Here is a 72,089-nt window from a genome sequence, read left to right on the forward strand (position 1 = left end):
AATTGTGAGACGGTGGGCAGGTCTGCTGACTCCCCCATCTTCGTAAGAGTTGGATAACTCTGATATCAACAAAATTTTGGCCATCTTGAAAGAAAGCTAACTCTACTGTGCATAGGACCATGGCGCGCTGAATCCTTTCTTTTGCTGCTCTCGATAGGGTGTCAACTTCTTCGTATGTCCCATACTGATGATAAAGCTCAAACAAGCCAATAAACTGACTTCCATCTGCCTCGATGAGTGGCCAAGATCTACGTTCGGTCGCTCTGGCTAAAGCATCGCGAACATCCAATCCTTTGACATTAATAAAAAGTTATTGCTCTACGAGATCATCAGGCTAACCAACTGGTTTCGGTAATCCCATAACATCGTTGAACTCATCCATGAGCAAAGTCATCTCACCCCATGGGAACCAAAACATGCAGGTATGAGGATTTTGTCATTCTGCCAACACCTGAATAAAATTCTCATTGATGGTTTGCTTGCCAACTCCAAGCCACAATCATCCAAGTGGTCCGAAAACATACACGAGAAGTTGGCAAACCAAGAATAATACCAACATGGGAAGAATGGACAGGTGTGAATGACCCGATGATCTAGAAATCCCTACCTTATCTCATGTGAGATACGGTCTTTGGGGAAGATGGTGTCAAGTGAACCGGATGCCATTGAATAATACTAAAGAAGAAAATAATAAGGATTAAAATGATGATAAATGCAGGATCTTGAAGAAAATAGAAGGTAGAATTTGAAGAAAATCGAGATCCAGAGAAGAAGAAAAAGGCATACACCTGAAGTTTTGGAAAACAAAGGAGATTTTACAAAAAAATTTAGGGTTTTTGAGAAAACTGGTCTGAAGAAGTGAAGACTGATGAAATATACACCTCGATTTTGAAAGTAGAGTTGAAATTTTGAAAGAAATACCCAGGGTTTGAGAAAAATTATTCTGGAAAATGTAAGGAAATATAAGAAATAAGCAAGCATCATAGAATCATGATAAAGTTGTACAAACAAGGATGCACAAACAACATTCCCTAAAAGCTTACTCTAAATGCTCAAGTTTTGAAATGGTTGTAGGACCCTGATCCTCATATGAGTCCAATCCAGATATGCCGATATACTCAAGCCGAAGCTCAAAGTACGTAACATAAAAATATCTCCAGATCTAAGGTAATGGTTTTCCAACATCCTGGAGCGCCTACCGATATACTTTGGACTAGGGCCCTTAGTACATGGCAGGGCAGTTATTAGCCCAAATAAGTGGCCTAGTTGTGAGGATTTTTCATGAACTATGGTTCATGGAGAAAGCCCATCAACGTGAAGACAGGGAAAATATAGGTAGGGGATGCTTTTTAGAAATATGATCAACGTGCAAGAAATCAGATGTCTCTAATGCAAAGTCCTAAAGAGATAGAATTTTGAAAATCATAAAGAAGCACAGACATGCATACATTGTTTGCATTCAATCCCTAGATTGAGGAGAGTTGTATTAGATCTAAGGCTAAGTGAACATGAATAAATCTCCTCAATTTAGTCCTACGAAACTATACTTAAGCCTATATGCATTATGTCAGTTGGGTCAGAGTCTAGGCTCCTAAGTTTTGCATGAAAATGAAGTTGACATTTTAGAATAATGACTTAGAAAAATTTGAATAAGGTGAAGGCACAAATTCGACCAGACGAAGATGAGTCCCATCACGGTCGCCACTTTTGTGATTGTTGCAAAAACATTTCTTTCTTTTTAGGAAAGAGAAACTCTCGCAAGGGCCACTTGTCCTTTGAAAAAAAAATTTAATAACCCACCTCCATTTTTGAAATTTGTAGGAAAATGAGGAATGGGGCTCGCTCATCGGTACGAGGTTCAACCGTTCCTGACGCCTTTACCAGAGATAATTGAACAAAGGATCGAATTTATGCCTTTGCTTTGCTAAAATTTATCTAATAAATTACTCTAAGTCCTAAAATACATAAAGAATCATGCTTATGCTATGATTTTGAACTTGAAAATATGTATGCTTTTGAAAACATCTCAGAAATATGGACTTTCCAAGTGATTTTGAAATAGATTCGAAAACATCCTTTAGAAAAATTGAATTTGAAATCACATATGAAATTGAATATGAATTTTGGACTTTGAAATGAATTTGGAATTTTAAAATTGAATTTGGAATTTTAAAATTGAAATTGAAAATCAAAATTAGAATCGAAATTGGAAATTAAAATTGAACTTTGAATTTTAAAAATTTAAAATTGAAGATTTGAAATTGAAAATGTAATTGAATTTGAAAGTTAAATTGAAAACGAAAATTTGGAATTTGAAAATGAAATTGGAATTTAGAATTGGAAATTCAAATGAAATTCGAGATTTAATTTGGAATTAAAATTGAAATTGAGAATTGAATTTTGAATTTAAAATTGAAATTCGAATTTGAGATGGAATTTTAAAATAAAAAATGGGAAATTTAAAATTGAAAAGTTGAAATTTAAAATTTAAATTGGCGTTTGAAAATGGAAAGTTAAAATTTATCTTTGAAATTAAAGTAAAAATCGAAATTTGAAAATAGAAATTAATATTTGGAATTGAAATAAGGTTTAAAATTTTAAGAATTTGAAATTTATCTTATTTTTTTGAAAAATATTTTGAAAAATGAATTAAAAGTAACTTATAAAATATTTTGAAAATGCTTGAAAATTTGAAAATAATGAATATGCTATTTTGTTGAAAATTATTTGAATTTTAAAGAGAAATTTATACTTTTATAGAATTAAAACAAGATTAATTTTCATATATTTATGACTATGGCTATAAATATACTTTAAATTAATTTTTTTTTAAAATTCTAATAAAGAAGAAAAATAGATTTTGTGCCTTTATAGAATTAAAACGAGATTAATTTTTATATATTCATGATTATAGCCACAAATATACTTTGAATTAATTTTTATTTTAAATTCTAATAAAAGAAGAAAATAGACATTGATTTTTGAAAAGTGATGATTTTTTAAAATGACTTAAGAGTATAGGTTGAATTCTTATTTAATAAAGAATAATAATTCTAAGTATTATTCGTATTCTGACTATGGCCACAAATACGAACTTTACTTAGTTTTATTTGTCCTCTATTATATGGTGCACGTGCCATTCGTGTTTCACCATATTATATTTGAAAAAAAAATACAACAAATTAATATGAAATTAAAATCAAACTATATGCTCATTCATTCTAAACTAAGCATAAAGTAAAAATTCTCATTAATAGAATTATTACAACCCTTAAATTAATTAGAATAATTAAAAAAGAAATAAAAGTAAAAATTCTTTTACCAGGTCTTCTTCCTCAAATGGCACTAACCCCAAGAACTTCAAATGAGAGAGAGAGAAAGCTCCAAGTGATGGTCGACACTCTCCCTCTTGGCTTCTATTTATAGCCAAGAGTGGGGGTAGTTTAGGGATTTTGCATTTGAGATATTTTTTAGAGCATAGAGCTTATATGGCAAGGGACTCACATGGGGGGGGGGGGGGGGGGGGGCAACCCCTTGTGGGTAATTTGAGGTTTTTCAAATGGGAAAAATTGCCATTTTGCAAAGATTTTTGACACATGGCACCCCCTTGCAAGTGGGTGCCCATGTGTGTCTTTTTCAAACTTTATAATTAGGTAAAAGGGGTATTTGATTGAAACTTTGACACGTGGCATCACCTTGCAAGTGATGCCCATGTGTGCTTTTAAAAGCAAAAGGGGGGTTTTAAAAGTAGATTTAAAAATGAATTTGGTTTGCTTTTTAAAATGCCAAGTGGCACCATGTGTCAATTGTAAACAATAGTTTTTTCTTTTTTCTTTTAAAAGGTTTAAAAATATAAGTGAAATAAAAGATGAAAGATAAAAGAGAAATTTGAAAATAATGGATTTCAATTGGATCTAGGATCCAATTTGATTTTCAAAAATCCAAATTTTGAGTTAAAACCGAATTCAGATTGAATTTTGAGAAATTTTGCAAAAATATTGATCTTGGATTTGAAATTCAAAGATTATTTTTGAAATTGGGATAAAAATTGGATTTTGATTTTGAATTCAAAATCCAAGAATTGATTTTGAATAAAAATTGGATTTTGAATTTGGATCTGGATCTGGATCTATTTTGATATTTCGAAATCCAAATTGAATTATGAACTGGATCCAGGGTATTTTTTAAAAGATTTTTACAAAATGATGGATTTGAATTTGAAATTCAAGGATTGATTTTGAAATTAGGATAAAAATTGAATTTTGAAAAGGATCTGGATTTAAAGTTTTGAATAAAATTGGATCTGGATCTCGATTGGAGGGAATTGGTCTGAAATGGCAATCAAACACTGAATATGGATTTCTAAAAATTTGCAATGAAAATCCCCAAATTCATGATAAAAATTGGGATTTTGGGTTTGGGTTTGGATCTTGGATCCAGCTCAGAGAATGGAATTGGATTTTGGATCTGGATCAGAATCTAAGAAGTGAAATTGGATCTCAAATGTTAGATGAATCTAAGTTCAAAAATTGATTCAATTAACCTTCTGAACAGATCAGATGGTGGATCCAGACTGACATGGGTCTGAAATAATTAATTGGATCCTAGATATCCGATGGGATATTCTAGGTTCAATAAATAAATTGGACTCTAGATATGGATTATAAAGTAAATCTGACGACAAATCCAGGTCCGGGATGAAAAGTGGACACCAAATCCATCATTGGATCTACTATCCGAACTGAAATGGATTGGATGTCAGATATTGATAAAAATTCAGATGAAGGAATTGATCCAAATCCAGATTAGGACTTGTCCCAGTTTAGAAAATTGACAGAAACAGTGTCCTTAGTAAATTTTTATTTTTTAGGGGTAAAACACGGTACTAAACTGGTCTAAACTAATTTGAACTGGATAGGTTTAAAATGAATTGAATCAGAAGTCAGTTATACTCAGGTGAACTAAATTTAGAGCTAGAACACTAGCTCACCCGACTGGAGTTAGCTCAATTTGGATTGAAATAAGCTAAAATGAATGTCTGAGTGTGTGAAAAGTGAGTTTGAACTAAAACTGGAGCATTCAAAATCCTGGTGAGCTAAAATTAGACTCAGGGGGATAGGATCTACCAGAATTGGGTGACTCAAGGACAGTTGGATGGAATTCGAGCTAAAATGAGCTTATTTCGCCTGAAATAAACTAAATTTAACTCGAGTGAACTGACACAGCTCATTTGTGGACTCAGTGGAGCTAGAAATGACTGACATTCTAACTCTTCTGAACTTAGAATGAGCTTGACTACGATAAACTGATTAAAGGACTAAGGGTAACTTAGGGGTAAAATGGTAATTTTATTGACAATATCAGGTAAACTGACCTCTAGACTGGAGTAGACCTAGGGGTGAAACTCTACATCGCCCTGCATGGTTTTGGTATCTGTGAAAGAAGAGTGTTTGGAAAGGATCTGAAAATTTTGGGGTGTTTACAATATGTCAATGACAACTACTTTCAAAATCATGAGGTAAAATAAGGGTTGTGATCCAACCCAATAAATTGTGGAACACCAAGCAAGTGAATGACTTCATCAATGTATAACTTGGCTATTTTCTTTAAAGATTTGTTCTTGCTAATCAACAAGAAATGATTTGATTTTGTCAATTTGTCTTCAATCACCCATATTCTGTCATTATCTCTATGGGTTCTCGGCAGACCAATGATAAAATTCGTCTTGATGTTATCCCACTTCTACTCAGGAATATCCAACGATTGTAGAAGGCCTCCAGGTCTTTGATGCTCGATATTTACCTATTCGCAGGTGAGACATCTCATCATAAAAATTGCTATATCCTTTCTTATGTCATTTTACTAGTAATGCCTCTAAAGATCCTTAAACATCTTGGTACTCCTAGGATGGATTGAGTACCCTGATCTGTGAGCCTCTGCCAATATTTTATCTTTCAAGGTAGGATCATCAAGAACCCAGAATCTCTATATAAAATGTATCACATTGTCACTGCTATGAGTATCGAGACTCGACCTTACTAGCCTTAGCCACAAACTTCTCATAGTGAGGACTCGTTTTCTGAGCGACAATGATCCTATCCAATATTTCTGGTTTGGCAACAGAATTCGCATACACCAAGTGACCAGAACTCTCTACAAATTGATGCCAATCTATAAAGCTTTGTAGAATATTCCAATCTCGATTGATCAAATGTGAAACTGAAGGATTTTCGCAACAACGTTCGCCTTCCCTGGATGGTATGATATAGTGAAATTATAATCCTTCAAGAATTCTAGCCATCTTTCTCTTTCTCAAATTTAGCTCATTATGCAAAAAGATGTATTTGAGACTCTTATGGTCAGAGAAGACCACAAAAGTCTCACTATATAAATAGTGCCTCCATAACTTAAATACAAAAACCATTGCAGTTAGTTCTAAGTCATGGGTCAGGTAATTTCACTCGCGAGTCCTCAACTGTCTTGAAACATATGTGATCACCCTATCATGCGGAATCAATACACAACCTAAGCCAATACCCGAAGCACCACTATAGACAACGAAGCCTCCTAAGCCACTAGGTAAGGCCAAAACTGGGGGTGAAGCTCTCCTTCAAGGTTCTGAAGCTCTCATCACACTGCGATGTCCACACATACTTTGCTCCCTTAATAATAACTTTGTCATAGGGGCAACAATTCTGGCAAAATCCTGGATAAATCATCAATAATAAACTACTAGGCTAAAACAACTACAGACTTTTGTAACACTATTCGGTGGTTCCCATGCCATCATTGCTTTTACCTTCACTGGTTCAACTTCGATACCATACTCAGAAATCACGTGGCCCAAAAACATCACTCTATCTAGTCAAAACTCACACTTTGAGAACTTAGCATAAAGTTTGTGTTCTCACAACATCTCCAAAATGATACGAAGATAAACTCAGTGTTGCTCCATATTCTCAAAGTACACTAAAATATCGTCAATAAACACGATCATGAATTGATTAAGGTACTAATGAAAAACTCAGTTTATTAGATCCATAAAAATTGCAAGAGCATTCGTCAACCCGAATGGCATCACCAAGAACTCGTAATGTCCATATCGAGTATGAAATAATGTCTTCGGTACATCTTCTTCCTTAATCCTTAGCTGATGATATTTCGTCTGCAAGTCTATTTTCGAGAACACCTTTGTCATCTTCATCTGATTGAACAAATCCTCAATTCTCAATAATGGGTACTTATTCTTAACTATCACATGATTAAGCATCTTGTAGTTGATGCACAAATGCAAAGATCTATCCTTCTTCTTAACAAAAAGAATAGTTACACCTCATAGCGAAACACTCGGCCAGATGAGACCTTGCTCCAAAAGCTCTTCTAACTGCTTCTTTAACTCTACTAGCTCGGTAGACATTATATGGTATGGTGCTTTAAATACAAGAGTTGTGATAAGCACTAGATCTATCAAGAACTCCATGTCTCTTTGTGGCAATAAACCAGGCAAATCTTCTGGCAAGACATCCACGAACTCTTGAACAACCTTTACATCGTAAATTGATGCCTTCTCATGATTCAATGCAATCATATTGGCAAGAAACATCTAATCTCTATAATGCATAAACTTTGAGGCTCTCAATGAAGAAATCACCCTCCCACTACAAGAGGGTCAAACTACACAAAACTCAACTAAGGGTTGACTAGGTCTCTTCAATAAGACCCTATGCCCATGTCACTCCAAACTGGAGAAGTGCTCATAAATCCAATCTATCTCGAGAATGACATCAAAGCCCGTCATCTCGAGAAGGATGAGGTTCACAGGGAATACACAACCTTCAATTAACACCACAATTCTGGAGAGATGCAACACACAACATGCCTTAGCTTCTAAGGGTGTGGTTATCACCACACAGTGATCCATCTCGACTGCTGGAATATCCAACAACTGAGCGAAATTCTTTAACACAAAAGAGTGTGTCACACCAAAATCGAACAATACTCGAGCTGAGAAGTCAGCAATGTCTAGGGTACCTTCTATGACTTGATTGATCGAGCCTGACTCGTCGCGATAATCACATACACACGACCCGTTGTCTTCTTCTTCTGCTATTGCTAGGCTAGATGAGGTTGTTGTTGTCGAGGAATTTGTTAATGTTGAATATGTTGTGACATCAGCCACTTCTGCAAAGGGTGGGGAGCAGACACCTTCTGCAGATAAAACCTGATAAAGTGACCCTTCTGTCCATAATAGAAACAAGTGTCAGTCTCTCAGGGACAAGGCTGTCCTGCATAGTCCTTTTGGTATCTCTGGCACCTCCCAGTGAACTATCTCTGTTGTCGCTGCTTGCCTATGAACCGCAGTTGTTTCTGATATGGGGTTGGCTTTTGGTTCTTCCTATGGTGGTTCTTCTGAAATGTCTTCTTGAAGGATTTCTGTAAATCCTTCTTCGTCCTTGACGATGATGGAGGTGGATCCACTTTGCTTAGATTCTTCTTTTCTTTTTAGTCTTATTTTGGCATAATATGCATTGTCTATTTTTATATTTGTCAAAGTATATTTTAATAAACAAAATTATTTGCTTAAATTATGTTGAATATTAAATAAATCATGATAAAGTAATGTGCATGGTCAAATTTAATAAAAATACACAAACAAGCTCAAGAGGGCTCCACTCATCTAGTTTGAAATGGCTCAAATCTCTTCAAGTTGAAGGGATGCAAGAGTTTAAAACCAGCAATACATGTCCCTTGTTGCAAGGTTGAAGCTGGATGCACTCAATAATGGCGGGGGAACCTGGGGTTTTATATTGATAGGCATTGCGGACAAAGCATGTTTCAACTTTTATACTTTTTGCAAGCAACATATGGGCAATGTTCACTCTGCTATCCCAAAAAGAAACACATGAACAATGTATCTTCAAATTGTGTGGTGCCAAACTTAGGTCAAGATTCGCTATAGTCGTTTGTATATGCAAATGGCCTAGCAAATGGGGTAGAAACCTCTTGTTCATTTTTTTTCTTATATCTAATGTCATAGATGTGATCAACAAGTTTCATTTAGTGGGAAGTGTTGTTAGATCGCTGAAATTGGCTTGTATACATGTTTAATTTACAATGATCCAACAATCATCGATTTTTACCAACTCATAAAAAAGTGTTTTTTGGTTGAAAATATAATACAAGAGTTAATTCCTACTAAATCGAGCATGTTGAACACATCTATGAGTTTGGATTGTGTCAAAACAACTCACATCATGAGATTTAAACTAGATTTTTGGTACAATCGATTGTACCAAATATAAACCTGCCAAACTCACACATGTGCATGCCTGCACAAACATACACATCCTGGAAGATGGAGAAGCATATAATTGTTGGTTGTAAGCTTGCCACTGTTAAGGTTTCTTTTTTTCTGTTTTCATAACAAAGATAAGGGGCACATTTTGGCCTTGAAATGACATGAGCCCTCTTAGCATGAAAATAGGATTCACTGTAACACCCCAATTTCTATAACTCGAAAAATGTTGAATTTTTTTTATATACCTTTAAATATTTTAGCAAATAACAACAGAAATAAAAACTCATCGGATCTAAAAGTTGGTTGCTACTTCTCTTATCCATGCATAACCATACGATTGTGGGGGTTAAAAAAAAATAGATTTTAACTTGCATAAACTATATCAATATCCATAATCATTCAAAGAAATTAATTACTGTGGACCATTGACATAATAGTCAAATAATAAATCAGAGTCTGAAAATCTTGTAAATGCAAAGAAAAGGTAGGCTTAGTCTCCATCGCAACCTCCCACCTTCACATGTAAGATACTCCTCATTACCTGAAAAATATTAAATCGTATAGGATCAGACAACACATGTCTCAGTAGAGTGAGATATACTAAACTCGTAAGGCAGAAATATAAAGCAGAAATTTCAATAGCAGTTTTATAATTTAGCATTTAAAGATTTATTAAAATAATTTCATAATTAGTCATGCATATTCAATCTACCAAATTAAACAAGAAAGCATCAATTCACACATTCAAGAAGTAAAATGCATGAGCAGTTAATATGCATGACTTACCATATGCAAAAACCCTTCGATGCATGCATATATTTTTTGTTTTTGGTTACATTCTCTTTCTTAAATGATATATGCAATGCCTAACTAATGCACATACATCTTAAGTTATCACTTCTTAGCCCTGCTAATATGATACATGCTTGACTCTCAGGTTAGGACCATGGCTCAGGCAGTGTTTTACATATAAGGGTAGTTTTGGCCTGACTGAGCCCTTTCATCAGAATGGGATGATGGACAATAATACAAGAGAGATGTGGGAGGGGAGGAGCAACCTTTCGTGCTCGAAACATATTTGTCCCATGAAGCTTTGTACCACCTTCCACTCTCCCAGCAAGTATCTTGATTTTAATGTCATATGTTTGCTTTATTATATTCATATTTTTCATGCAACATCAAAACTTTTGGCCACCTTACAAGCAATGAATGTATTCTTATAAAGTATTGAAATATTTATTCAATCATGCCTTTAACATAAACTTGTGCATAAGCAAAAATAAAAATTTTATTCACATTCATGCTTTAGTTAGCACATATGCATGTACATGACTAATGCAAAAAAGTACATGAATTAGAGCATCCATATTGTTGCAACATCAATATCATCATCATCATAATTACAACATGGGCATACATGCAACCTTCGTTCCTCATTGGTCACATTATTTGAAATTAAACCATAAACTTGTATTCATTGGACCCTTCGTTCCTTTATCTTTATGTGTAGGCTTTCTTAGGGCAATTCAAGTTTTAAGCTAGACATATAAACTTTTTTATAAAATCAGACTTGCATACCCATTCACATGATGCATGCTATTCGATATGAAGAAATTTATACATGTGTGTAAATTACGCAAAAGTCGACTTTTGGTCCAAAGATCAAAGATCAGTCTCGATTAGCAAAATCGTCAACTCTGTCCGACTGTTACAGAGTTGACAAAAAAATTTACAATCAGTGAACAAAGTTGATATTTTTATAGTACGTAGGAAATTTTATCAGCTTTCTGTAACCGTAAACCGTTCATAAAAATTTCTCCATATGAGGGAATTATGAACGTTTTACTATAGACATGATAAATTTTATTCCAACTATCACAGGGTCGTGCTTAGTTCATAAACAAAGCCCAAAATTTAACAATAAATGCAAAATTTTGTTAGATTTCTAATGCAATAATTCGTTCATCAAAACTCCTCTGGATGAGGGAGATACAAACATTTTACTGGTCGGATGTCTGGTCGGAAAGTTGTAATTCAGGGTCTATGCATTCGGATTGGACCAAACCAGGTTACCCGAATCCGTACACCCATGATTTTTCTTGCAAAAATTTAATAAAACCCAGAATAAAATATACAGCTAGGTATGATATATTTTAACTGAGATAAATCACACTTTTCCTTAGCCTTTTGACAAAAAAAATATGCCTGTCTCGCACATGCTTTATTTTCTCATAAACTAATTTGGTAAAATACATAATAAATTAACTAATTCATGGAATATGTATGAAATAAAAACTCAAAAAAATCTAAAAAAATCACAGAATATCTACTTTAATATAATATATTAACTACCATTGAATATTGCATGAATCAAGTATGATATCCACATCTTTTTAATATTTACTGATTTATTTTCTAAAAAAACTCGATATTGCTAAAATCGCAATATCTCCAAATTTCGATCATAAAAATTCACAAAAATTTTACAGAATATATACAACAACCTATTTTACCAATACAAATCATTACGTGCAAGAAAATCAAAGCATAACACAAGTATTTATGAAATTTATAGATTTCTTTTCTGAAAAATTGAGTTTTTGTGAAAAAGCTGATTTTCAAGAGGGTTTTCTTTTGGGAAAATCATTCTTTTTTCATAGATATTTTGATCTAGGTCAAACCCATGGTTAAGAGGGTTTGATCATGGTCTAAACTCATAAAAAACCATTGGAATCCATGTCAAGAATTCCGTTCTTGCAAGAAAAGCATAAATCACCTACCTCATGTTGGAAAAACATTTTTTGAAGATTCTTGAAGGTCTTTTTGCACAATCCAGATGATCCATACCTTCTAGTAGCTTGATAAGGATCTTATACAACCCCTGAAATTATGTGATCTTTCTTGAATCTAAAAAAGAGCATAAAAGGATCTAAGGGGTGCAGAAAAGAGAGGAGAGAAAAAGAGAACTAACCTTGTTAATCCTCCTTATGAGGGCTTCTATTTATAGATGGACTTGGACAAGAGTCGCATCTATAATATAAAAAGTTAATATTTATTAAATTTTTTATTAATAAAATAAGAAAATAAATTATGAGACCTAATTAATTAAATTTTAAAATTACTTAAGCTATAAAAAAAAGTAAGAACTTTTTACCTTGGCTAGGGCTCTAGTGACATGGTAACCTTTTGAAAGGCCTACAGACCCAAAGACTCATCAGAATTAGACGTTTAAATAGTCGATTTGATAGCTCTCAAAACATAAAACGTCGTGGTGGTCTTAGATTTAATCATACGTACACGAATTAGCAAAAAAATAGTTAATATTAAAAAATATTAATTTTTAACCTATAATTAGGCATGAACTTCGATCGACAATAAAATACTCAAATTAACACCAGTTTGGCCATATAGATAGTCAATTTCTCAAAATGAGAAATGTCAAGGTTGAATCAGATTTAATAGATGAGCCACTAATTGGCCAAAATTCTATCAAAACAATAACGATGTTCTGAGCGTCCTATGCTTTTTCAATTATTCTTGAAATAATGTTTATAACTTGAGACAAAGGTTCATAATTAATCAAAATCAATAAAATCAAGAATACCAAAAAAATCAAGAATTCAAGATTATAGTCATGAATATACCAATAATTCATCATTTATTTTTTTTAATTATCAAGAAAAAATCTCGAATTTTACATTCACTCATCCCCTATATCTGTACCCTTCTTTGAGAATTCATTGATGAAAGTCATTTTGATGAATTTGGACTCCATAGATGTGATCTAGATCATTCGTTTATTTAAGATCGGCATTTAAATTACTAGAATCGGAGGTGTGTATAGGCTTTTTTAGCAATTCACATAATTTTTTGTCAAAAAGTACTATCCAAGGGTTGATTCCTATTAAATCTACCTCGTGGAATCCATCTATGATGTCATATTTGACCAAAATAACTCGCATCATAAGATTAAAGAGAAGTATGAAAATGGGTGATACATAGGGAATGAGTGGAACTGAACTGGTTCGCATGTCAGATGCAGTAAAAGTACATCCTACCCATAATTCATTTAGAGGATAAAATATCCTCAATAAAACAAGAGAAAAAAGTTATTTTTTTAAGGAGGGCCGTAAGGGATGGTGGTCGTAGGCTTCTCCAGGGTTTGCCTCACCTTGTTCCAGTACTTATGGAGGGTTCCTGGTCATGAAAAAAATCACCCTTACAGTTATTTTTTTTTCAGAACTGGGGGAATGATCAAGACAACCTGCAACAATGATTCAACCACCTGTTCACCAGTGGGATTACAACTTGCAATATCTCAACACGTGGTGATGTGCACTCTGCTATTACTAGATGACAGAACTCCCCGAACCCTACAGTCACAAAAATCAACCGTCTTTTTTCTTTTTTTTAAGGAAAATTAATGAATATTACATATTGAAAAGGAAAATGATAACATAACACAGTATCAAAAAAAAAATCGGCCACATGGTTACAGACTACAGAAAGTCCACCCACCTGTCTCCAAGAAGAGAAGGCCGCTTCATAGGGCGTCAACGGGGTGGGTTTGGTTTGAACTCAGGTAGAACCAGACTTGGACCAGATTTTCGAGTATGGTATAAGGTATGGAACAGGTTTAATCAGGTCTATTATAAGAGAAATGACACTCGAACCCAATAAAAACTACATGAACCAGACCCAGACCCTACCTGATAAAATAATATTTTTTTATCAGTTTTACCTTAAAAAATTGTGGGTCTTAATCAGAACTTGGATCAGGTCTGTGTCTGGTATAAAATTTCACAAACTATACCCGGATAGAGGCATTAATCAGAATTTTGGGTCCAAACCCAAGTCTTAATGGGGTCTTCTTATTTGTCATCATACCCAAACCCTATAGGGTTTGGTCCGAGTAAACCCGACCCGTTGACACCGCTACCGCTTCACGATAAAAAAAAAATTGCGCGCATTCATATAGTGCACCATATAAAACTATAACAGAACCAAACTAGTGGCCATGGTATGCACATTATTTTCATGACCAATAATAGGCTGATCAGTTTCACGATCAATGTTACCAAACAAAAGTGGATCGCGCTCCTAGCTTTGGTTATCTAATCCATGTTTGGGTCGGCAGATCCAACTCCGGCCATGTGTACGGATGCTCCATATTCATCATTCAATGCTCAAATGGTGAAATGTTTTTTAGACGGTAAGACTAGGCTGGCATGTCTTATGACTTCGTTGGATGCGCATCTGATCTGACCCACTGAGGTTCCTCACACATGAGAAGACAGGTTGGAACTGGTAATCATCCTCAACTTGCTTGAATCCAGCTCATTTGCTAACCGTGCATTGCGGGGAGATCAGGTGCAATCACATTGCACACTTTGATTATATGGCTGCACATGACTGCTCTTCATCTGTGGAGCATATGCTATCAGCTGTGGATTTCAGCAGAAGATGGAGGGCAGATCAGGTGCAATGGCGCACTAAAGTGTACAATGTGTTTGCACCAGATCTGCTGTCACCTAATGAAAATAAAATAGCGCTTGTTAAATAAACAATTAATGCTTGTCAGTTGCTTATTGTATACCCTTTTCAAGTCAAACTCGCTTGATAGTTCAGGATCCCAAGCAGTTTATGTATCCGGCCCCCAAGACAAGACAATGTTTATGGTGACAATGAGCACCACGTATGTAAGCATGTGCGGCTTGTATCCTCATGTTTGTCACCATCTGTTAGCGTCGAAGTTCAGTAGTGTTGCAAAGACTTAAGTACCCTTTCCGCCATTGGTGTCATAAAACGACGATTCTAAAAAAGAAATTGTTGCAAAGACTTAAGTACCCCGAAGATGGTTATTTAAGACTCAGTCCTTGTACTGCAAGATAATCCGAGAAAGGAATCCCCTCTTGAAGAAGGCCATGAATATCAACCCTCTCTCTCCCTTCTATTTCTGTTTCTGTGCACATCCAATAGACGATCATACACTGCTTCATCAAACACCTACTGACCTGCACACTGACTATAACATGGTTCAACTTGATGAGTTGTGAAGCCTAATTCAGAGTTTTTGTCCTTACAGAAGAGAGGGTCCAGGAGCTCCCGCTGCGCGTTCAACGGGCGGGGGTCGGAGGGGGCCGCCCCTGACGGGGGGGGGGTCTCTGGGGGCAGCACCCTCCAGAAGAAAAAAAAATTGGGCCTTGTATAAATTCTTTCTTTTTTTTCTATCTTGTAACTGTTGAAAAAGAACAATAAAGTTTTTCTTCTAGGCGGCCATGGTTTTTTACTCCCTCTCGGATTTGAGGGGAGGTTTTTCCACGTAAATCTATGTGTCATTGTGTTTTATTTTATCGTTCTTGTTTATTATTTTTTTCGGTTGTTTTTTTCTCATGGTTTTCGTAACACCCTTTCCCGCCATTGGTGTCATGAAACAATGATTCTAGAAAAGGACAAATTTTTTTTTTTGCTACGTGATTTACGAAAATCGTGTTGCGATTTGCCTTTTTGCTTTGCAACACGATTTAGCGATTTACGGTGTTTTTTTTTTGCTACTCGATTTAGCAATTTTTCATTTTTTTTTCTACGCGATTTTCGTAAATCACTACTCGATTTAGTGATTTGTCATTTTTTTTGCTACGCGATTTTCGTAAATCGCTACTCGATATAGCGATTTTCGTAAATCGCTACTCAATATAGCGATTTACGAAAATCGCGTAGCGATTTGCCATTTATTTTACTGTGAGGTTCATGCCGGAGAGAAACGTGCCATTCCTGACGTTGGCGGGGAGGTGGATCTTGTTGAAGAGCACTACGCTGGAGGTCGAGATGAGGACCTCGCGGTGCTAGAACCCGATGAATGCCCGCTAAGACTTGAGGGTGCGAACGCCCGTGTTGAGCAGCGTCAGGGTGGCCTGGAAGGCATAGCCTTGATTAAAAGTATTGCCAATGTAGGGGTAGACGAATTATACTTTGAAAGACTATGTTGTAGGTGTCCCTTGAAGGCAACGAAAGGGCCGCCACAGTCGGTTTCTCATTGGACGATGGCAGCATTCCGGCCACTGCTAGCAGGAAGAGGATGATGATCGTCATCGCATCGCCGACTCTTTGCCTCCCTTAATTTCTTCTCTAGAGAAAGAGAGAGAGAGAGATAGAGAGAGTTTTACAGTGTTTTACGGAGAAGGAAGAAGAAGAAGATTACGACGGAAAATTCAAACGAAAAAAAGAGAGAGCGCTTCAAGTTCATTTCGTTGTTTGGACTTTGAAGAGTTAACATCATCCTCGACTTTCTAGATGGAACATATTTTTGTCCTTTTCTCGAATCGTCGTTTTCCTTTTTTTGAATGGAGGACATTTTTGTTATTTTCTTGAACCATCATTTCATGGTGAGAATAACAAGAAAGGATACTTAAGTCTTTGCAACCGTACCAGACTCCGATGCTAAGTGATGACAATACACATGAGAATACGAGCCCCACGTGCTTATACACGTGGCGCTTATTCGGACCTGAACATGCACAGTGCGTTCTCGGGAGAGAACACACAATTGTTCACACGATTTATAAACAAGTAATTCCCGTGGGAAAGCAAATACAATTAACAATGTTGATCTTACTCTCTCTCCATTGTTTTCCTCTTCATCGCCGATAGAGCCTGTTGCAGCCTTTAATAACTTAATCTCAATTATTAATTAGCACATTGTTTGTGATAACTTGTCTTGTAAATTTTTTGTTTTGTTTTTTGAAAGATGACTTGTCGTGTATCACTGTCATGTTTAAAGAAAATGAAGGTCACAGGAAATTTGGTGGTTGACAAGTTGTGCAACTTGAAGCCTTAATACATATTTGAAAACGAGCTCGTTGAGAATGAGTCAATCTTTCAATCTTGAAACAGTTGATGAATAAATCCATGAGTTGAATGAGTAGTTGTTCACCAAGGTTGCTGAGAAGCTCACCATTAATTGTTAAGTGCAGAGAGAGAGAGAGAGAGAGTGTGTTAAATGATGATGTGCAATCCATCATAGCAAATAGATAAAAAGAAAAAAAGCAAAACACAAGAGATAACATGGTTCGGTCATAGAGACCTACATCCACGAGAGAACTCCGATCGGTCATACCTCCATTACCTCAGGAAAGAGATACAAATAGTGCAAGATCCACAAATCGTGGAAACAAGAAAAAGGAAAGGATAAACATCCAGCACAATACAGTTCTTAAGATAAGTAAAGAGTAGATATTTTAGGAAAGGAGAAACCGATGATGCCCCAGCCATCCTTATCTTCAACACTCCCCCTCAAGCTGAGGGGCGAATATATCATGAGTTCCTAGCTTGTCAAGAACTCTATATAGATTATCTTTGGGCACGGCTTTAGTAAAAATATCTGCAAGTTGATCTGCACTGGTTATAAACGGAGTTGATATTTCTTTGCTTTGCACTTTATCTCTGATAAAGTGACAATCTATTTCTATGTGTTTCGTTCTTTCATGAAACACTGAATTTGCAGCTATATGAATTGCTGCCTGGTTGTCACAATACATAGGCATCAGAGTTTGGACTTCGAATCCCATCTCTTCAATAAGTGCTTTAGTCCAGGTTAATTCACAGGCTGTGGTGGCCATAGCCCTGTATTCTGCTTCAGCACTAGAACGTGCAACGACCTTCTGTTTTTTACTCTTCCAGGATACCAAATTACCACCTACAAATATACAAAAACCGGTAGTGGATTTTCTGTCGAGAGCACTGCCAGCCCAATCCGCGTCCGTGTATCCACAAATATCCGTATTCTCATTTCTCTTGTACCAAATACCTCGTCCTGGGGATTTTTTTAAGTATTGTAAAATGCGATCAACAGCATCTTTATGAGATTTCTGAGGGTTGTGCATGAATTTACTAACTTCCCCCACAGCATAAGCAATATCTGGACGAGTAACGGTCAAATAAATAAGTTTTCCCACAAGCTTTTGATACTGCTTAATATCTTGGATTGGTTCAGATTCCACTTTTTCAAGTTTATGATTCACTTCCATAGGTGTGTCAGCAGGTTTAATCCCCAGCTTTCCGGTTTCTGTCAATAAGTCAATGGTGTACTTCCTTTGAGAGAGATATAATCCCTTTCTGGAATGCCCGATCTCAATTCCGAGGAAATATCTTAATTTTCCCAAATCCTTAATATCGAAAACTTTATGTAGGTATTCCTTGACATCATCTATATCACTCATGTTATCACCTGTCACAATTATATCATCCACATACACCAATATAATAGTGCTGTATTTGCCACTTTTCTTGACAAAGAGAGAGTTATCAGAAACGCACCTCTTGAAGCCCTTTTCTTCTAACGCCTGACTCAACTTGGCGTACCATGCCCGGGGTGATTGCTTAAGACCATAGATAGATTTTTTGAGTCTGCAAGCAACACTAGAGTCATTCCAACTGGGATGTCCAGGGGGAACCTTCATGAAGACTTCCTCAGTAAGATCTCCTTGTAAAAAAGCATTTTTAACATCTAATTGGAATATGTTCCAATTTTTATTACATGCAATGGATAATAAAATTCTGAGAGAATTCATTTTTGCTACTGGAGCAAATGTTTCTGTGTAGTCAATTCCTTCAGTTTGAGAAAACCCCCTAGCAACAAGTCTCGCTTTGAACCTTTCAACTGATCCATCGCTTTTATACTTGACCTTGTAGACCCATTTACACCCAACGATGTTTTTTCCTTTTGGTGTTGGAACAACCTCCCATGTTCTATTTTTTTTCCATGGCCTCAAGTTCTTCCCTCATTGCACCACGCCATTGCTTCTGTTTGCAGGCTTCATCATACGAACTTGGTTCATGATGTTTGGAGATTTTAGCAAGGTATGCAACATAGTTTTTTGAGATGTTCTCATATTGAATTTGATTTTCAATAGGATAAGTAGTAGCAATATATGTAACAAAATCTTGCAGTCGACTGGGCCTCCGAGTGATTCTTTCAGATCGACGAGGAACTATTCCTTCTTCATTTTGATTAGGACCAATTCCTTCTTCATTCTGACTAAAGTTATCATTAATTGGTTGAACCGAGCTAGTCAGATTTGGCACATCATTATCTAAGGAAACACTATCAAGGGTGATGATGGGTAGAACATGATCATTCTCAGGTCGTTGCTCCCCCTTGCTACCATTTTTCTTATTTTCGAAATATGCTGTGCTTTCATCAAAAGACACATCCCGTGAAACATAAAATTTATGATTTTTAGCATCATAGCAGCGATATCCTTTTTGAGAATGTGAGTACCCAAGAAACACACATTTGATGGCTCTATGTTGAAGTTTGCTTCTAAACATAGGATGTTTCCAAACATATGCAATGCAGCCAAAAGTTTTCAAATGAGAAATAGAGTGTTCTCTCTCTTTGAGAACCTCAATGGGAGACTTGAAATTTAACATTCGGGTAGGAAGACGATTTATAATATAGCTTGCGGTGCTAACTGCATCATTCCAAAATTTTTCAGGAACATTCATTTGAAACAGCAAAGCCCTAGTGATCTCAAGAAGATGACGATTTTTTCTTTTGGCGATACTGTTCTGTTGAGGTGTTCCAACACAAGAGGTTTCATGTTCCATGCCCTTTTTTAAACGAAAATCAACAAACTTATCATTTATATATTCAGTCCCATTATCGGTTCTCAAAACTTTGATATTGCAATTGTATTGAGTCTGAATCATAGTGTAGAAATCAACAAATGTATCAAACACTTCGTCTTTAGTTTTGAGAAAATAAACCCATGTAACTCTGGAAAAATCATCAATGAAAGTCAGGTAATATTTGTACCCTTTATGAGATAGGACGGGGGAAGGTCCCCAAACGTCCGAGTGAACAATATCAAACTTTTGTAATGAAACTCTTTCAGATGAGGGAAAGGGTGGACGAGTCATTTTAGCAAATCGACATGTCTCACATTTATTGCAGTCAAAGTCTAAACTGGGCTTCAAATTTTTGAGCACCTTGCTGGAAGGATGACCTAACCTGATATGCCACATTCTTCCTTCATCATCCGTTTGTGCCATCAAAGCTTTATTTTGGTTGTCAAGAATGTAAAGACTACGAGATTCAGTTCCTCTACCAATCGTCCTCCCTGTCCTCTTGTCCTGAAATAATACCTCAGTAGGAGTGAAAATAACATCACAATTTAAGGATCTGGTAATTTTGCTAACAGACAACAAATTGGATGTTAATGTCGGCATATAAAGCGCATTGTCTTTTTGACCAAAAAAGCTAACTGTTCCCTTTCCTTCAACATTCATGAGAGAACCATTTGCAGCAGAAACAGGTTTAGAACTAATATTAGATATGATGTTTTCTAAATACGAAGTCTGCCCTGTCATATGGTCAGAAGCACCAGAATCGATAATCCAAGCATAACTGTTAGACTGATAGGTGGTAAAGCAAGAGCAAGATTCATTAGGTATACCTGAATCTTTTGAAGCAAAGGCAGCCATATTGTTTTTTGCGAACCCTTGAAGAATCTGGGTGAGTTTTTCAACCGTTAAGACTTCCTCATTTGATTGAGATTGAGCAACATGAGCTTGTTGTTTTCCTTTGAATGCATTTGGCCGTTTATTTAACTTCCAGCATCGGTCTCGAGAATGATTGTCTCTCTTACAAAAGGTGCAAAATAATTTTTTCTCTTTGAATTTTTGTATTTCAGCATCTTGAGAGACTTTTGAAGATTGTTCATTCTGTTTGATTATGAGAGCAGCCCTGCTTTCATCGACTTCTTTATTTTTTGCATTCATAACTCTTCGACGAGTCTCCTCACGCATGACCGTGGCACAAGCCACATTGAGAGATGGTAATTCAGAGGACATTAAGATTTGACTTCTAAGTTGATCATATGCAGGTCCCAGACCAGCAAGCATTTGAAAAAGTTTTTCGTGATCTCTCCACTTTTTGAAAGACCCTGCATCAATAATAGGAGGAATATAAGAATCAAATTCTTCCCACATACCTCTCAACCGCCCTAAATATTCGTTGAAAGGCATATCGTCAAGCTTCAAACTATGAATATCTTGAGCTAACTGGTAGCTCTTAGCCAAATTATACTGCTGGCCGTAAAGATCCTTAGCTGCATCCCAAATAGCCTTAGCCGAATCAAGAAACAGAAATCCTTCAGAAATACGTGGCTCCATGGAATTCAGAAGCCATGCCATGACCATATGATCGCTCGACTCCCATTCTTCAAAGCTGGAATCGACTTCAGCTGGCTTGGGTTTTTTTCCAGTAACATGTCCCAGCTTGGATTTACCGCTGAGAACAAGAGCAGCCGACTTTGCCCATGCTGTGTAGTTATAACCATTAAGCGGAACAGAAGTGATTTTCAGAGAGGTACTTATCTGCTCTTGACTGACGATGGTAGGAGCATGTTCGGTATTCTGGCTATTGTTAGCCATGGGAACCAAGAAGCACTACAGCTCTGCTGCCAACGATACAGAAACCCGCAAAAAAACGAAGACCCTATTGCAGTAATGAGAAGCTGCACAAGGAGGCCCTATTGCAGTAATGAGAAGCTGCACAGGGAGCACCAGCTGAACAAATGTGCAGTAATAAGAAGCTGCACAGAGGAGCACCAGCCAGAAGAAGCACGAAGATGCTAAAAAACCCCACCTTGTGTGAAGAGAATCAACTACACACACCTAGGCTCTGATACCATGTTAAATGATGTTGTGCAATCCATCATAGCAAATAGATAAAAAGAAAAAAAAGCAAAACACAAGAGATAACGTGGTTCGGTCATAGAGACCTACATCCACGAGAGAACTCCGATCGGTCATACCTCCATTACCTTAGGAAAGAGATACAAATAGTGCAAGATCAACAAATCGTGGAAACAAGAAAAAAGGAAAGGATAAACATTCAGCACAATACAGTTCTTAAGATAAGTAAAGAGTAGATATTTTAGGAAAGGAGAAACCGACGATGCCCGAACCTTTTGAGTAGGCTTTCTGCATTCCTGGAAGAAAAAGCAAAATCCATCTACGGAATTCGTGATGAGGTTGAAAAGATACAACGTGAACTCGGAAGGATGCAAAGCTTCCTAAAAGATGGGGAGCGAAAGAGCAAAAGGGATGAATGGAAAAAGCATTGGGTGGGCGAGATACGGCAAGTAGCTTATGATTGTGAGGATGTCATAGACACGTTCCTTGTTGAGGTTGAACGCTACAACAGAAGCGATCTGAAGGGCAAAGTAAAGAAATACGCTCACAAGCCTAAAGAGTTGATCATTGTCCGTCCTAAGATTAGTTCGCAAATAAAAAAGATAGTAGAGAAGATTGATGAGATTGACAAGAGAAGGCAGACCTACAATATCCAGAGCATTCATGGAGGTGAAGGAGGAAGACAAGGCGCCACCCATGTAGATAAGAGATTGCAAGAGAGGATGAGGAGGATCAGCTCTGGTGAAGAAAAACCAAATATCGTGGGATTAGAAAAGGAAACCCGTGAGTTGGTGATGCAATTGGTCGGTGGTGAGTCGAGACTCTGCGTGATCTCCGTGGTGGGGCAAGGTGGGCTAGGTAAGACTACTCTTGCCAAGAAAGTTTATCATGATGTTGAGACCGAGACCAGGTTTAGTTGTCGAGCTTGGGTCTATGTTTCTCAACACTGCAAGATAAAAGAAGTTTTACAAGAACTGTGTAAAGCCATTCTTGGCCTTTCGAAGCAAAACACCATGAATCTCGATGAAGGTGAGATGAAAAAAGTGTTAGCTCAGAGATTAGTGAACAAGAAGTACTTGGTTGTTCTTGATGATGTTTGGACACATGATACCTGGGATGGTGTAAAAGGAGCATTTCCACAAGGGAACTATGGGAGCAGAATTCTCATCACTACACGCAACATGGTTGTCGCTTCTCACGCCGATAAGCATACTCCTCATCATAGTCCTCCCTTTTTGAACAAAGAAGACAGTTATGCGCTGTTCTGCAACGCATTCCTTGAAACACCCTCTCGCGAGTTGGCAGATGAGATTATCACAAGATGTGGGGGCTTACCACTAGCACTTGTTGCTGTTGGACGCCTCCTATCTAGAAAGCCTATCTCCGTGTGGAACGAGGAGCTTGCTAGCCTAAACTGGGAGCTGACTCAAGGGACTTATGAGGTCTCAAGCATCTTAGCTCTAAGTTTTGACGACCTACCCTATTCTGTAAAACCATGTTTGCTATATTGCTGCGCTTTCCCAGAGGACTCTGATATCCGTGTTAACAGACTCTTACGTCTATGGATTGCAGAAGGGTTTGTGCACGAAAAAGGGGAGAAGACATTAGAGGGAGTTGCAATGGATTACTTGGTTGATCAGTTGATCGGCAGGAGCTTGATTCAAGTTTCAAAGCGGAATTCCATGGGAGAAATCAAATCATGCCGAGTTCACAATCTTTTTCGCCAAATTTTGATTGCCACAGCAAAAGAGCAGAACTTCTTTGGGGTCGACTCAGCACATGGCAATCTTGATCTACCGAAATGCCGTCGCCTTGCAATTCACTTGCATCTACAGCACAAACCATGCCCGCTGCATCTTGTTCGCTCGTTCATGTCTTTTGCAGAAAATTTTCCAAAAGGTTGGTATGATCAAATTCAGGGTTTCAAATTGCTTAGAGTTTTAGATCTTGAAGGCGTTAGTTCTGTTGAGAGATTGCCAGGTGAGATTGGAGATTTGTTCCTTCTTAAATACTTGGGCCTAAGACATACATCAATCACATCACTTCCTAGATCCATGAAGAAACTCCGCAACTTGCAGACATTGGATATGAGAAGCTTCGCAAATTTTAGCTTTCCAAGATCTAAGCTCCAGCTAGAGTTTCTCAAGGCAAAGCATATGAGGCATATGATTAACTTAAGGCATCTATATTTTGGAAATAGAGACGACAATGCTGTGGAAGTGAATGATGACTTTGGAGTAAAGGGTTTAGAAAACCTCCAGACACTGTCGTATGTGAAGGCAGGTGACTGGGAACAGAAAGGGTTGTGCACTATGACAAACCTTAGAAAATTGGGAATAGAGGTCACACCAGGATATGAGAGCATGACTCTTGATTCTATTGCTCAACTGAATCATCTTCACTGGTTGTATCTGCGGGGAAGCGTGGAGAGCCTACCCAGCCTACCCATAGATGCATTTAAGAAACTTACCAAGCTAACATTGGACTCATCATCCTTGCATCGTGATCCATTCTTGGAATTACAACGGTTGGGAAAGCTGAAGAGCTTGAGGCTTCGGAGAAATGCATATCTGGGGAGCAGCATGAGCTGCTCAGAAGGGGGATTCCCTCAACTTGAAATCTTGAACCTGGGCAAGCTGGAGTGTTTGGAGGACATGCTTTTGGAAGTTGGAGCCTTTCCACGCCTCAGATACATGGTGATTGCGTCTTGTAGCTCACTGGTGAAGATCCCTGAAGGGCTGGCATACATGGGCACTCTTCAGGAACTGAAATTGGTTGACATGAACCAGTTAGTGAGCAGAGTTCAAGCTAGAGTGGGTGAAGATTGGAGCAAAATTCAACACATCCCATCAACTATCATTACCACGTAAGTTCCACTTTTTAGCATGGCTTTGCTTTTCAATTTCATAGTGAGACCTTTTATCACTACTGAAAACCACTCTGTTGTTATCATGCTGAGGGCAGATCTGGTCATACTGAGTATAACCGATCCCCACAGCACATCTCAATTAACCGAGATGTGGGTGAATCCCAATCACAGTTCCCAAGTGAGATGTGCTGTTGGGATTGAATATGATCTGATCAGTGCTCTGTCAATATGTGCGTGAAAACAGTCTTTCCTTCTAGATGGTAGTCTCTATAGAGCTGGGAAACATGCCAAGCCGCTCATGTTTAATTCATAAAGAGCTCGGGAAGCTGAATAGGAACAATAAGCAATCTGCTCAGCTCGACTCGTGTAAGCTCACAGGTAGTAAGAAATATATTTTAGATACAATTTACATGAATATTTTTGTGATCATATTTTTTCCATCTTTAAAACAATGTATTTTTTTTTTCTATAAACAAGGCAGCTAAAACTCAGGCTCATTATGAAGTCAAACTCAGCTTGTCTGGCCAAAAGAATGAGCCAAGCTTGAACACTTTAAGCTCAGCTCATTCAGCTTGTTTACCAGCTCTAGATCTCCAAGTGTGGTTGGGAAAACGAAGACTCTCGGCATCCCTTGATCCCCGTTCCAAATGTGGAAACTTGGCTTCCTAACAGGATCGCCATTGGTTGCAGAGTCTACCCTTAGTCTTTGACTTGCCAATGCCTTCCAATGATACATATCTCATCTTGATTATGCAATTTACTGTAGGTCTGATGTTGAAAGACACTTTGATGTTGGCGAACTGAGCTAGAACCTTTACCAAATGAGGAAACTGATTGAACAGACTAGAACAAGGTGAGCCTGCAAGCTGTTAAAAGGAATCATTGGCATGAATGGGCATTCTTGTTGGTCCATGTGGAAGCCCCACATTTGCCTGTTAACTACTATGAATAGTTACCATGAGGCGGTCTAGTTCATAGAATTGGAAATGAAGGGTGTGGATCAGGTGGGCATGCTTGACATTTTGGTCTATCTGAATAGCAAGGGATGGATGCATTGTTGAGATTCTTCCTGGTTCAATCGATGTGGACCTCAGCCGATCAACGGCTACCATCAAGTTACGAAAACCAATTTCAAATATTTAGTCATCAATGCTCATCATGCCGACCAACTGTGACATGTTTCTTCTGGAGTGCATAAATTCTACAGCAAATACTGCTATCTATTAATTTCAAAAGGATAGAATGCTGCATTTGTTTAATATTGGATGCTACGTAACAATTTCGATTTTCTCAATCAGATGAATGTGGTGGTGAGTCTGGCAGTACATGTAATGCATGCTAAACAATTGTTACTAGAATTTGGCTCCTGAAGTGCACTACTCCAATTATGAATTCTTGCCCTGCTTCAAAACAATTGCTTGCCTGAACTTTGAAAATAACTTTCATGGTTGTATTAAGGGAAAACCAACAAACTATCCCACAAATCAAAGAGGCATTGGAGAAGCAGCTGAACATTTTGGCAGAGGGGATAGTAAAAAAAGGCTGGGTGGTGGAGTCACTACAACAAAACAGACTTTTAGTGACAGACTTCTCCGTTAATAAAAGCCCCAAGAGCTGTCACTAAATGTTTTATCGACAGGTCAATCCATCACTAAATAAAATCTCTAGCAACAGTTATTGCTGTCACAAGAAGGTACCTATAGCAACGGCTTTGGCTGTCACTATAACTCTGCTTTGAAAAACAACACTTTACCAATAGTGACAGTTTCAGCCATCACTAATAGTCTTTTTGTGCAAAAAAATTGATTTTTTTATATATTTTATATTTATGTTTAAATCCATTTAAATTTGGCATTTACATAAATAGATGTTCCAATATTTTATATTTATGTTTAAATTAAATATTTTATATTTTGTATTTATGCTCAAATATAAACTTGTTCCTAATGAACAACTTCAGAAAAGTGAAGGACATTAAAAGACAGCCACCGAGACCCCCTTTACTCTTTTATTCTGTGCCACCGACATTAAAAGGCAGCCAACATAATGGTTCAAGGAGAGACAATAGATCTTCTATTCTCAATGTGAGATGCCAAACATACTCATGCCTGCAGCCTGCAATCATAAAACACAGGAAGAGTCACAAGTTTGATGATCCAAGCAGGAAAATATCATACAAAACCCTAGAAATAATGTAAGGATCGTTTCTAGTAGCACAGCTAATACTATGTTAATCTACAGAAGAAAAGACAACCAATCTTTATTACAATCCTTGAATGTCCCCTGTTAACAGTTTAACATCCTAAAAAAAAAGTTGGGCCCAACTTTTCTCCCCCAATATCCACTTCATGAATTTCATATCTCAGACTGTTTGTCGTTCAACTATCTTCTTATTCAAACCCAATCCTAGCATCATACTCACTCTAATTTAAGTGAACTATTGACCAAAAAAGAGTAAGCAGGTAAAGGCAAAATGATTGTCATCTTAGAATACATTTGAACAACCACAAAAGTGTCTCAATCTTCAAAATTCATAACAATTATGAAGGGCCAAGTTATGCCTTCCACTGTTACTGAACATTTCCTTTCTAAGCAAACAGAGCAAGGATCAACACGTGTTGGTAGTGCATCAGGGTCACATTCCCTGAAAGAAAGAGAACATTGTCCGCTTGATATAATCTTAAACAACAACAAATTAATTAGAAAGCAGATAGAAATCTAAAGTGTTTGGAAAATTGACTGATACAATTGGAAGATGAAAAGTGCTACAGTTGTCAACCTTTGACATTTGATTTAGTAGAAATAGGCCCTTAAATCATGCTTTTCTAACGTGTATGTGAGATTTTCTGAAGATTGAAAAATCAATGGCTTATAATTTACTGAATTTTCAACCCTCAAAAAATCATATTTTTAAGTCAAAAATATATGATCTAAATGTTCGACTTGTTTCGACCATGTTGCGCGCATAGGGTCAGATTTGGTCAAAATAGCCTTCCCATATGTATTCCAACTAGGTAGCAAATATTGTCCTATCTATTTGAGTCCAAAGTTGGTGGCCTTTGTGGCTTGTGTAGATGCAGTTGACTGGGCTCATCTTGCAAGAGTCTCCCCGGTCTCATGGTGCGATAATCAAGCAGAATCTTGGGTCGCTAATAATGATTTGATTGATGATGAAGAAAGATAATTTTTAGTTTAATTGTCCATCTTAATGATAGAATAAAAAGAAGGATCAAAATTTGACTGAGCCTGGATCATAGATTCATTTATTAAAAGGTGACTTTAATTATCAAAAGATCAAACAGCCGGTATTCATTACTTATGGTACTTAGTTTGTTATTTAAAAAAAGTTTCTAATCTATGAGTTAGAAAAGCATGATGAGAGGGTTGATCTTAGAGATGCAAATAGGATTCGGATACATGGGAGATTCGGATCTGAATAGGTTCGGAACATCCAAAAATCAGAAAACCCCAATACTGCATAGCTACACAAATCAACAACAGACCTCCAGCTGCAGACACTTGGAACGGACCATCTCCCCCTAAACTCAAAGGGAGCCTCGCCATTTCTGCCTTCCTATATCTGCCCAATATTCACCAATTAGAACCATATAAATAGAGTCATGCCTATTATTTGTAGTTTCTTTTAGGGTCGAAAATTTTTCACATTTGCTTTTCACTCGGTTCCTTGGAAAATTTTCCATCAGTCTTTTTCACTTGGTTCCTTGTCAACTGCCCCAACCATTTCTTCCACGCTAAGTTGTTTGGGATAAGGAAAAGTGCATCAATGTGAGCCACAGCCAGCAAGATAGCTGACCCACATCCGGAATGGTTCATAATTAAGATAGACATTTAAATCAGCGAAATCCAAGTTGTCTGCAGGACTTTTTGACGATTCAATAACCAGCGGTTGACAAAACAGAAAATGGTGTTGATTTAAAAAACCATGTTCTCTCAGAGAAAAATATGACTCAAGGTTCATTCTTATTAAATCGATCAAGCTGAATCTATCTATTTAATAAAACAACTTGTATCATAAGATTTAAGAGCAGTATAAAGATGAGGGACAACATAGGGATCCCCTCCCATAAAGTTGAATGTCTGGCTTCTGGTGATTGGACAGACTCGATCCCTGCATCTCTTCCCCCACAAAGATAGGCTGCTAGTACTAGCCAACATCATAGACACGAGAGCGTGGATTTTTTATTTGTGTAATCAATAAATTTATTTTAAATAATATTTTATTGTTGAAGATACATTTTTGTTTAAAACTTATTAACTAATATTTGAATGCTATTTGTACATGACTCTCAGTCTCAGTTTGCTTTCCAAAAAAACTCCGAGAGATGTCAATCTCAGCATGCCATACCGGTTTCAGTGTCAATGATACGTCTATGTGGTATAGGCACACTCAATTTTTCACAGACATCAATATTTTTAAATTGGGTTTTGCCCCCATCTTAGTGTCCCATATATATATATATATATATATATATATATATATATATATATATATATATATATATATATATATATAGAGAGAGAGAGAGAGAGAGAGAGAGAGAGAGAGGGTGGATTGGATCTAGGGAGTGTGATCATTGCAAATTTTTTCTCTTGATTCTTTTTTTTTTCTCTTTTTCTTTTTAGCGTTTATTTCCTTTTCGAAGGGGAATAAAAGATAGAAAAGAAGAGAGAAGAAAAAAAGAAAAGAAAGAGAGAGGAACTCTTTTGCAAATGTCTCACTTGACCTTAATTTTGAAAATGTTTTGAAATTACTCGCTTTCGTTTTTGAAATATTTGCGAAAAAAATGGAGAGACGGGATTCGCTCGTCGGTACGAGGTTCGACCGTTCCTAGTGCCTTTACCATGAGTAATCGAACTAATGATCAAACTTATGCTTTTTTGCTTTGCCTAAATAATATCTAAAAAATTATTCTAAGTCTAAAATGCACAAAGAATCATGTTTGTGCAATACAAATGCAGAGATGTATGCTTTTGAGAATAAATAATTTTAGAACTTTTGGGATTATCTAAATGATTTTGAAATAAATTTGAAAATATTGTGAAGAAATGGTTTTTGAAAGTTAAAGATTTTGAATTTAACTTAGAACTTGAAATAGATCTGGAAGGAGACTTGAAGTTCTAAGTCTTGGGATAATCAGAGATTTGAAGATAGATCTTTGAATCTGGAGGAGTGAATAAAATAAGGAGAATTGGAACTAAGATAGAATTTGAAGTAAAAATGAGATTTCAAAGTTAAAATGGACTTTGAATTTGATTCTCAATAGTCGATTTTGAAAACGAATTTTGATCTTGAATTTAAATTCAAAACCTGAAACAGGAATTGAATTTGGAAGTTGAATTTAGACTTGGGAAATAGATTTGAAAATGGTTTTGAAAACAGAAATTGAAATTGGAATCTTGAAATCTATATGTAATTTGAAAATGGAATTAAGAATGGATTTTGAAAATCAAATTGAAAAATAGAATTGGATTTGAAAATCTGAAATGGAATTGGATTTGGAGTTGGATTTGAGAAATCCAAATAGAAATCGAAAATAGAATTAGATCTCAAAATCTGGAATCCAAGAAGGAATTGAATTTGGAGTTGGATTTGAGAAATCCAAATGGAAATTGAAAATAGAATTGGATTTTGAAAATCCAGATGGGATTTGGATTTAAGAAATCTTAAATCGATTTTGAATTTGGAAAGGAGGATAGAGAATGAAACTTGATTTTCAAACTTGGATTTTGAAATCAAAAGATGAATCTGGGATTTCAAAGTTGAATTGAACTTTGAAATTTGATTTAGAATATTGAATTGATTTTGAAATTGAATCCTGAAAATGAATTTGGAATTTCAAAGTTGAATTTGAACTTTGATTTGAATTAGAAATTTAATTTTGAATTTAGAAATGAATTTGAAATTTCAAAGTTGAATTGAACTTTGAAATTGGGATATTGAAGTCTGGACTTCAAAAATAAGATAAAATTTGAAAATAGAAAGATGAATTTGAATTTATAGATAAGAATTTGAGATTGATTTGAGAAATGAGAAAAATATTTGAAAATATATCTCCAAATCACTTGAATTTCGAAGATAACTTGAAATAATTTGAAAGAATGATGCAATTTTATCTTAAATGATGAATGAATTAAAGAATTTTGAAATTTGAATATTGAAAAGCATATTTCATTCTTTAAATGAATTGAAATAAGATTGAAGATATAATACATTCCTGACTATGGTCATAAAATATATTATAATATAATCTATATTTAAATTCAGATGAAGAATAAAATACATTTTTGTGCCTTTATAGAGTTTGAAATGAAATTAACTCTCAATATATCCTGACTATGACCATTGATATATATTTTAAGTTAATTTCAAGTTAAATCCTGATAAAGGAAGAAGAATTCAGAAAATATGATGATTTTTTTAAAGAGATCCAGTGTGGATCCAATGTTATTCTATAAAATATGAAAACACTAAGTTTTGTTCACATTTTGACTATGGTCATAAATGCAAATCATCAACTTAGGATTTAATCACCTTTTATTAGAATGGTGCACGTGTCAATCGTGTTCCCATTCATGAATTTTTGAAAGAAAAGAGCAAAATAATATGAAATACATACTTTCATAACATGTATGCTCATACATTCTATTCTAAGACTGAAAATGTAAATATTCTCATTAATACCTAATTATTGCAATTTTGAAATTGAAATTTACAATTCTTAAACTAAGAAAGAATTCAACAATTTCTACATATTTTTTGCAAAACAAGGTTAGTACAAGACAGGATTGCAAACATGAAGCAAAATCTAGACATCAAACTCATATTGAATAGAAAAATGCATTCATGAAGGAATTGATCTAAATGTATATGGGAGTGCATTTATCCACCTAAAAATGAGGGTAAAAGATGTTGTGATGTGAATGGCAGTGAAAGGTTGTGAGAATGTTTGGTTGTAGTTATAGAAATGATGTGATAAATGCACTTAAGGTGTTGTGAAGGGCCTAATGACAGATCTCCAACGGTGAGCTTAAGCACTAAATGGGCTTATGCTGAGTATGTTATGACAAATGAGAAGTGACAACATGATGAAATCCGATGCAAATGACCAATGCTCCTATTAGTACTAAAGCTATATGCAAATGATAGCATTACTACTAAATGCAAACATTATAAGCCAGAATAAATGGTAACTTTGATGTCACAGATATGAAGAAACAGTAAACCGACTTTGTATGTCTACCCCAAACTGCCTTTACAGTTCTATGCATGTTTAAACTACCCTTACTGCTTGCATGTATCCTTAAGCTTATGCAGAATTTCAAACCATTAGAAGATAGTTTGTGCTTCAAGGGTAACGAATAGGCACATTGTCATTGACAATATAACAATCATTATTTATGAGTTGCCCTGCTTGCACTGTACCACAATTGCATGCAGAAGACATCAAAAATACCAACTATAGTCATTAACTTTTCCTAAAGTTGGAATGCAAACAATGTCTCCTAGCATGTTCAACAACATTGATATTCGGCCTCAACACAGAAAAATGTGGTAGATGCATTGTTGGCATCTATAGTCCACACAGTATGCATGGATGGGCAGGTATATGCATGACAGGCTTGGCAACCTGTAGTGGGCACATGCCTTCAGCAAATCGAATTTCAAAATGGATGTTCAGATGAAATATACAATGCAGGAGGTAAGTACGGTAGTAGGGTGTTGTTGGTGACAGTAGTGATGATATGTGTTGATGCACAGGTGGAAGGTGATGTTGGCACATGTTATGCATAGTGGATGGAATGTTGTATGATGGAGTGTAAAGTGGCATGTTGTGGCGAATGCAAGGGTGTTACATCAGGAGATGCTGGAGATGGGTTGAAGGTAAAGTAACATAATATTGTGCACATGAGTGGTGATGAATAGTGCAATTTGCAGCAATGGTTGTGTTGCTATAATTACAACAGTAGTGATGATAGGTGATATGCTAAGTGGTATGAATGGTGGGATGTGAGTTACAGCAGGTGCACAACAATGAGGGAGTGAATGAATCTGATGAGGTGTAGGGAGTCTAATCTACGACAACTTGAATTAAAATCACACAAAAGAAAGAAATCATAATCAACTTGTGGTGAAAATGAAAAGGGTTGTGGCCTACTTTGCAGATTACTATGAAAGGCTTTAAAAGTCATAGCAGTTGACGAACTGTTGTGAGGGCTTAAAAGCCCAACATTGATGTCATCAAATAGATGCCCTTGTTTGTCATGAATTTGTCCCCTGATTTTCAAAACTGACGTCTTTAAAGGCCACCTTGGGAGCTTCCTTCAATATTTTATCAATTGACAGGCGATCAAGAGATATTGTTTTCTGAGTTAGCCCCCAAGCTCGTTGAAGATTAATTCCCAGTGATGAAAAATTCAGTTGAACAACAACACTCAGCTGTTATTTTTTTAAGATTTTCAACAGTGTTCGATCAGTATAAGAAAAAGAAACTTCAGTAAAGTAATTCAATGGAAAAATCATAATAAAATCCAGTCAAAGGAACACAATGAAACTTAATTATGAGAACACAGTAGAGCTCAAAATGCAAAACTTGGATATAAAATTCAGTAAACAGTTACTGCAAAACTCATCGACCTAGATGATCGATTCCAATATCGGTGATACTATAATTGCTGGAATTTGCAACAACAGGGCAATGGAAGGATGTGTGTGCATAGTGGCAGTTGATGATCAAGATGGCAGATAAAATGGTAATGCAAATCTGATTCAATCCTTGAGAGTAGCCGCTGGCAAGAGACTTGCTGACTTAATTGGATATCCTATTAGATCAAGAGTGAAGGCAGGAGATAAAAAAAAATGATGCATCTATAAACAAGACATTTTATCATCATGAGTGTGACGCCCCAAACCCCGACCTTGGAAAAACTTGGGATTTCTAGGGAATTTTTTTTTTTGAAAGGTTTAAGTAGGAAACTAGCGGAAGCAAACGTGGGAAAACAACAAAGCCGCAAGTCTGGGCGGCCGCCACAGATAAGTGCAACCAAAAGTGTAACTATGAAGTAAAAAGGGGAAACACCCCAACAGTTTTAAAGAGTTTATATCTTATAAGTACAAAAAGGTACAAAATAGGGGATACATCCCCACAACAACCAAAAACCCCAAAACCACCAGGTTCAAGATCTGCAAGTCAAGTGTGTGGGTCCTCAGAGCCTCCATCGTGTATCATCGCATCCGCACTAAGCCTGTTCGTCACCTATATCCCCATAAAATGGGGTCAATCCTTTTTCAAGGTGGTGAAGAAACAACCACAAGCAATGTGTATATATATCAGGTACACAGTAAAGCAGGAAACAAGCTGACAAGTGTAAGTGCCTGTGTCTCGTAAGTGTGAGTGACAAGTACTAGTCAACAGGAAAAACAAATAGCTGAAGCAGCGAACTGAAGTATAAGCGAACTGAGCAACAAGTAACTAAGGTAACAAACTGAAATGACTGTAACAACTAAAGTAAGTCTACAACACAAGTAAAGCAACAACTACTTGAAGTCAGCTGTTTGGTTAGTTCTTAAGTTCTTCTGATTACTCCTTCGGGTACGCGAAGGAACCTCGCATTCTGTGAGACATGCACCCGGCGTCTGTTATTTAAATTCTAGTGTGGTAACCGGGGAAGCTACAGACCGAGTCGACCTTATGCGAGCAGCACACAGCTAGGAGAAAACACTCGCATAGGCAAGGATTGCAATCCATACTACTGCAGTAGTGAGGTCCTAAAAAGGCAACCTCGACCTCCCTGACTCTGAGTGACTGGAGGCCAAAGGGCGCTACAACTCCTATCAAACACGTGTCGTAGTAACAACAAGTCACTCAGGGTTGTACCATCCACCCTCTCCCGAGGTGAACCATTTTGTGAATGGGGCGAAGCAGGTTTATCTTTCTTAAGGCTCATGTTCGACACACCTCTTACGAGGAATTTGCCTCGTGGTCCCCGCAGGGTACGCAAAACGAGGACTTGGCCTGCCCATTCACGTGCTCAGCCTCACGCGGCCAACGGAGCACACTGCTTGTGAAAGCAGTCGAAATACCTTATTGATTTATTTCTGTTTAGGGTATATCACACAAGAGTCCATCTCTTTAAGCAAGGGTCATTGCCCAAGGATTTCAACTGAGCCCATAACAAGTCATTGCATTATTCATACCCTATCTTTATTCTTTTCTTTCTTGTAGTAAGTGCACATGGTGCTCTTACTAATGCCTCAAGCAATGTACCTTTTCAAGGTAGGCACTACTCAGTAACAGTGTTAGGATGTGCCAAGTGCGAAGTGTATGTTTCTATTTTTTGCACAAGCATAAACAACAGAGGCAGTTGCATAATATGAAATGATTAACTTGCATACTTCAATGTGAATATTGCAGTCACTATGCTTTCATACGTGGTTGACACACTTACATGTTTATGGCAAAAAATCTGGGATATACCCGACTTATGAGAACAATATTTGCTAATCCCATGGTGTGGGGTGCCGCGCCTGCGGACCCGAAACAAAGACAATGAAACAATGCTTGTAATTCAACGTAGTTTCCAAGTATGTGGATTTGCAATAGTGTCCGTCTGTATACTTAACTAAGTAGTTGCACAAAAATCAAGGTGTAAGGGTTTTCCTTACGCAGTACGACACACTTACGTGTCGAAGGTGATTTCTAACTTAACCCATCTAATGGGAATAACATTGGCATTACTACGGTTCGGGGTGCCGCGCCCGCGGACCCTAAACAAACCGTTTGTCCAAAACGAACGTAGGACAAAGCTATGGAATTCATACTGAGCTCGGAGTATGGAATCATCTAAGAAAATGCTTGAACGGGACACGAGAGTCATAAGTCTTAATACCCTTACATATATTCGTGTGTACATATATCTATCAACCCTTTCAAACATACTTGGCGATGCACATACCCATATGTATACGTATATACATATATATATACAATCCCATTTATATATATATATATATATATATATATATATATATATATATATATATATATATATATATATATATATGAAAAGCTTACTCGAACTCGGTGCATCCCAAGGCATGCACTCATGCCGAACTTAACCGAAGTGCGAGGAGGGTGCAGGGCAATACAAAGGCTGGTTTAAACCTACTCGGGTTCGACTCGAAATGGGTGCGAGCTAGTGTTGATAGGGTAACCTGCTATCAGCCATAAATAATGGTGTAGCGGGGCCGCGAGTGTGGTGAAACGAAAGTCCACCCGCACTTGTGCTAACAAGCTCTAGCTAAGGGTGGTCTGGTCCTACGGACCAGACTGTCGGACCTACCATCGAGGTCTGGACCGACTCAGGAACCGGACCCTACCTGTCAAGGGTTTTGGTTGGGCTGTTTCCAGCCCCGGCAAAAACAATCGTAGCTAAGCCTGCGGGTTGAGCCCAAAAAAAGAAAACTGGGCCCAGACGGTCTGGTCTATGAGACCGGGCTGTGGTTGGCCAGCAGTGGGTATGAACCCACCTCTCTCTGGTTCAGGCCCGGACCCAAAGGGATCAGCTCGAGGGACCCGGGTGCCCAGCACCATGCGGCTGGCGCACGACCTGTCCAAAACCAGAACCATGGCTGGCACCCGGTGCCGGCCTGGTTCCCCATACATGCACAGGTCTGAACCCTTCGGTTCGGACCTGCATGCAACCCAAAATGGCCGAATGAAGAGGGCCTGATTGCTCGGCACCACTAGGCTCCTTCCGGCTCCCACGAAGGGGTTGGACGACTGGCACCTTGTGCCACGCCCAGGCTGACGAACCATCAAGTCTAAACCTTAGTTCAGACTTGCACGGTCCAAGACAAAAAAAGAAAAAAGAAAAAGAACATGATACTACCACACTTACCTCCAACGAAAAAAAAGAATAACTCATCGAGGCTTATACTGGGCGCGCGGACTACCCGCATGGCGTCCAGCTCTGGTTAGGGCGAAAACTGGATGGTCAAGAGGTCTGGTCCACTGGACCAAGTCGGATGCTCTTCCCAGCAGCATGAGTAAGAGCTAACAAGGGGGGGTCGAGCAGCCAACAAGTCGAAAAACAAGGAAAAAGAATAATAAAACCAAGCAAAACTTTACCTTGCTGCTAAAGGAAAGATCCAGGATTCCACGCTCAAACAGAGCTGGTCACGTTGTGACCCAAGCCCAGATCACTGCTGCAATACCAGTCCCAATGCATGAAGACTGGATTGAGCCCAACAACACTGAAAGAAACATCCAAAAGAGAATAAAAAGGATGTTGGTGGCCGAAATGCACCAACCTGCGTTCCAGCATTCCGAGATCACGTCAACCGGAATGGGGATGGGCTGGACAAGCCCAGCTCGGTCTCGCACAACCGAAGATATTGCTATAGCTGTGAACCCAGCGAGAAGGAGAACGAAAAGAAGAAAAACTTAACAACCTCTTTTCTTTTCTTGAGAAGGAAGACCACAACAAGCATAGAAGGTGATAAAACCGAAATGAAATCAAAAGGAAAAACAAAGCAAAGACTGTAAATGCATGCTACCAAATGACAATGTAAATCCATGGTGAATCAAGATAGCAACTACAAATCTTGGAGCTAATCCACCGTATGGACTTGCATGCAAAGATGCAAAGCCCCACCGGTTTCCTTTTCATACGAAGTCGTAAACAAGAAGGGTGATTCTTCACCTTAGCTAGTGAGGAAGGTGCTGCAGCTCTTCACGCCAAGAGGAAGCACACGGCTGGAGTGAGGAAGCTTGAGAGGAGAAAGAGAGAGAGAGAAAAAGGAAAATCGCCCCAAATAAGAGGGACTCGTTTTTTTTGTAAAGGTTTTATAGAGGTAGGCTTAGAGGTGAACGACTGAGATTAAATCCCTCTAAGATGGAGGGTTGGGGAGCTCCACGCACCCCAACAACCAATGCATGTCAAGTCTTCCAAAAGGCTTTGCAAAAATCTCGAAAATGCCATTATTACATGCCCTTAAAAGTTTGAAATTTTACAAAAGGGCGCCCCTGGCTGCCACCCATCGTGCCCAATGGATTGAAAGGATTCAAATGCCTTTGAAAAAGTCACGAATTTGCCATGGGGCGCCACCCCATGGCTCTCTTTTGAAAATGGCGCCCCTCATGATGGAGCCTAGGCTTCATCATGAGGGTGTTGGAAAGACACATGGCCAATGAAGGCCTATTCTTTAAAGCCATGCAAGATTATTTCAAAAATACCATCCAGCTGGTCAACCAAGGACATGGACGTCCACTGTAGGGTCGTCCCAGGGTTTTGGATCTCCTAGCAGCCCCGGATCCAAATCCAAAATCGCATATAGTGTACTACTATAAAGAATGCTTATTCAACACATTAAAATGCTAATTTAATTCCAACAACTCATTCTGTTCTCTTCATAACCGTAATTAACGTATTATGGTCAATGCCCCCTAAGGAAATCACCTCTTGTTTGCTAAAATTGAGCGTTCTAAATTTTGGGTTTAAAAATTTAGGTCAAGACTCGTGATTCGCATGTACTGACGAGGTTTTTTCGTCACTCGGGTCTCATTTTCGGGGTGTATCACCACAACCCTATTCCAAACTCACCCTAAAAGTTTCAGAGGTAGATTCATTCTAGATTCCCCGAAATCGCTCTTTGCAATACAATTACGCGATTTACCCGATTCTCAACTAAGCAAATCATTAGGAAATTGTCAAAACATAAAAATTCATCGATTCCATATAATTACACAATATACATCAAAATTAGAATCGTAGATCTTACAATGAGTCCCTCCATGTACTTCACAACAGCGACACATATTGATGCGAGGTTAACTAGAACAACATCATGAGCATAGCTAATTAAAGATATGATGTCTAATATGCCAATGAATACAGTGAACGCCATTACAGGTCCTAGTAAGAAAATATTTATGATGAACTGAATATGTAACATGGTATCATGAATGCAAGTTTCACGCACTATCAATGATATCAAATGGAGCCAAAAGGATGACACGAAGATATATGATGAAATGAGAGAACTAAACCTGAAAACGAATGAATACAGTAATTGCAGAACTAAAAAAATATAGAAACACAATGAAAATAGGTAAATCAAATGAATATGGTGAGTTTCACAATAATTTAAATGCTAATCACTTCAAAGCAATTCAGATCGGATGATCTCTCTCTCTTTTTTTTTTAATGCAACTCCGAGCAAGGAATCTACAGCAGAATAAAGCAAACAGCCAAGTCTGCTCTTATGGAAGATCTGATTTGCCCCTTTTTATGGAAATTCAAAAATATCTCCAGTTTCCATGGTGGATCAAACAGAAGCCTTCCGAGGGAATGACCCTTTTTATGACACAATTTTAGGACAGGTCTGGTTTTTGGAAAGGAAATCCAACAGAACAAAAAAAATCACGGTGAACCAGAGTTTCACCGTGGGCTTCAATCCTAGTAAATGCAAATGGGATCTGGCAGATGTGATGGGTCGTGTACTGCTATAGGGGATCAACTATAGCAATTCATTGGCGAACAAGTAGCATCCCTCACCACGAAATTCAACTAGCAAACACCATTTCTGCAATGTGGGCCTGAGCTACACTGCTAGTTGGCTCTAAAGTAAAGCAGACACTCCATATCATTTGGAAGCAGGCATTCCATATGAGAAGAACAAATCTAAATAATTCTACAGGTGAATCTATAATATGAGTGACCAAAACACAAAGCAGTTATTTGATAACCTACAAGCAGGAGAAACCATCTAACAACATTCCCAGAGTTGGATAAAAAAAGCATGGTATTCAAATGCTCAATCCTGGACATCATTTCCAGGGATTCCATTTGGTGATGTAGGCAACTCCAGAACTTGCGCATAAAATTCAATAAGGACTATAATAACAGAAATCATAATACAGGGTTCTTGCTAATGGCCTCATCCTTGGGCGATATAACTAGCAAAATACTGGATATGACTAAAGAAACGTCACCCAAGATGGAAGGCTAGAATAGGGAATGAACAGGTTGTATTAAACGAAATTACAAGAAAAGAAATACATAAATTACAGTAAAAGAAATAAGAGAAAGGCAACATAATGAATCGATGAAGGTATGCGGTAATAGAGAATGCAAATAAAGAAAGAAAAACAAAAAAAAAATGATCAAAGCATGGATAGATTAGTAAAAGGGAATTGAGAATCAGCTAGGCATAATAATAGAAACAAGAAAAGGAAATCACAATAAAACTAAGAAATAAAAAACAACAGAGAGAAAATGCAAACCGAAAATCAAAGAAAAAGAAAAAGAAAAAGAAAACGTGAATCGGCTACAGGGAAATAACGATCAAGGTGAAGAGTGTGTTTTTACATTGAAAGGACTCAAATCACAAAATGTGCCAACAAAGTGATTATAATCTTAGGAAATAAAGAAATTCAATGTGATCGATTGAAAACTTCTACAAAATGAATCCAATCTAATATGGGATCAGATTGGATATCGTCGTGGAGATCGTTCCAAATGTAAAAGGAATATAGGTGGATTTCTCCATAGATTAGGCCCAGATGAAGACCATGATTATGCTAATGGCTAAGGGAGGCCGATCATGTTGGTAAAAGCAAAATGGAAATGCAATCAGTAAAAAAAAGAAATACAAAAAGAAAGAACGAAAAGGAAAACAAAATTGAGATGATGTTGTACAATAAAAATAAGAAATCGGAAGAAAAAATTATAAAAAGGAATGAAAGTGTTGGAATCTGAGGATTCCTATCGATGTTGCACAAAGATGAGTTGAGATTGCTATAGGCAATCGAACACCACCTTCGGTGTATTAATGGGGGTCAAAACCAAAAAAAAAAAAAAATCAAGAAGAAGACCAGTAAACCAAAGGGGAAAAAGTAAAAACAAATGCATAGATAAAATTAAAATCCAGATGAATAGGCGATGCCATTGTGAGGCGTCGTCGATCATCAATACGTAAGAAAAGATATTCAACGAAAATTGAACATCCACAGAAATAAACGCTAGAAATCAAAATGCAGATGATGAAGGAGAAAATAGAGAAAATCGAACTTTAAATATGCGTTATAATTCAAAGAAATGCATGGATAAAAAAAATAAAAGGGGGTTTCTTACCTTGGTTTTGCAGGAATTCTGAAGGAGGGGGGAGAGCTCCCTTCAACAGCTCAAAGGGGAAGTGATTGGAGGGAAAGAAGAGAAGCGTGATCGAATGAAGAGGCAGAAGATGGATGAAGCGTGATGGGGAAATGGTGAAGACGGATGAAGAGAGCGCCTCCTGTTTTATAACAGGAGGCCGTTAGGCCTTTTTTCAAATGAAGTCCATTATTTTTAAGCAAATTCAGAGACAAGGTTTTCTGAAAAATCATCTTTTTCAAAACAATGGTTTTCTTTACAAAGTTTTTTTTCCAAAAAAAGGGGGCTAAGCTAATATTTTTGTATTTTCTTTTCTATTTCAATTTTTTGTTCTTTTTCTTTATATTTTTTTTATTTATTTTTTTGAAATAAAACTCTAAAACTAAGGGATTTTAAAACTATTTTTGTAAAAATTAAAAATATTTACAAAAGAGGGGTTTTTTGAGGATCCGAGGTTATTCTTTGGAAATTTCTTCAAAAAATGGGTTTGGATCCAAAATTTTGAGAAAATATTCGAGTTTTGGATCTCGAATCGAGAAATACAGAGCAGTGGATCCAAACGGATACCAGATGGACTGTCTGAGTCATTCAAAGATTGTTTTTGGTATTTTTGTAATTTCAATTTGAAAATTGGATAACGGGGCACAGAATTAGATTCTGATATTGAATCCGGATCCGAAATTAAGTCAGATACAGGGAATAGATTTAAATTCCAGTGAATCCGAGAAATAACTGAAATTTAGATTGAAAATGACTCAATTTATCCAAAAAATAAGGGTCAGGGGCAAAAAAAAAATTACAAAATTTTGAAAAATTTGAAGTGTTCACAGGGAGAAAAGTGCACAACTCCTTGACCTGTCAAGAGTCCGGATCAGGTGCAATTACATTGTACATTAAGCACCTGATCACCCATCAGGCCTTGGCCCAACAGCTGACAGACTCTGTCACAAATATTTGTGCAATCATATTGCATGTGATATTTTCACCCTTGACCCAAACCTCTTTATTGAGGAGGTCAGAGTGGACACTTGCCCACCCTGTCCAATACCATGCTCCCAAGACACACTCAGCTGCATCCAGCAGCTTTTTTGTTGGGGGCAAAGAGGGAAGGGCACAACATTCAGGTCAAGGTAGGCACTTGCCTACCCTGGCCAGTATGTAACTCTGGTCCTGCTCCCAGACGCATCCTTTCTTCATCTGTTTTTCGGTGTATTGTTTCTGGTAGTCAGCAGTACAAAAATAATAAACGTCCTCTCTCATGTAGAAGGTGACAGTTCTTACAGCAAATCAGTTTCACTCATCTCCTATATCATCCCCATCTTTATACCCTTATTTGGGATTTCGACGAGGCAACTTGTTTTCATCAAATCAGGCTTCTCAAATGTGAACTGCAGCATTCATTTAATGAAGATCGGCGTTTAAATCTTCAAAATCTGACATATGTGCAAGATGTTTTGGTGATTCAAAAATCAACAATTGACAAAACACAAAAATTTATTATTTAAAATATTATTTTTGCTGTTGAAAAAATGAGATTCAAGGGTTAATTTTTATTAAATCAACCATGTTGAATCCATCTATAAGGTCAGATTTGATGAAAATAACTTGCATCATGTTCTTGCGTCAGAAAAGTGAGGTTGGAAAAAAATTTCTTTTGCTTTTGACTAGACTCCTTATCCATCAACTTGCAGCTTCTAAGGTGAAAATTTTTCCATCCGTCTTTCTCACTTGGTTACTTGTGAACTGTATCAGCCATTTCTTTCACGCTAAGTTGTTTGATCAGAGAAGGAAAAGTCCATGAATTTAATGAAGAGCAAGCAAGATATTTGACCCACATCCGGAATGGTTAATAATTGATATCCCTTTGGACTCAATTTGATGCTTGGATGCCTCCACATAAGAAATTAGATTTCAGTATTACTCTGGTTAGAGCTCTGAGACTGGTTTTGTGGTTTCATGCAGTTTTAGCTGGGACTGGTTGTCAGCTAGGGTGTTCATCATGAGCTTTGGCAACTATGACACCGTAACAAAAATGTTCAATCTGAGTTTCTTCAGTGAAGGTGATTGTGCCACTAACCTCCCAACAGAATCAAAGTTTATTATGTGGTCAACATTCCACTATATATATATATATATATATATATATATATATATATATATATATATATATATATATATATATATATATATATATATATATATATATACACACACACACACGTAGGAACAAGATTCTACCATTAATGCCAATTGCTTCTCTTGCCATCTAGTGCCCTTCTGCTATTCACTTTTCAGAGCCTTTACAGTTTCAATTCTGAATTTACTATTGAGAATCTTTGGGCTTATAAAGACTAAAATGAGAGTTCTGCAGTGGTTTATAGTTTGAACGACTCAGGTAGTTCATCCTGTTTTGGACGTAGTCTGCAACCTTTAATTTGTAGTTATAAAGAAGCCTGATAGAAATAACCCTGTTGTTTCACTTTATGGTCTCATGTAGCTTTTTTTGGCAATGCCAACAGGTCAGAGATACGGGCATGGTATAATTAGAGGACATGTCAAACACCAAGCCCAACATGGTTTCAGTCAACATCAATTTTCACCACCATAGCTCATGGGAAACTTGATCTCTTGACTACTTGGTTAGGATGCAAAAAATAAAGCCTGGTCAAGCATCAGTCAAGTGGTCTGGCTTGCTCACTAAGTCTCACTGGCTTTTTCATGAAAAACTGGGTCAAGTTTCCAAGACCTAGAAGGAATCGTGACTAGATGTTAAACATGCCAGATTTGGTGGCACTAGATTCATGAAACAGGACGCAGGACCTAATTCTTTAGTTAGAATGGGTAGACATTTTGACCTAATTCTTCTTTTTCTTTTCAGGACGCTGGACCAAATAACTATAATTATACGGGCAAAGCTTGTGAAGGAAATGAGGACAAGGGTGGTGATAAGCAAGATGAGCTACAACAGCTGCACAAATTGCAGTCTAAAATTCAAACAATTGATACGTCTGCTAGAGACTTTGAAAACATCAAAAAGGAATATGATGAAGTCAAACAAATCAAAGAGGCATTGGAGAAGCAGCTGAACATTTTGGCAGAGGGGATAGTGAAAAAAGGCTGGGAGGTGGAGTCACTACAACAAAACAGACTTTTAGTGACAGACTTCTCCATTAATAAAAGCTGCAAGATCTGTCACTAAAAGCCCCAAGAGTTGTCACTAAATGTTTTATCGACTGGTCAATCCATCACTAAATAAAATCTCTAGCAACAGTTATTGCTGTCACAAGAAGGTACCTATAGCAACGGCTTTGGATGTCACTATAACTCTACTTTGAAAAACAACACTTTACCAATAGTGACAGTTTCAGCCATCACTAATAGTCTTTTTGTGCAAAAACAATGATTTTTTTATATATTTTATATTTATGTTTAAATCCATTTAAATTTGGCATTTACATAAATAGATGTTCAAATATTTTATATTTATGTTTAAATTAAATATTTTATATTTTGTATTTATGCTCAAATATAAACTTGTTCCTAATGAACAACTTCAGAAAAGTGAAGGACATTAAAAGACAGCCACCGAGACCCCCTTTACTCTTTTATTCTGTGCCACCGACATTAAAAGGCAGCCAACATACTGGTTCAAGGAGAGACAATGGATCTTCTATTCTCAATGTGAGATGCCAAACATACTCATGCCTGCAGCCTGCAATCATAAAACACAGGAAGAGACAAGTTTGATGATCCAAGCAGGAAAATATCATACAAACCATAGAAATAATGTAAGGATCATTTCTAGTATCACAGCTAATACTTGTTAATCTACAGAAGAAAAGACAACCAATCTTTATTACAATCCTTGAATGACCCTGTTAACAGTTTAACATCCTAAAAAAAAGTTGGGCCCAACTTTTCTCCCCCAATATCCACTTCATGAATTTCATATCTCAGACTGTTTGTCGTTCAATTATCTTATTCAAACCCAATCCTAGCATCATACTCACTCTAATTTAAGTGAACTGGTCAGTAGCCACAGGTCCCCTTTGGTCTGGACAATCACATGGACCAAAAAAGAGTAAGCAGGTAAAGGAAAAATGATTGTCATCTTAGAATACATTTGAACAACCACAAAAGTGTCTCAATCTTCAAAATTCACTCATCAAAATTCATAACAATTATGAATGGCCAAGTTATGCCTTCCACTGTTACTGAACATTTCCTTTCTAAGCAAACAGAGCAAGGGTCAACACGTGTTGGTAGTGCATCAGGGTCACATTCCCTGAAAGAAAGACAACATTGTCCGCGTGATAGAATCTTAAACAACACCAAATTAATTAGAAAGCAGATAGAAATCTAAAGTGTTTGGAAAATTGACTGATACAATTGGAAGATGAAAAGTGCTACAGTTGTCAACCTTTGACATGCCTACCTCAACCATGATGAAAAGTGCTACAGTTCGTGTACTATAAATCAAAAGGAGAAATATTTCCGAAGAAATTAATGGCATCCTTGATTTTCCACATTTGTAATGATTCGACATTCATAGAAGTTTAAAAAACAATAATTTACCCATAACCTTCAAAAGTCATCAGCATTATGTCAGATACAATAAGCAGCAGTATTTTCAGATACCCAATGGTTTTTATCTTTAATAAAAGGTCACTAGCCTATGTACATAATGCACAACAAATGCGTGATACTTGAAACAAGGTGCCAGAATACTAGGAAAGTGACTTAAGCCTCTAATTCTCTAAAGGAGTGTAGGATCATGATCATGGCAGGGTTACAAGCATCCAATAAAATGAATTATAGAAAAGTATCCTGTCAAACATAAAACTAATAAAATCCCAAAAATATCACAATATTTTGAAAGTATCCTTTATCCACAACAAGAAAAACGAAGATAACTAAGAAAGAGAAATTAAGGGTTGAACCCCAAATCACTTGTTCAATAGATATATGCAGATCTGGAAAGCTTGGGCACTCAAAAGACCGAGAGTTTTGACTGGAAAACACAAAAGAACTGTAAAATGGGAAGGAAGTGGATCAAGTTTTAAAAAATTAAACATGCACTTGGAAAATAAAATGATTACCGATCAGGTCAATTGTTTTCCCATCTTCCACAGTAACCTTAAAAACACAGGCGTCCAGATCCAAAAGCAATTGCAGGCACTCAACATGTCCATTTAATGCTGCCATATAGAGAGCGGTTATAACGCCAAAAGTAATTGGCTTAAACAGAAATAAAATTAGTAACACTAACATATCCAGAAAATAAGTATATCAAGCATGATGAACACTCGATCACATATTGGGCATTAAACTCAAATTCTTTCAAATGCAACACAAGAATATAATGTATCAGCAAAGAGTATATAAAATATGAACTAAGAGCAAGTGTGGAAGAGAGTAAACTGTAGCAGACTAGCACAGAAAAATTGTATCATGATCTTCAAAAGTGTGCCATCCATGAAATGGTGATCAAACAAAAGTATTTATTTTGGCTATTTCCTCTGTAAATTTTATTGCATATAAATATAATGGTATTTATTTTGTATTAGTACATATTTTGGTAAAAGATATATATATATATATGAAGCAAATGAATATTAGTGATGGATATGACTGTCACCAAAACTCAAATGCTGTTTTTTTGAGAGAATGACTATTAGTGACAGCTTTAACTGACACTATAGGTTTTCTCTTGTGACAATTGCAGCTGTCACTAAACGCCCTCTCTTGTGACCAACAGAGCCGTCACTGTTTCTTTTAGTGACAAGACCTATTGTGACCGTCATTGAAGCACTAGTGACAGTCACCTTTGACTTTAGTGACGAAAATGACTGTCACTAATTGTCAATTTGTTGTACATGCCAAATATTAAATTGTCAACCGCATATTGGAGAATGCAAAACTCGTCGAGCCCCAAAAGCGGTAGTTGATCAATACAGGAGGTTTGAAGAGCTTTCCTAGAAACTACATTTAATTGCTTCTCCGACCACATCGAATAGAAGGGGAGAAAGTGGGCAGCCTTGAGGAAGGCCACGCTGCATCCAAAAGAAATCACCCCTCTCCCCATTGACCATGGCTGTCATTCCGCAGGTGATATCATTTTCATTGTCCAACTTATGAACCTTCCATTGAAGCCCATCTCTTCCAAGCAGTTATTTAAAAAAGATCACCTTACAGTGTCAAACGCCTTATCTAATTTGATTAGGAAGAAATGCGTACCTAAAGATTCTTATGAGTGAAGCACCTTATTGGCTAGAAGAACTCCATCATGAAGGACGCGTCCCTTGATGAAGGTTGTTTGGAATGGTGAAAAACCGATGAAATCACCTTCTTCAATCTGATTGCCAGAAGCTTTGCTGTGATTTTGTAAAGATTGTTCAGCAGGGACATAGGATGGAATCTTGATATATCTTTGGCATGAAGATCTTTATGTATCAACAAAAATTCCGATTTATTGAGCTCCTTAATTAGAAGGATCCTGTTTCTATGAAATTTCGAGACAATATTAAATAGATCCATCTTGCAATCTTCCTAAAACAACTTGAAAAAATGCAATGGGAAACCATCAGGTCCGTGCCTTACCTGATGAGAGGGACCAAATTGCAAATTTGAGCTCTTCCATCGAGAAAGGCTCAACCAACTGCGTTGCTTGCTCCTTCGAGAGTTGGCATAGAGGTAGATCTACTAGTAAGCTCGAGCCATCAGCCATTTCAGAAAATAAGATATTGTAGTAATTTGAGATTTCTTCCATTAGATGAAAACCCTCAAATGCTTGTTGACCAGTTCTAATGAAAGGTATTCTCTGTTGGTTCGCCTCCTACGTAAAGCCCTTTAAATGAAAATATTTGGAATTTTGTTCACCACACCTTTGCCAACTGATATGAGACCTCTGTCGCCATTTTAATTCATGCCAGTACACCTCCAAGTTTGAATTTTCCTAACTAGCCCCACAATCGATAATAGCAAACTCTGGTTGGATGGGTCATCTAGTGGTAAGGCACCCACTTCAGCTTGCAAAGATGCCGGTTGTTCCTCCCATTGGTGTTTGATGAGGTTAAATTGTTCACCACCATTCTCTTTAACCCACTGTTTTATATGCCCTCTTGGATATCTCAGTTTTCTCGTCCTCCAGAATGCAGCCCATTGAGCTTCGACGGGTATATAGACCACCAATCTCAAATTTCTTTTTTTAAATCCCGGGATATTAAACCACCAATCTTAAATTATGAACAGGGAGTACGAATTCAATTTTCTACCAAATTCAATGATAACTGACCCATGATCTGATGCTATATATCCTTGGGCAAATGAAAGGGGTGAGGTCATGATATGATTTCAAAATTTCTGGCGAGGCAAGGGGCACAATCTAATCTTCACAAAAACGAGATCGTCTATCTTCAACCAAGAAAAGAGATTGCAGAGAATATTGCCCAGCAGAGAGAAAGCAGAAGAAGAGGATGATTTAGGTAAGTTAAATGACTTGCTTCATACGGGATTATATAAACTTTTAAAGTGTGTTTCTTTCTTAGTTTTGGGCTTTATTTATAACCTCCATTGGGTTGCCTTTTCAGCCCAAGAAGCTCAACCATCCTCCTAACCTATCCAACAAAAAGAGTGGGCTCACTACTCTTTAATGCATGGGTTCCAACGGTTGAGGCCTCTCGTTGTAGGCCAACATCTCTCACTTGGCGATGAGAGCCATCAATACATTATGCTGTGTTTTATATTCCAATACATGAAGCATTTCACTTGCATTGACATATTTAGATTATAACAAGGCTATATTCGTCAAGCAAATTAGGCATATCTTAAACCCATGTAAAATGCATGTTTCAAAAACAAGTTTTCAAATATGCCTTTGGTCAAGGAGTACACAATCATGTCAGAAGTAGGCCCATAACTAACTTTGATTTTATTTTTTTCAATCATATCATGAATATAATGATATTTTACCATTATATGCTTTCTTTTAAAAGAATCTACTTTACTTTTTACCCGATTAATAACTGTTTGATTATAACAATACATTTGTATTGGACCATCAACTATATTCAACTTCAAATCTTTAATGAAGTGGATTATTCATATAGAAAATGTGATAGCAACATTACAAGCGATATATTATGCTTCATGTGTATGTTGCATCACAACATTGTTTATTACATGACCAAGAAACAACACCTCCACACAAAAAAAACATAACCTGGATTTACTATCATATCTACTATCAACAAAATCGATATCAGAATAGCCAGTTATTTTCAGTCTATCAACCTGATAACGCAATTTTAAATTTGTAGTCCCTTTCAAATATCTGAATATCCTTGCCAGTGTGGCAAAATAAGATTACTTTGATATCGACTAGTTAGATGCACAGAAAAACTAATATCTGATCTACTACATAACATTAGATATATCAAGCTTCCAACAACTTGAGCATAAAATACATTCAATCTTTTTTGTCCTTCACATAGATAGTCGTTCTTGCTTAACTTGACCCCTTTTGCTACAAGAGTATTCATTGGCTTGCAATCATACATTCTAAATTTTTTTGATATATTTTCAATATATTTTTTTTATTGAAACATAGAAGTCAAGATTTTCTATTTGGTATGACTTTTATCCCAAGAACATAAGATGCACCTCTCATGTCTTTCATTTCAATGTGTAAATTCAACCATGACTTGATTATGTATCATTGTCATTTTCAGTCAACAATATATATATATCATCTACATAAAGAGACATAATTGCAAACTTGTTTTCATCTTTCCAAACACATAAGCACAGTGATCAAGAAAATTAGGTATATACCTAATCCCAGTTATAGTTTTATGAAATAATAGGTACGGTGATTGCTTAAATCTTTATAAGATTTTTTTTTCAACCTATACACTTGATCTTTAATTATATAACCTTATGATTGTTCTATAAAAATGATTTATTTAAGATATTTATTTAAAAAACAGTCTTAACATCCATATGATAAAGACTCGTATCATAATGTGCATCGCTAAAATTATCCTTATTGATATACAACTGATGAATATGTATCAACATAGTCCAATCATTCCTTTTGCAAAACTCCTATTGCAACTAATATGGCTTTACACTTGTCAATGGTGTAATCTAATTTATACTTTTTTCTAAACGATGGCGCTCATCTTCTTTTCACGTGGGTGTTGACGAGTTTAACCATTTTCTTGATTCGTCCAGTCTCATGGAGATAGGTAATCATTCTTCTCATTTCACAATGCATAACAAGCAGGCGGGTCTAGATTTCCAAGCAAGCAAGATAGACAGGTGCTTTGTAAAAGGCCACTGGCTTCTTAGATGTCCTACCTCTTCATTATCTTTGCTTCCCAAATTAGCATCTGACCATAATGCATTGATGTTTGCCTCCAACTTAGCGCTCTCATGTGTTGCAGCCTTTCAAATTTTTCTCTTCCTGAGTCTAGTTCTTGGATTGTCATGATGTGGTCAGTCGCTCATGGTCCATCATTATTAGGGGCTGCCCTATGTTCTGTGTGGCATCCAAACTTGCTTTAGTTCGCTGCCAATTGCGAGAATGGAAGAAATCCACGGTGGGTAACCTTCGAGATCACAAGACTCAGAATAGTGCTTCTATTGACGAACTCCAATCCTGTATTGATCATGGATTCCTGATTGTGACTGAAAAGGAGCTCCATCTCCAAGATGAGTTATCTGATATTCTGAAGTTAGAAGAAGCAAACTGGAGACAAATCTCCAGATGTCAGTGGCTCAAAGAATTCCCATTACTTTTATCTATTGGCCACAAGGAATATGCAAAGAAAGAAAATTCATTATCTTAGACGAGAGGATGGTTCAGATGTTACCAGGTGAGAGGAGATCGCTTAGGAAGCTTCAAATTTTTTCTGTAACCTCTTTACCAAGACATCTATTGATCATCAACCTTTTGAAGGCATTTTGGAGCCATGTGTATCTGCTTTCGAGAATGATCTGCTTCTCCAGTCTCTCTCTTACGAGGAAATAGTGTGTCTGGCCCAAATGGATTTTCAGATATTTTCTTTACTTCTTTTTGGCCTATTATTGGCCAAGACATATGTGAGGTCATCAAGGATTTTTTTTCCAAGGGAAAAATCCTAACCAATATTAATTTCACTCACATTGTCCTTATCCTAAAAGAGGAAGGCGCTCACTCTTTATCTCAATTTTGTCCCATAAGTCTACAATTTTTTTTTATAAAATCATCACCAAGATTATGGTGAATCCTATGTCCCCGATTCTGCAATGGCTTATTTCACAAAATCAGAGGGCCTTCCTTAAGGGTGGTAACATTCAGGAGAGTATTCTTATTGTGCACAAGTTTATGGCCTCCACGGCCAATTAATGGCAAGATTCCTTCAATTTTGTTCAAAATAAACCTCGCTAAAGCTTATGACCGTGTTGACTGGACCTCCTTAGAGGAAGTATCTTCAGTGGTTTGGATTCGTTGACCCCGAGATTCAAAATATTATGACATATGTTTCAACTCCAAAGTTCTCTGTGGTTATCAACGGTGAGCATAATCTTGTCTTATACAGTATCAGAGGTGTTAGGCAGGCGATCATCTTTCTCCCTTCCTCTTCCTTCTGGTCATGGAAAGATTTTGGTATGCACACGGAGAGTCGCTGAGAAAATCCTAGTAACAAACAGATGGTTTCTTGGGCCCCAATCCGGCTGGAGATAAAGATGGTGTTGCCCATTTGGATCGAGCTGCCAAGCCTCTTGATGGAGCTATAAGTAGAGGATATATTTGTTAGCATAGAAGAAGCCCTTGGAGGACAGCTTGCAGGTGTAGACGGCTACACCTGGACCAAAGAGCGTCGCCAATTTGCTCGATTGAACATCAATAAACCTCTCAATTTCTTGCAGCAGCCGGTAGTGGAGATAGAGATCGAAGGTGGAAGAATATATTGGTAGGAAGAAGTCTATGAAAGCAATACTCGATACTGCAAGAGATGTGGTGCCTTATCTTACACTGAGGATCATTGTAGGGAGGAAAGTCAAATGCAGGCCACGATTGACCAACGTAAAAGTTAAACTGCATCTCTCTAAGGATGGCCAACATAAAGGGCTGCCAAATGACCAAATCAAAGGTATACTTTCAGAGCAACAGACACCGATGGAAATGGATGCCTCAGCAAGATCGAGATCGAAGAATCACAGGCCAAAGTCACCTATGACCGATCGATCGGCGGGGAACTCAAAGTGTTGGGGGACAACGTCGAAACAGGAACAAGATGGTGAAGTGTTCGACACAACAAATATGGTGAGGACTAAAAATCAAACATGCTCAGGGGTGCATGAATCCCAAGAATAGTATCAACCTAGATCAACCAATGGAGGATAGTTGGCAGACTAGCAGTAAGGGAAGGAGGCACCATCATTACAGAGGGCCCATATATCAAAGTTCATTGTTTTCAAGGATTTCGTTCTTTTTAAAGCCATTCAGGATAAGGAATTAAACCTTAACCTTATTTTTTGAGGGCTTTTCAAATTCAAACTTCCATACTCAGTTTAGATTTTCTAACTGAGGCATTTTTGTTTTCAAATTTGGTGTGTTTTTCTTTGCCACTAAGCTCGGCTTTCAACCAGCTTAGTAGCATAGAGGGGCATCTGTAAACACCCTAAATTTTTTAGATTCATTCTAGATACCCCTTTTCATATATGTCAACCCCTTTAATATATTATAAGAGTCTAACCCTCAGTTCCAGTCTAATTTAGGTATCATTTCACCCTATTTTACGAGTAAAATTACCATTTTAATTCTAGAAAACCCTAGATCCTTGTTAGTTAGATCCAACCAAGCTCATTTTAAGTTCGGAATAGTTAAAATATCAATCATTTCTAGCTCCTTTGAGATCACGATGAGTAAACTCTGTTCATTTCAGCTAAATTTGATCCATTTTATGTGAAATAAGCTCATTTTTAACTCAAATTCAAGCCAATTGCCTCAAAGTTAGTCAATCTGAGTAGATCCCATTCTCCTATGTTTAGCTTGAGCTCATCAAGAGTTCAAGTGATTGAGTTTTTGTTCAACCTTGTTTCTCACATTGTTGGAGTCCATTTCAGTGCATTTTAGCTAAAATTGAGCTAACCCTAGCTAGGATTTAATTCGGTTAAGTTGTGTATTAGTTCATCTTAGTTCAGTTGATTGTAGTTTTAGCTCAAACCCAGTCACTCTTGTTACTCACTTCACTCCGTAGTGAATTCTTCATCATTCCATGTAGAATTGTGTCTATTTTCAATCATCTAGTCTAAGTGCCTAGTTAAGCCAGTGTCATTTTAGTTCACTTGAGTTCAGAATCCTTAGAACTCAGTTCAAACCAGTTCTACCTAGCTCAAGCCAGTTAAAACCTTACTTTCTAAGTGTCACTCTTCACCATACAGGGCAAAATCATTTCTTGATCATTTCTATTCAGAGAGGCAGTTCTGTCAATTTCTAAGTCTAGACAATCTCTAGTATGGACTCGGATCAATTTTGTTCTTCTGATATTTTGTCTATATCTGAAATCCAATCCATGTTTTAATTTGGATATTGGATACCTAATCAGATCCAACACTGGATCTGATATCCAATATCCATCCTCTATTCAGACTTAGATCTTCTATCCAATTCGCTTTATTATCCATATACAGAGTCCAACTTGTTTTTTGAACATGGATCTCTACATCAGATATTCAGGATCCACCCAACAATCATTTCAGGATCCATTCCTTAATTCTTATCTATTTTCAGGATCCATCTTGTCTTCAGACCTGGATTATTTCATCAGATATCTAGGGTCCACTTATCAATCATTTATAATTTGGGATATGTTCTTCAATTCTTGTTTAATATCTAGGATCTATTTTCATCATATCGTGATTCAAAAGCCATTTTCCAAGCTCATCATTGATCCAGGATTCAGCTTACCATTTTATCTTATCCATGATCCATTTTAAATATCTTATCCTTGATCCAGGACCCATCCATCAATTTTAAGCATGGATCAGACTCATTGTTTGAGACCCAGATCCATTTGTCATTTAAAACTTCGGACACATATTCGAATTCAAAACTTTATTCTTGGGTTCAAAATTGATCTTTAATCTAAACTCAATGTTTTACATTTTGAAATACTTTTTCAATGTGTACCAGATCCAGATCCGGATCGGATATGATTTGGATTTTTATTAAGCTCAAATTTCAAAATAGATTTGAGATCCAATTTACATCAGATGGAACCCACATAGGTGTGTCACTTCTTGATTTTTCTCCCCCCTTATTTCCTTGCTTTTGTTATTTCAGAAGACTAGTTGATTTTGGACTTAATTTTCATTTTTTAGCTTTTGATTTTATCCTTTATTTTTAACTTTGTTTTAACCTCTTTATTTTAATTATTTTAAATCAAATGTAGACTCCACCTAGGTGGTGCCACATTTGGAGGTTTTCAATTCATTTGGATTCTTTCTTAAGTGTTTCAAATAGGTTGAAATAAGAAAAGTCAAAAATATATTCCAAATAGGACTCTATTAGGGAGGTCGACCCTTTAATCTCCAAAATTTTTAAAATTTGCTAATTAAGTGATGATTAATTAAGCAAATCTACAACCTCTAGAATCCCTATCTTCAGCCAAAATTTTATTATAAATAAAGACCCAATGGGGGACGTTCAGCCCATGCCATAATTTGGCCCTTTCTCCCTCTTCTTGATCTCTTCTTTCTTTCCTTTTCTTCCTCAAGTGCCGCCCCTCCTCCTTTCATTTTCTTTCTTTTTTTTTTGTTTTCTTTTCCTTTTTGTTGCAAAAAAAGAAAAGACTCGGGTAATCCCTCTTTCCTTTTCTTTATTTTCCTATTTTATTATTTTATTATTTTATTATTTTATTATACAGCTACTATGTTTTTCTTTCATAGCCACAATGGAGTAAGAACTCGGTTTTTCATAAACCGAGTCCCACCTTCCAATCGGCTACATCAAATTAAATTTCATGCATTCATTTTATTTCTTTTCTTTATTTTATGCATCATAGATTTATATATACATTATTGTTTGTATCCATACAACATCAAGATCATTCAATCAGTGTTTCTTTTATTTTTCATTTTATGTATGGTAGAATAGATTTTAAATCTTGTTTAACAGTCATGCTTTAAATCTTGATTCTGAACTTGCATTAGCATCATTATTTTATGTGTTTATCTTCATCCTTTCGAGATAACATTTTTATGAGATGTTTATCCATATGTCTACGAGAATCTGGTAAAATTTTATTATTTTTTAATGTATTTTGACCCATTTTTAGAAATAGAAGTCAAAACCTATTTTCTGCACCGTCAAAACGCTGTGCAGAATCTTGGTCATCTTGCCAGAATCATATCTCCTTAATCGGAGATGATTTTTCAGATCCGTAAAAAGTGACTTCTTTGTTTGCATGTCTAGTTTATTTCATGTGATTTTAGTGATTTTTGGTGCCCGTTTGCTATTTTATTTTAGCAAAAAACCAGAACATATTTCTCGACACCGCCAGACCATTGCTCAGAATCAGGACCATCTTGTCGGAATCATATCTCGCTAACCGGAGATGATTTTCCAGATCCGTAAAAAAGGGTGTCTTCATTGTTATGTCTAGTTTATTTTTGTTAAATTTTATAATTTTTCATGACTACTCACTATTTTATTTTGATTTAAAACTGTGATAGGTACAAAATACCCTTTTCTGCAGCCCATTTTCACTTTTAAATTTAATATTTATTTCTTGAATATCTATTAAATTTATTTCTTGATTACTTGCTATTTTTAGAGTTGTTCAAGGTGTTCATGATGATTTTCAAAATTTTTGAAGGTCATTTAATATTTTATCTTATTGCTTTCTAGAACAAACTTTTTGCATAATCTAGTTCTGCAGGAAAAGGGTAAATTCAGTATTTTCTTGTTTTATTTTTTAATTTTGTGAATTATTTTTATGATTTTAGATTTTGATCATGCTTCTGATCATGTCAGGATGCTCTTACCAGATTTTGTGTTGATTTGAGTTTATTTAGCTTTCAAATTAAGCATATTTCAAAACTTATTTATAAAAAACCCTAGTTTTTAATATTGTCTTTGTCATTATTCTAAGTCTTTGGGAGTATTTTGGTCTTTTTACTTTTAATTCTAAAATTATTATTTTATAATCAGTTTAGTTTTAAATTTTATTAAATCATGCATTTTATTTAGATTATTTATAATTTTTATTTTATGAATGCATGGGAAAGGCTTATTTCAAGATAATATCCCTCAATTTTTGGATATTATTGGATAAATCCCAAAAAACCTACATTTTTTTACTAACACATTTGTTGATTTTGCAAGAAAGTTGAAGATTGTATTTTTATTTATTTTATTATTTAATTTCTCATTGTAAATTGTAATCAAAGACCAAAAATAGTAGAAATTTACTTTCCTGCATAGTTTAGGATTGCATAAGCATATAGTTTATTTTATTAATATTAATTGCTATTGATTATCATTCATATTCATGTTTAAAATTTCACAATGGTGAAACATGAATGTCACGTGCACATTCTTTTAAGAAATTAATAAACTTAGTGAAATTCGTATTTGTGACCATAGTCAGAATACGAATGAAATTCAAGTTTTATTAATCTCTTCTAAGTTACAAAATCCTAAACACTTAGGTTATTTTCAAAATCATTGCATACTTTGAAAATATTTTTCAAAACCTTCCTCTTAGGATTTAAATGAAGTACATTTAAAACATACTTGTGGCCATAGTCATGAATATGTATTTCATCTGAATTCTATAAGGCACAAAAACCCTTTTTTTATCAAAAGAATTTTTAAAACAAAGGGATTTATCAATGGTTTTCCTCAAATTTTCTTCTAAAAAAGATTTTAGCCATGCATCATTTATATTTAGGTTACACAAGGCCACACGCCCCATTATTTGATTCACTTTCAAAATATTTCTTTAAAAAGTATTTTTCAACAATTCCAGACATGCATCATATTTTCATTAACCCTTTTCCAAAACCATATCATATGAGTGTTTGATTCTTTGTGTATTCTAGGATTTAAAATATTTTTTAAGACATTTGAATAAAATAAGGCATATTGTTCAATCCTTGGTTCGATTACCCATGGTTAAGGTGCTATGAATGGTTGAACCTCGTACCGACAGGAATGGTGCAATCTATCGATTTTTTTTCTGCAATTTTCAAAACATATGTGAGTTTTCTAAAAACTTTTTCAAAAGGTCAGTTGACATGTAAAAGTAAAATTTTGCATGATAACACTTAGCCAAACTAGCATGAAAAATAGCGAACCAACAAGGGTCCCCATGGGTTAACTTGGTAAGGAGTAAGTACCTATACTCAGAATCGATGTGGGTACCGAATGCTGATAATGAAAGAGGGTCTCACAAATGGAAGGGCGCAACAGCAATCATGGAGCAGATATGTTGAGAAATCGGGTACGGGTCTCAAGTGGAGTTTTGGTTCCACCCCAAGGGTCGTCCATAAATCTCCTTCCCCCTAGTATAAAGGAAATCATGTACCACATCTTGAGAAGAATCACGGTCGACTCTCAATTGGATTCCAGGTGCACTCAGCACCTGCTTGCTTAAAATGGTTATGAATAGCCAAAGCTGGAACCTAGGCAAACCAGACATGATTGACAAATTTTCAATCAAAGCAGCTTGGGAAACTATTAGAGAGCATGAGCAGGAGGACTAGATCTTTTGGTTTGTATGGAATAAAAAGGCAACTCCAAGGGCTGCCATCACATTGAGGTGGGCAATAGAAAATCGGCAACTCACACAAGACCAACTACAGAAGAGAGGTCACCACCTGTAGAGCAGATGCGAACTTTACAAAGGGGGCTAATGAGACAGCAGATCATCTATTTATGCAATGTCCTGTAACGACAGTCTTATGGTAGAAGATGGAGACCATCATGGAGTCTGGTGCAGGACATACGATCATGGTTCTCAAAGAAACTTCGAGATAAGATCAATCAATGGGCTTGGAAGAGGACCTTTCAAGTTATTGTATGGATAATATGGAAGATACGGAATCAACAGATATTTGGGGGAAAAGAAACACAACACTTCACCGATTCCCAAAGAGGGGCTATACATGATCAAGTGTCCTCAGTAACAAAGTTTCGCCAAGGCAGGGTTGGGTAAAGGCATAGTTTTAAAACTCCTTCGCTCCTCACTAGGCTTCTCGTTGAGTGACCCTTGACTTGGCCTGGTCATGTTAATTTTATATTTTATATAAAATATGTAAATATTTTATAATATTTTATTAATAGATTATATATAATATGCATTATATGATATTTTCTAAATATATTTAATGCATAGTTTTATTAATATATGTATAACCATATTTTTATATATAATATACATTATTTATGTATTATATTTTACATAATATATGTAGTTATATATAAAATATGATATTCGCCCATGACTCCGCTGACTCATCCATGACTCAGCTGAGTCAACTCGGTGACTCTGCTGAGTTTTATATAAAATGAGTTTGTACTCGACTTGAAGCCACTAATTGGGCGATCTGGGCTGAGTCAACTGAGTCATTAGGTTGATCCGGCAAGCTTTTAAACTATGGATAAAAGTAATCATATGTGGTATATATCATATGGCACTGTGGATATACTATACATATGTACATACAAGACATTTCCCATAAACAAGTGTTTTTCAAAAGAGGGTAGCATACATGACAAAGAATGGCACAAATGGAATGTGACTGATCTGGAAAGAATAGATGTTAGATCGAAAGTGGTGGTAGAAACAGGGAGAAGGGATCTCAGAAATTGCATATCAAGGTTCTTGGAAGGTAGGGAATAAGGAACAAATATACCTCACAAGGTGAGGCATTTTTTGATTGGTTTCGATCATATAGTAATACAACACTCGTTGTAACTTTCTTTAAAAAAAACTCATTGTAACTCTAACAATATTGTTAGGTTCTTAGCAGAAATTGCCAAAGGGGGAATTCAAAAAATTTGGAAAGATTACCCCAGACTGGTCCCATATGAGGGGATGATACATATAGTTGTAAATAATTTTTAAATATCAATGATACCTGGTAGAGATCTGCCTAACTCAAGCTTGCCTATAAAAAAAATGTTTGGCAAAGTAAGAATAAAGAATCCCTTTTCTCCCCTCTTTTAGGTTTTCATAAAGATTTTAAAGACTCTAGTTGCCAGATTCTTTGATTGCACGTCTTTGTTCAATGCAACATTCATCTTAGTAGACAACATCGTGACAATTTCACATTTTTAATGCACTTGTCTCGTGGCAATTGCATTCATGATAGTGGACATCTAGAGTAGGTCATGGGCAATGTTCAGTTTTTTTTTTCGTTTTTTGTTTGAGAGAAATGGGTAACCTTTTAGTTGCTTAGACATCAACTCATTCAACACTAACCCACATCCACTCCCATAACATCTAGCTTTGTATCACACTCTAGTTCAACTTATATATCTCCACTCGAACACTCAACCCATTCCACCTCACCTAACTCTTTTTCATTGGACAACAACTCGGTGAAGACTCGACCCAGATCCAACCAAGTGGGTTCGTATTCCAGACAAGCCTATGCAGTTGCAACCCTGGTGATGCTAGAGTGCAGGATCTGACTCGTTTGGGCTCCATATTTTCTGTTTTGTATTCCTCTCCAATGAAAACCCTACCGAACCTCTTCACTGAAAACTTTTTGGTATTTTTTTTTATTTTGACCATAAATCGATACTTGGATCATGAATTTTAGATAAAAAAAATAGTATTTGTTGCCTAAAAAATTTATGAAAATTGTACGCTATTGATTCTGAAACTTATAAAAACCTATCAATGCATCAGAATCGAATGTTTCAAGAACTGATTCCTATAAAAACAAGCATATATATCACATTGGTACAATGAGAATTTTAAAAAAATAACAAAAATCTAATAAAATATTCACTGGTGAGGTTTAAGAGGTTTTTCCATTGGAGAGGTTTTCATTTCCCCATATATATATATATATATATATATATATATATATATATATGGGGAATGAAAACCTATAAAATGGGCACCGTGCTAAATGAAACATGATAGTGGATTTGCAATGTTTTTTTTCTTTTGAAATTTCGACCTCATTAATATGTTCACCGGTGAAAATCTTTTCCCTGGCTCAAAGATCGCACTAGTAAAGACTTCACTGGCATAAAGATTATCCAGTGGCAAGAAAGAAAGCTAGAAACAATCATAGCGGCAAATTAAATTGAAAATTTTAATCTCAATATGATTTTGGAATTGACCTGAGCATGTTAGCAGAGAGGTCCCCACAGGCATGAAGCCCAGCTAGAAACAATGAAGATTCCTTGGTCTCACTCAAGTTGGGGCATTTTTTTGTGAACCCAAACCCGTTAGTGCTCTAAAATCATTTCCATCATCCCCCTCCAGAAGTTTAGGACCAACTCTCTGATGCAGGCTTGCAGTAAAAGTTGTTAATGTGTCACTTGATAGAACATTACAAGTGAATGCACCCCGATGCACTCTCTCTGGTCATTGAATGCAGAACCACCACTATTTTCTTGAAAAATTCAACTCAAACATTAAAGTGATATCATCCATGATGGTTCATCATCGATAAACTCAAGTCACTGGTGTTTGTCATAACATCAACATCATCCTTTTGATATGAAGGACCAACTGCATATACACCCAAATGTTTGTTTCTAGCAGCATCATTTTTTTCTTCATCACTCAAATCTGATTTGCCACATAAAAGCAAACAAAGATGAAAATAGGATGATTATTTTCCTAGAAAATAATGATTGGAGATTATCTCTAGTTCAAGTATGAAAATAGACGGCATGAATAGTGTACTATGCACAAAACATAACAAACATACCTCTAGAGCATACAAGAACAATGTCATTCCTCCAAGTATGCTAAGTTTAGTTAGATATCCACTTTGCCCAAATATGTCTTTCTGAAATGCAAACACCCCATAGTCCATAGAAAAATAGGGAGCAAAGGACTAACCAAAGCTACCACCATAGACATGTATAGGAAATGTATTTGGTAAAATTGAAATAAATGCTATGTAAAAACACCCTTGAAAGAATGCAGCCTTTGTTGTTAGGAAGACAGACTAACCTGTGCCTCGAAGATCTGAAGATCTTTTCTGATATTGTAGTCAGCAACTCATCCTTGCAGTTGGCTCTTGGATAGAATCATAAAACTATGTGATGCATGTAATCTTGGCAGATGCCATGTTTTCTTACATGTACTTAATACACATGGCCCTTGTGTAGTTCTCACCTCCCATTGCCAAAAATAGCATCCCAACTGATCATTTAGCTCATTTTTAACTACAAACCTTGCAAAAAATGTTGTTTTCATGTTACTTTGTCATATGACTTGTCTTCCCGCATGCATTTTGTTCACACTCAAAAAAATTGTTCAAGAAAACAAGGTCGGAGAGCCAGTAGGTGATCCAGGCATGTAGGGGGTGTTGGCGTATAATGTGGTAAGTTCAGCGCATAGAAGGGTGAAGTCGTGGTATAGATTGGGGAGTCTGACGAGTAGTTGGACGACTTGTTGCCTCATCTACCTATTGAATCTGATGAGATCTCAACAAGTTTGAGTACTTTCAGAGAACCCTAAAATGAGAAAATTACATCTTGAAGTCCCTACGCAATCAATTACATTTTGTCGTAGCCTAGTTTAAGATGGCATGCCTTATGGAATGCCCCATCTCAGAAACAATCATCTTGGGTGTTAGGAGGACCATCAACCTCTTGTGTGCCAGTAGAATTTTGTTGATCAACTTGTGCCTAGGACAAGACATGATCACCTTCCCTAAAGTGCATTACAGCCCATGCCGCAACAAGTGGTGCTTGGTAAGAGAAAGGGAGTATGAGTCTGAGGATCCCTAAAGATAGGTGAAGGCGGTTAGGTGGCCTAATAGTTTGACTAGGATATCAGTGTTCCTGATTTCTATTAATGGACCCCCTACCCCTCATTGAGCGGTCACGGGTCATACGCGCTCCTTCCCTAGTAGCCATATCTCCATGGATTTCTTCGAGATTTGACCATTTCATGTCGGTAGAGGAACTCATGCCTTGCATGGCTGTGGTATGTGTCTCAACAGGCTCATTGTCAAACATAAACTTCAAAAAATTATAAAATTATTTAGTATTTTTAAGACATAATATGTTTCTTAATGTTTTCATATGGATAATAATTTAGAAAAGGAAATGCATACTCACAACGCGATGCAGATGTCGGATGATGAAGAATCATTATATTCTCTATCGCTCTGATACCAAAGATGTAATGCCCCAAAATCATGAACTTGTGATTTTAGAAAAAAAATATAGTTTTACAATAAATTATTTTTCAAAGTTAAAAATGCTAGTTCAACGGAAACAATGCTTGAAAAGAACAAGTCGATAGACCTTGGGTGGATTATAGATGAACCTTCCTTTCAACAATTTAGGTTTATATCTCCATACATTTATTTTAAACCATGTAGATTAAAAATAAAGTTTTATATAGAAGGAGTTATTACAAAGGAATCCTTATACACAATTACAAAAGTATGCTCAGAAGCAAATAGCAAAGAAAGTAGATTCTTGATATCATTGCGTCATTATACTACCACTTGTAGCATCATTCTAATTGTCACCGATATTCTATAACACAGGTCAGACTCATGAAAGCTTAGTAGGTGCATTGTTTTTAGACTTTAGAACAAAACTAACATATGCATTTTCACATTTTACACTATTCAGTTTCAAGAAAAGCTAAGTGAACATGATAATCTTGTTTCAATAATTAACAACTTGTGGGTACTCACAGGACAAAACATAAAAATACTTATGACTGTTTAGGGTTTTATTATTTCATGTGTTTTGATGCTCTGAATGACTCTCTAAGTCCGCTCCAATAGAGATGGTTTCAAAGACTGAGACAGAATTTCTTAGAGGCGTAAACAACCGGGAGATGCATCCAAACTTTTGCAGAAGTCAATAAAATCTATCACCTAGGATAATATTTGGTAGCTCAGTCCCTTGACTCCGATAATCGAGGGCATTTAGCCATTGTCACTTGAGGTGCATAGTTGTTAACAACTTGTCTATCAGAGTTTGTATGTCTTATCTCCTCTCCTTATAGCACCAAAGGATAAATAGGTACGTCATGTCTTATTTTATGTGACAAGTCATTCAATATGCTCTGGGTTTTTTAACCAATTTTAGTATCTTGCGTGTGAAGGCGATTATCTTTGTTTATGTAATTTTTATACGAGATTATCATAAACTTTTAGTCCATCATCGTACTAGCATATAGTGTATGTCTGATAGTACTATAACGATGAGAAAGATATTGGCTTCTCATAAAGAAACCCAAACACAATATTGAAAATCACAATATCCCGTGCCTTAGGCCGAGGAATATCTGAGTCATTTTGGATACAAAAAATGACCAAACATACGTATCACCGAAGGCTATGTAATTTTAGTCTTTTTGTTACATTGGTTTAAGAGAAAACTCAGTTGTGAATTCTTGAGTTATGCCAATCTCAACTTATTTTAAAGTTTGAACTAGGTTGGAAAGGTGTTTCAAATAACACCCTAATGCTAGGGAGTTGTCCGATAACTACATATGTGACAACATTTATGCATGTTAGCATGGGGGCCTTGTTTTATACGTAGGATAAGCGACACATTTGAGTGCTGAATATCACAAGTATGCGAATGTACAACACTTGTTTTATTTTTTGAGACATCAGAGCATGCGAGCTTGAAATCTCACATGTAGATTCTTTTAAAATTGAGTTTCAACAATGATGCACAAATCTACGTTTTTAAATAAGTAAATATTGATATAATATAAAGTAAGTAGGAGTACGCAAAACTATGTACTCTAAATTGATGTGCACGTAATTGAAATATGTTGATATATTTGACGTAAATATAATGCATATATATCAAAAATATTCTTTTGTAATTATCAAGTACAACTTTCCCCTACCTCGGAGATGGTCTGAATCTCTAACAATTCTGTGTGTAGGTTATCAATTTGCTCATGCCTCAATACACATGTTAGAAATATGGCGTCTCGTCCGTTGCACCGATGTGGTGTGCTTTAAAAGATTTTTATTGCACTGCATAAGGAATGAGGTTAAGTTCTTGAATTTAACAGAAGAGACGATGATCGCGTCGCAATAGTCGAACCTAAACCCAGTTTGAGCCGACCGAACTTAGTCAAGTTTTCCAGCAATTGGTTTTGAAGAAACCGTGTTTTGACTTGGTACACGCAGAATGAACTCAATGACCAAACTAGCTTGGTTTAAGAAAATTGAGCTGAGTTCGATGACTATTGAACCGAGTTAGGCTCGGTTCCGGCCGAGCTTGACTTGGTAAAAAGGGGCACCAAGACTGAGCCGAGCTTGATCCCTAAATCGAGTGGGGACTAAGCTAAACTTAGTTGGGCCTGAGCTCGACTTATTTTTAGTCGAGCCCAAGGCAGCAACAGCTGTTGCTACTGCACGAGAGGGGCAGCGACAGTGTAAGTGGTGTTATTGTGGAGCATGTCCCCACTGCACCCCCAGTGGTGCAGCGGGTGGCTAGGCCACTGCCTCTGAGCTGGGCTTGGTTGGACCCAACCGAGTTGGGCACAGTCTAGAATGAACTGAGAGGCAGCAATAGCTTGGCTACTGCTGTCGCCACTCGAGGGTGAGAGAGAGAGAGAGAAATAGAGAGAGATGAGAGAAAGAGGGGTAAGAGGGCAGTACGCTCCTATCGATAATAGATGAAGGAGAGAGAAATAGAGAGAGGCAAGAGGGAAGCACCCTTATGTTGGGAAACTGAGACAAGGGAGTGGGTCTAGAGGGTAGCACCCTCTTGTCGATCAAAGAGAGAGTATACTTACCGCAGGGGGGGGTTTGATGAGGGGTTTCCGACAAGGGGCAGAGGGTGCAGTGAGAGGGGGAAGGGAACCCAGGGAGAGGGAGAGAGTAAGAAGAGAGAGGTGAGGGGGGATGCTCGGATCTGGGTTGGATCTAGTGGGATCCAATACCCAACTCAATCCTCCATTATATATATATATATATATATATATATATATATATATATATATATATATATCCAATAAAAAATGGTGTTTTGGATTTGGATCTTTTGAAGATCCAAATGAAAATAAAAAAGGAAAGTTTGTAGTTGGATTGGGTGCACTAAATGGATCTGAGTCCTTGTTATATTCTTTATACGCTTGAATCCATACTGGATTCGAACATAGTAAACCTAAAGATTCAAAGAATATCTTAAATGTCAAAACTACCCTAAAATTTGGGTTTCATGGATGTCGATTTGTGTGGATATTCTACTGAGGTCCAGATCCATAATGCATTTGATTAAGCTCCAACCCATTTTAACATCCAAAAGTTTATTGATTTATCCATGGTCGATGAATTTCATAAAAATATTATAATTAAGCATAAAAATTTGTAGACTTTTTCAGCATAGTTTGTGAGCGTTTATCTAATGGAAAGTTGGTGGCAAATGACTACTGCTAAAGATCTAGATGTTGCCTTCTTTAAGAAGCTAGATGGATTTTAGCATACTTTTGTTGTTTATGGTACGTTGAACTATTTTGTTGTACCATTTGGAATCACCTCCTGATAGAAACAATGTTTCTATTTTGATTCACATACTAAATCACTTAAATTTTTTGTTTTGAAGAAAGGGTTCGTCTGAAAGATGGATTGAACCATTCCCATAAAATGACATATATTAAAATAAGCATGCTTCCTTGCTGATTTTCTAGCATTCATGTATTTAGTTAGATTTAATTTATATTTTATTTCGTTAATTTAGCATGTTTTATAAGTTAATTAGGTTTAATTCAGTGTTTATTTCAATTCTGTCTAATTTTTGTAATCCTCTCTTTTGTCAGTCAGTACACACATTATTTTATGTGTTTATTTTCCTCTACAAATAACCAAAAAATTATATCACGTGCCCTTAGATGTCCCTAATAATCTAAAAAAATAATCAGAATCATTTGAATTTGTTTACTGTGTTCAAAGTTCAAAATGCTAATCCGGGTTTTGTGACCCGGGAAACGTTCTGAATGTTTGGTCCCGATTTGTAAAATCGAGATTTCTCTCATGTGTGATTGGATTTTCGGTCCGAAAAATGCCCTAGACTCGGAATAAAGCCAAGTATTTATTCTCATTTTATTAGATTTTTATGATTTTTTTAACTATCTAACAAAAATCTGAGAGTTTGGGACACATGTCAGAGTCTGATTCGAGTCTCTGAGACTCTGAATCGACTTAAGTCGATGAGTTCTCTCTGAATATAGCTCAAAATCCGAATCTATAAAAAGTGGATTTTATTTTCCAAATGTCCTCTATTTGATTCTGAAATGTTGCGATTTTTAAGACAGTCTTAGTACCAGTTTCGTATTTTTCTTGTCAGTCTCCTGTTTTGGCATGTTCATCTGTTCTTCTGATTTATGCATATAATGTCATATTTTTATTTCTTTTCCTGTTGATCAAATGCCAAATACATACAAATAAAATTTGTTCATATGCATGTCAGCAGTCCCCCATTTAAATTTCGGAAATTTTTATGGTCATTTATTATTTTTTTATTTATTTTCACATCCGATCATGCTGATTTTAGTTTCGTCAGAACCAAATCTCTGCTACCGAACTCACCATAGTTTAAATCCTGGATCTGTAAAAGCCAAAGATGTTCATTTTCATGTCCTTCAGCAGCCTGAAAAATATCAGACATTTCTATGGTGTAATTTTGCATTATTGCGTTAAATACTACATTTGGTTCGTGCCCGTATGCGAAATTTGCTCATTTTATGGTTTTCTTTGAAATTTTGCATCTAGGCTATGTCTTTTCATGCATTTTATTATTCTAGGTCGTTTCTAAGGGTAGAGGGGTGCTCCCTACTGAATTTGGTATGATTTAGAATCCGGTTGATGATTGGTTTAGCCGCATCATCAAAACAGGACCTCGCGGGACCCTGATCCAAGCGAAAAACAAGCGAAATTCATTATTTTGGCCAAGTTTCAAACTCAAATTCTGATTTTTACAGTCCTAATATGTTTAACAGTATGTCATCATGTCTCGTCATGCATTTCATCATCGTTTGGTTCAATTCAAATTTCAAAATCTCAAATTTTACCAAAATTCCTTCAAAAAACCCTGATTTTAAAGGTATAACTTCAATATTAGGGGTATTTTGGTCATTTTGACCGTAATTCCAAATTTTAAACTGTTTATTGCTATGTTTTTTTGTATTTATATCATTTCAAATATCAAGGAAGTGCGAAAATAGGGTTTATATCCAACTAAGTCCAATAATTTCAGAATATTATTGAAAAATCTTGGAAAAACCCACATATTTGAGCTAACCCCATTTTAAGTTTGGCAGGGACATTCAAAGGAAGGAGATGAATTATGCAATTATCTTTATTTCATTTTATTTAGTGATGTAATAAAATAAATTTTGGAATAAAAGATTTGTTTTTCTGCTTAGATTGGGATGCATATCACTACAAGAAAATACGTTGTTAGCGACAGACGTTAGCGACGGAATTTTTCCGTCGCTAGTTAGCGACGGATTAGCGAGCGACAAACATTCGTCGCTATAATTAAGGGATCTTATGAAAATAGCGACGGAAGATACTCCGTCGCTAATTAGCGACGGATGTTGCGGCGTACTGTTTTGTCGTTACGATCGCACCATTTACCGACGACGTTCGCGACGGCATCTAGTTCGTCGCTAAATAGCGACGGATGTGGCGACAAAATATCATTCATCGCTATTTTCGTAAATTTGATTTTACGTTGGCTTAGCGACGAAATTAATCTGTCGCTAACTTTCGAATAACCCTAAATCCCAGGCAGCTTTTCCTTTTCTTCTTTCGCTGCTCCCGCCGTTCGCCGCTCCCGCCGTTCGCCGTTCGTCGTTCGCCGCTCCCGCCGTTCGCCGGTCCCATCGTCCGTCGGTCCCACCATCCGCCGGTCCCACCGTTCGCCGCCCGGAGAAAGGTAAAGAACGCCCCCATGTCGTTTCCGACAGGGGGTTAACTCCCGTTTTCATGCAGGGGGTTAACCCCCATTTTCACGCAGGGGGTTAACCCCCTGCCGGAAAACGCAGGGGATTAACCCCCTGCGTCCCCTGCCGTTTTCGGCAGGGGGTTAACCCCCTTCCGGAAAACGGAGGGGGTTAACCCCCGCGTTTTCCGACAGGGGGTTAACTCCCGCGTTTTCCGGCAGGGGGTTAACCCCCTGCGTTTCTTGCAGAGGGCTAACCCCCTGCGTTTTCCGGCAGGGGACCCTTGCCCCTTGCCTTTCCGGCAGGGGGTCGACCCCGGCAGGGGGTTAACCACCTGCCGTAACAGGCTGGGGGTCGACCCGCTGCCCGAACAGGGGGTCAGTTAACTCCCTACGTTCCGTAAGGGGGTTAACCCCCTATGTTCCGTAAGGGGGTCGACCCCCTGCCGGAACAACAGGGGAGTCGACCCCTTGCCAAAACAGTTTTTTTTTTGTGGTGACTTCATTTTAAAACAGTGTTTTTTTGTGCAGATTTTTCAACGGAACTCGCTTGTGCCCCGCCACCCGTGGTAAGTAAGTGACAAAAACAATGCAAATCGGGTAAATACCCGTGGTGAGTAAGTGATTCAAGCGCATCACATGTTATTTAATTTATTGAATGAAACACTTTATTGTTCACACACTCACTTAGTTGTTGATATCTAGGACTGCTTTGTTGGAGTTCGGAGATCATGCTGAGCATGATTTTAATATATGAATATGGAAGTGTTCTTATTTTTGGAGTACGGAGCCCATGCTAGGCATGGTAGTAGTTAGTGGGATATTGAAGTGTGTTTGCTGCAGGTACATGTTTGACATTTGTTTGATATGAATTATTTCGATGTATTGCAATGTTTGATGTGATTGTATCCATGCTTGCATGTAGTTACTTTCAATTTGATTATGTCTTCCATGTGAAATTGTATACTGAAAGCATGCTTCAAATGAATGCATCATGTCATGAATAGTTTGCACATAAAAGTATTAAGTTATCAATGCAAGCATCATAATTCTTATGATTGTATGACATCATATATTGCATGATAAATTTGATATTTTCTTCATCATAGCATTCTGATGGTTCTCTTTTAACTGGTTAGGATATTATTCGTAACATCATACGACAAAATGACTGCAAACCGTGAATGGATGTACCGTAGGATAGTGAACAATGAGTTATCGCATGAATATATGGATGGTGTTGACAGTTTTATTGAATTTGCAACGACAAATGTCAGTACAGTAGATCCCACAGGTCGGATTAGGTGTCCCTGCAAGATTTGTAAGAATAATCGATTTGTAGAACCTCATGGCGTTAGACATCACCTATACAGGAAGGGTTTTGTGAGTGATTATAAGAACTGGACGTTTCATGGAGAAGAATTTAGAAATGATTTTGATGCACGGGTGAATGTGGTGCACGATAATCCATATACGGATTTGATATTTGATGCCGCAGGAACAAAACTGGGTTCTGCTATGAGTTCTAGTGATGTAAGAATTGTCGTAGATGAAGAATCACCAAACGATGCAGCTAGTAGATTTTATGATTTACTTAGAGATGCTGATGAGCCACTTTGGAACGGTTGTGAGAGTCACACTATCTTGTCTGCAGTTCTTCAACTAATGAATTTGAAGTCCGAGTATAATTTGAGTCAATCATGTTTTGACCGTTTGTGCATGATTGTGAAGAGTATGTTGCTCAAAGATGAGAAATTGACACAAAATTTCTATCGTGCGAAAGTTATGGTCAACGCTCTAGGTATGGGTTACAAAAAGATTGATGCTTGTCTAAATCACTACATGTTATATTTCAAGGAGCAGGAAAACAACATATCATGCCTGTCATGTGGGCATCCTCGGTTCAAGCCAAAGACAAGAGGCAATGGTAGCACGAGATCAAATGAAGTTTCATACAAGTCGCTCCACTACTTTCCTATCACTCCTAGATTGCAGCGATTGTATATGTCTTCAAGGACAGCTAAACACATGAGATGGCATGCAAATAAAGTTCAACACGATGAAAACAAGATCACGCATCCTGTTGACGCTGAAGCTTGGAAGCACTTTGATCGTACTCATCAGAACTTCGCAATGGAAGTGCGAAATGTTAGACTCGGTCTATGTACAGATGGATTTAATCCATTTGGGGGTAGATCAACTCCATACTCATGCTGGCCAGTATTTGTAACTCCATACAACCTTCCACCAAGCTTGTGTATGAAACGTCCAAATCTTTTCTTGTCTCTGTTGATCCCTGGTCCGACCTCACCTGGCCAAAATCTTGATGTATATTTAAGGCCATTGATTGATGAACTAAAAGTATTGTGGGATGACGGTGTTACCATGTATGATGCCCACAAAAAACAAAATTTCAACATGAAGGTTGTTGTTCTATGGACAATCAGTGACTTCCCTGCATATGGTATGCTATCTGGTTGGAGCACAGAGAGGTTGACTTGTCTGTACTGCATGGAGGATTCCAAAGCTTTTAGATTGAGGCATGGAAGGAAGCCTTGCTGGTTTGAGTGCCATCATCGATTTCTACCCAGCGATCATCCGTTCCGACGACAAAAGAATGTGTTTAAAGCAGGCACAACTGAAACAGAAGGTCCATCCTCAAGATTGTCTGGCATAGAGATTCTAAGAAGATTGCGATACTTTCCAGATGTATTAACAGATGCCTGCAGTCCTACACCCTTCCGTGGATTTGGGAAGGATCACAATTGGACGAAGAAATCTATTTTTTGGGAACTACCGTATTGGCCGACCCTATTGATACGACATAATTTGGATGTGATGCATGTAGAGAAAAATGTGTTTGATAATGTGTTCAATACAGTAATGAATATTAAAGAAAAAATGAAGGATAATCCGAAGGCCCGTATGGATTTAAAATTAATATGTAAAAGACCAGAATTGGAACTCAAAGAGTATAATGGCAAAGTACTGAAACCAAAGGCAAAGTACATGCTCGGACCTGATCAAATAAAACATGTATGTCAATGGTTGAGACAACTGAGATTTCCAGATGGATATATCTCTAACATTGCTCGGGCTGTGAAGATTGACAATGGACAGTTATATGGGTTGAAGAGCCATGATTGTCATATCTTTATGCAACGATTGATACCCCTAGGATTCCATGATATGTTAGACAAACCTATATGGGGAGTATTGTCTGAGTTGAGTGGATTTTTCAGAACATTGTGCGCATCAGAGGTCGTAGTATCAGATGTAAAGAATCTCGAGGACTCTGTCATCACCACTGTTTGTCTGCTAGAAAAGATATTTCCGCCAGCATTTTTTGATGTTATGGAACATTTGATCATACATCTGCCATATGAACTAAGGGTTGGTGGCCCTATGCAATATCGATGGATGTACCCATTTGAAAAATATATGTTTTTTTATATTTGTCTCTTTAATGACAGATATTTAAAATTTGAAATGTATATTCTTGTCAGATGCATGTTCGACCTAAAAAAAAAGGTTCATAATAAAGCAAGAGTAGAAGGCTCTATTTGTGAGGCATACACTTTAGAAGAGATTTCAAATTTCTCATCTATGTACTTCGAACCTCATATTCCAACACGTTACACATGCCCGCCCCGTAACGATGATGGAGAACAAGTAACTGTAGCTGACAAGCTGTCGATATTTCAACCACTTGGGCATGCATTTGGTAGTTGTCGATCAAGGCTACTGACAGATCGAGAGCAAGATGCAGCACACATCTATATTCTTTTTAATTGCTCAGCGATCGACCCATACATCGAGTAAGTATATGTATATGCAACTCAATTATAAATTCTTTTATGTTCTATATGTGGATACATGGCTCGGTAATATAAGTATTTGTGGTTTGCAGACGATTTGATCTG

The 72,089-nt window shown here is 36.9% G+C and overlaps 1 protein-coding gene across 1 annotated transcript; it reads left to right on the forward strand.

Moving 5' to 3' along the window:
* Window positions 1-22,273: 22,273 nt before the first annotated feature.
* On the forward strand, window positions 22,274-26,237 carry LOC149848925 (putative disease resistance RPP13-like protein 3). Its single transcript, XM_090012888.1, has 2 exons — window positions 22,274-24,863; window positions 25,633-26,237. The coding sequence occupies exons 1-2, from the start codon at window positions 22,366-22,368 to the stop codon at window positions 25,673-25,675; spliced, it is 2,541 nt and encodes an 846-aa protein (XP_089869014.1). The 5' UTR covers window positions 22,274-22,365; the 3' UTR covers window positions 25,676-26,237.
* The last annotated feature ends 45,852 nt before the right edge of the window (window positions 26,238-72,089 follow it).

Source organism: Nuphar pumila, chromosome 1 (assembly GCF_984573655.1).
Source record: "Nuphar pumila chromosome 1, dmNupPumi1.hap1.1, whole genome shotgun sequence".
NCBI lineage: Eukaryota > Viridiplantae > Streptophyta > Magnoliopsida > Nymphaeales > Nymphaeaceae > Nuphar > Nuphar pumila.

What these genes read in the sequence shown, in the direction of transcription:
- LOC149848925 (XM_090012888.1), top strand. Translation starts at nt 22,366, where the DNA reads ATGCAAAGCTTCCTAAAAGATGGGGAGCGAAAGAGCAAAAGGGATGAA. An exon ending in CCATCAACTATCATTACCAC is followed by an intron (nt 24,864 to 25,632) that starts GTAAGTTCCACT and finishes AATTTACTGTAG; the next exon opens with GTCTGATGTTGAAAGACACT.